The sequence below is a fragment of the Nicotiana tabacum genome, chromosome 20, assembly GCF_000715075.1.
Source record: "Nicotiana tabacum cultivar K326 chromosome 20, ASM71507v2, whole genome shotgun sequence".
Taxonomy (NCBI): Eukaryota; Viridiplantae; Streptophyta; class Magnoliopsida; order Solanales; family Solanaceae; genus Nicotiana; species Nicotiana tabacum.
Window position 1 is genome coordinate 2751992 of NC_134099.1, and position 72089 is coordinate 2824080.

The following is a 72089-nucleotide window of genomic DNA, read 5'->3' on the forward strand; positions in this document are numbered from 1 at the left end:
AAAACTTTGTAAGAGCTTTTGATTGAAACATTTATATATGAATTATGAGATATAAAAGCATTAAATCATCAAAAGAAGTTGAAGAACATTGGATCTTATTTTAAGTGAAACTGAGCTATCTAATTAGCTTTCCTCTTTCTATCTCTCAAGTCTTATGTAGTTAGTAAGATTCGGAGAGATCTCTAGCCATCAAGAAAAGCATAAACTTAAAAAATAAGGAAAAACTATACATTATAAAAGAAGGTCAGCCTCATGTACTAAGCTTCCGTTATGTGCAGCGTCTAAAAAGAGCTAGACTACAAGAATCTATTGTACATAGTCTTATCCTGCATTTCTGCAAGAGGCTGTTTCCATGGCTCGAACCCGTGATCTCCTGGTCACGTGACAATAATTGTACTAGTTACGTCAAGACTCCCCTTCGAAAAGCTATACATTATAACCACCAAAAAAAATAGCCGGCAAACACAAACACACACACACACACACACACTCTCTCTCTCTCTCTCTATATATATATATATATCATATTTTTTGTATATTTGACTAGCAAATATAATTATTTTGGGAGAAATTAAAAAATAATCAGATTTACAAATGGTCATTGAAAAATAACCACAGTTTCAAAAGTAATCGAAATTTAGCCACTTTTCATATAAAGATAAATCTGAACGAAAACACTGTTCAAAATTCGGAAAATATTCCAGTATTATATACGGGAATTCCAGTATAATATGCTGGAAGTTCATGCACAGGTGCTCCAATCTCCAGTATATTATGCTGGAATTTTCCGTATTGCAGCAAAATAGTAGCTATTTTTCAATGAACACTGGCTATTTTTCAGTGACCAGTCCGAAAACTAGTTAGCCCGTGCTATTTTTACAATAATTTTTGGCTGATTGGCAAAATGTGTGTAATTAGCCTAAGAAAAAAGGGCAAACAAAAACTATGGATTTCATCGTCAATTACGCAAACAACATAAATTTTAAAACTAATTAACTATCAACACGTAATATAATGTGGGGTCCAAATTAAAATCAGAAGTTGTAACACCTGAAGTCGATGTGAAACATACGAATGAAGTAAAGGATACAAATGGTTTTTGATAGAATGAAGGGGACACGTGAGCCATAAACAAATTAAAGGTGAGATTGGATCCGATCCAAATTGACGTGCATGAATCTAAGGTTAGATACTGTTCATATATATATATATATAATTATATATATATAAAAATTTTGAATCGTCACTAATTCTACGTATGTATTATTTCAGACAAGGATACCAAGTTACGTGTTCATTGCATGCATTGTGGGATTCTTTTGACTTTCTTTCACCTCATTTTCCTGGTGTCGGCTCCCGTGATTAAGCCAATGCAGTTGCTCTCATATACTTCCTCCCAGGGCGGATGCACTTTATATTAACAAGCGGAAAGTCGCACCAAATCGAAAAATCAAATCAAACCAATTAAAAAACTCGACTAGGTTTGGTTTGACTTAGTTTGATATTGAGTAAAAAAAATTCGAATCAAACCGACATATAAACATATAATTTTTATATGTATTTTTAAGACCTTATATTGAATTTTCTTTAAACAATATTGAAATATTTGAGATCCTCTCATGTGTTAACCTAGAAAGCGTACATTAAAGACAATTATTGTTAGACGACTAAGAAAATAACTATCATGTATTACTAAAAAAATTCTCCCATTAAAATATTTTATTGATCATATGTTTGTCAATTTTTTCAATATTTACTAAACATATAGTATTAACTTATCAAAACTTTATCTATAACTTTAACAAAATAAGATTGGAATTATATTCATGTAACAAAAAAAAATCGAAAATCCGCAAAACCCGACAAAATCGAACCAATCCAAACCGATATAATTGGTTTGGTTTGGTTTTAATAAAAATCGAACCAACCCGGTCCATGTACACCACTAATATTAAGTGGTGTCATCCGACATCGCTTCGTCGGAAAATTTTAATACGCAAATTACTGCATATAAACAGGAATGACACCGCTTAAAAATTCTTTATCCATAGCCTAAAGGTTAATCTTGACCCGTAGCCTAACGGTTAAGTGACTAACTATCATATTTGAGATCAAAGGTTCGATCCCAATAGGATCTGAATTTTTAATGAATTTTAGATCTCTTTTTGTTTCTAAAAATGGACGTCCTACGGGATCGAACTCCTGATCTCTCTATAGATGAAAAGAATTAGCTAAACCAATAGGCTAAGGCTTGGTTGTGTGAGCTAAAGCGAGAAAAAATCACTCGTATCTGCTCACTTATCTTTGCACAAAAACTCTTCGTGTTTCCGGGCGAAGAGGGGCAGCTGTGAGCACGTGATTTTTGCCCTACACGAATTATTCCAACAAATTCAAAGCAAAATAATTTCTTTCAGTGTTTGCAATTTTGATGGATTTTGTGGCATTTTCTGTTAATTATTTGCATTTGTCTGTGCACGTTTATTTTATTTTATTCACGAAAATACAAAATATCACGCACTGCATTTAGGATTTAATTTTATATTTTTTTAGATTAATTAGTAAAATAGTTTGTTTTATAAAATATGAAAATCACAAAAATAATTTAATTTGCACTCTTTAATTTTAACTTTGATTTTGAGTAGTCTTCTTTTAATTTATTTTTAATTAATTGTGATAATTTTTATTTTAGGTTTAATTAGTGTTTTTCAGGTTAATTAAGTTCTAGGATTTAATTTAGATTTTAATTTAATTTTGAAAAAAAAGAGAAAAAGAATTATTTTGAAAAAAAGGAATTGAAAAGTTAGAAAGTTGGGCTGTCTTGTTTTAGTTTGCCCAAGACCAATGTGAATTCCCTCACCCCAGCCCAAATACCCGCCCGGTACCCGACCAAAATCGGCCCAAACCTGCCCTTAACCCGGTCTCTTTCCCCACTAAAACCAAATGACCCCGTTTTGAAGGCTCGACAAATCTGGGCCATCGATGTTGTTCCATCCAACGGACAGGAACTGAGGGTGTGCTTAATATTTAAGTGTCGGAACCCTCAGACCCCCCTCCTCGTCGTCTCCAACACTCCCAAAGACTCCACCTCAACCCCACCGTGCACCGCCGCCGGAAATCGCCCTACGACGACGGTAGGTCTCCGATGGACACCGGATTTACACCCTAGATCCCTCTCCTTCTCCTCATTTCGAATCACACCCGAATGTCTCAAATCTGGCTCAGAAGATCGAAACCCTAACGCGGCCCTTGTTCTCTCCGGTGGCGGCGCCACCTCTGTTCAACCCCAAATTAACACCCCATAACCCCCATGACCTCCTCTCTCTCCAAACCCCTAACCCATACTCCTCAAATCCTTCTCGAATCCGTCGAATTTTGAATCTAGGGATAGGGTCCGAAGTCCCAAGGGGTCAAAATGTGTTAATCCTTGATTCCATGGTTTGCATGGCTACCTGCTCCTGCTCTTCTGAAGATTGAAGGTTGTTTGAACATGAATGTGATGTTGTTCACTTGTTCTTACAAAGAACAACTGAGTAACATCACTCTTCGTTTAAGCTAGTGTTTCAATTAGGTTTCGAACCGTGATTTGGTAAGTTCCTCCTCCCCTCTTGTATTTTCTTTCACTGTTTCATCTTCCTCCTCATTCTTTCTCTTTTGGTTTGGGCGAAGTTTGTTTGGGTTGTCTGAGTTCAAATTGGTTCCATCTCCTGTTCTCTTTTCCTCTTCTTTTCATTTCGTTGTGAAAGCTTGATTATCTGATGTCTTTAGTCCACCTTGTTTTGTTCGTCTAAGTTTTTCATCATCAGTTTAATCACCTAGTTAATGAAATTAGGCCCATAATTTAGTTAAATTGCTGTTATGAAATTAGATTGGTTAGTTCAGTCATTTTGCTTTTGGTTTCGGCTGCTTTTAAACAAATAGTTCAGGTTTCTTTGTTTAGAGAAAGTTTGGGTAAGGTTTTCAAAATTAGAATCATCGTTTGATTTTAATTGAACTCTGAGGAATCAGAAGCCCAAGAAGGAATTGAACCTGGATTTTTAACCCGTATCAAATCAAGCTTTTGGATCAGCTTGACCTGTGAGTTGCTGAGTGTGATTAAGGGGCATTTCGAGGGGTAGTCTAGGCAATTGGCCTAAAGAATCTTGAGTGTAACTGAATGGGAAGCTTCTAGGAAGCTGGGGGTAGGGATTAAAGTGAATTTCTGGAATTTAAGCTAAGAACACTTAAGCAAAAAACAAAATTCAAAAGGGGGCAAAGTGCAAGCTAAGTTTGCCCTAGTAACTTGCCTATAAAGGCAGCTTTTCTTGCCTTTCAAGGCAGACCCAAGAGAGATTTTCAAGAGAAAAATCCAGAAATAATACTCACGTCTGAAAACTTTAGTAAAACACTGTTCCATCTATTTTCTTTTGTGATTTCTGAAGCTTTCTAATTGTGAAACCATTGCTGGTTTAATCTGGGGGGCTAAAATGGTTTGATTCTGGGGTCTTGAAAAGCTGATTCGAAGTGTTGGTTTTAAAAGTTACTGTTCCATTGGCTAAGTCCAGTGGTTTTTTTTGCTTGGTTTCCTGATTCCTGAGCGCTGACTTACTAGTTTGTTGTTGCTTATTGCTGCCTCATTTCTCTCTACCCTTTTTCATTTCCAGGTATTCTCTTGGCTATGATAGCTGCTGAAGTATTGAAGCATGCTTGATGTATGTAGTTGTGATGAAAAATGGAAAATTTTTGCAGACTTTCTTATGTATCTTTGTTTCGGAATTTCTAAGTTATGCTTAGTTTGCTTATTTTAGTTTGTATAATTCTCATGGAGTGTGTTGAGTAAATAATGAGTTTGGGAAGAATTGCATAAGTATTAAGATTTAGACTATGCTAGCCACATAAGCTGCCATTTGGTTAAATCAGTGCTTGGTTTCTGCATTTTCCATTCATGTTAAAGTTTGTTAGTTTGGATGTCATTTCAATTTTGATTGCAGAAAGCTTTCTGGTTTAGTTATTTGACTGTTAATTGGCTATTGAAATTTTAATCATCGTCCGCTTGCAACCATGTTAGGATATTTTATTAGTGTAGAGGTTAATATGTTTAAAGAGTAGATCCATGATTCATTATTGATTTGTAATCAGCTGTAAACATAGATTCACAACCTGGTAATGCATGTTCATGTCTCTTTGCTCTTTTATGAAAATCTCGAAAGAAGTTGGGCCTGACTTTGGCCCATGCCATGTGGTCCATTTGGACTAGCTGTGAAACTGATGTTATTATTTTCCTCTTCAAGGATTCGATCTTGAGTCCTCGTTTTTCAGCTGCAATGTTTTCGAATTGGGCCTGCTGTCTGAGGTTTGGCCCAAATCGTTCTAAAATCAATGGTTCGTTAGTTACAGTAGGTTATTGGGCTCAGGCTTTTAAAAAGGAAATGAGCCTTTGTTTACTTATTCCGTTTTTTGAGTTTAAACTTTAACATAGAACACCTTTTGAATTCTTTTAGGCTTTTTCTTTAATTAGGTTAGACTCTCCACAGATAGATTAAGGTGAGCAATATTAGCCAACATAAATAGCTTATGGCCCTCGTTTATGTTAATTTTGTTTTAATCCTTCGAAATCGAGGCGTGCCATTTAGGCGAATTTCCATGGCCTTCGCAAAAGTTAAAAACGCGTAGCTGCTTTAGGCGCGTTGCTAAATAACATCACCTTCCTAAATTCGGGTGTGCATTTCATGTGACCCAAATCAAAATCTTAAAACGTTGACTAAAATGTGTTTAGGATTGCGGGTGCATTTCATGTGGCGTGATCCAAAGACACGTTTTAAACGAAATTCAATCTTCTTTAAAAATTAAATAAAAGCGGTTAAAAGTTAAATTTGCACATAGGTTTATAATCGTTAAAAAATTAGATAATTAAGCTGAATATGACAGTTGAGCGACCGTGCTAGAACCACGAAATTCGGGAATGCCTAACACCTTCTCCCGGGTTAACAAAATTCCTTACTCGAATTTCTGGTTCGCGGACTGTTAAACAGAGTCATATTTTCCTCGATTCGGGATGCAACCAGTGACTTGGGACACCATAAATCTCCCAAGTGGCGACTCTGAATCTTTATAATAAATCCCGTTTCGATCGTCCTTTAATTGGAAAAACTCCCTATATACACCCTTACGGGGTGTAGGTAAAAAAGGAGGTGTGACAATATATATACACTATAGAATCAGTTATTTGTGCCTCTCGTAGTCTCTTTAGCATCGATACCGCTTGCAAAAAATCCTGCATACACCCATGCTTCCCCTGTTCAATTTTACTTGGCACATTTTGACTTTTTACGTCCTTTATGAAATAATAAATAAAGTGCATAATTTACCATGATACTCATATTAATTGATGCATATTTTATTGGATTTGAGAAAATGATTTGAAATGAGTAACAAATACTATGGGTATAATAGGATTTTTTTTGTGTGTTTTCTGTTGATATGCGTAAAGTGACAAGTAAAAATAAAAATCTATTTTTAGTATATATGCCAACTAAAAGTGAACGGAGTTAGTATCAAAGAGAAACTTCCAAGGTCTTTCATTTTGTGTTTTTTTACTTGGTGTTGGGAATTTGCATTAGAGTCCGACTATATTCAGATATGCACGAAAAAGTTCTATATCAGCGAGGGTAAAGCGTTCCCTGCATGAACTTTTCCATACCTAGTACTCTAATTGATAGAGCTCTAATTAAAGATGAATGAGTGTTTACTATTGCACCACATTAATCCATGCTCGTGAATATTTCAAGGTCATTTTTGGGAATTTCAATTTTACATAAATTTAATGTACAAAAATTTGGCATACTATATTTAGCTGGACCATATTAGTTATAGGTATAGGTATATTATATTTGATCGATGGACTAGATTATTATAAATGTTTTAGGTAAAAATTTAATGTAATGTTACATATATATATGTATATCTTTCCGTTGCACTAGCTTTCTTATATTTTCAGTAGTTTACTCTTAATTAAAAAATTTCTTTGAACTCATGATATATAGTGCTAGATCCAAAATTACTATTTTTAATATTGTACTGCAATGTTTCAAAATATTCCTGAGGGCCCCTAACCTTTTGTAATAGTGTTTTTTTCTTGTCCTTTTCGATGTATAACAGTTTATATGTTAAAGGAAAAATGGTACTAGTAATTTCTTTATATATCTCAAGTACTTTAGGGTAATTCGACGAAGCCACTGGCTTTTTTGTTAAATTACTAGTTAGGTAACGTTTACAAGAATCCTATTGTAATATCTTGTCCCCTAATCAATGATCAAAACAATTAGGTATACTCTTTTAATTTTGCCTTTAATCGTACGTACGCGAAAGCTACAAAGTGCAAGAAAGTCGATAAATTACACTGCGAGCAGAGTCGGATACAGACTTTGAATAGTTTATAGCTTCCTATAACGATTTCACATTATTAATTGGCTTCACAATCAAATATTTGTAGATATTTAATGAATTTTTAATATATATACAAGGACCGTGTAAAAGTTACTGGATTCCCGGGAACCCATACGCTACCCTCTAGATCCGCCACTGACTGCGAGACCTATATTAAAAATTATGGTGGGATAAGGATATGGTTTCTCTACGTACTTTTAATCATGGGTTAGGGTTCGAACCTTGAAAATAAAATAAAATTTCTAAAAGAAAATATTTTTTGTTTAATGAACTTTATGCAGTGCAACTAAAATTGGTCGACTACCAAAGCGGATACTAGACATCGAATGAAAACTTTCACATGTATTATTCACAATCACCCTTTCTTCACCACTAGCTTCAGTCCAGTACTCTACTCAATAGTTCGATTGAAACAAGAACAAAATCTAAAACCTCAAGTAACCAAAACAACAAACGGATTGACATTTCCCACCAAATAAAAATATGTCCTTGATATGAGATTCGTCTTATTTTTAATATATTTTACATATAATTTATTATTCACTTCTCTGGTTAGGAGGTCTCATGTGAATGCAAACTCTTGGCCGAGATTGTTATATAGGTAGCCTCAATTGTGGAGCCAGAATTTTTATTAAGGGGGTGTCAAAACATATATAAAAAAGTAAATACGTGAAAAGTCAAGGGGAGTAAACATATAATAATATATACATATAAAATAAAAATTACCGAAGACGTGTCAGTTGACACCCCTTTGGATAAGGTGGCTCCGCCACTGGGTAGCCTATATTCTTCACATGAGACACTAAGTTGTATAAAGGCCTATATACAACTAATTGTTCAGTGACATGGTTTTTGTTAGCCTATATAAAACTTTGGGTATTTTATGCAAATTCAAGATTTTGAAAATGGAGATGTGTAGACAAGGATAAAAATTTATTTACATTCAGTGTTTATACCAATCAATAAATATAAAATATGTGTTTTTCATATGCATTTCTTTGTCAGTGAGCATCGTAATATTCAAATATTTCAATTTTATATGATACTTTTTTTTTTGTTTATTTAAAAAAGAATGATATTTTTCCATAGTTAGAATACCAACTTCTTTAACCTTAAACTTCTAAATATTATCTTTTAGCTATATGTTGGATAGTCATAAAAATGTAATCATAACATATTTAACACCAATCATTACTAATGAAATGAACACTATCATGCATATAAAATGAAATTAAAAAGTAATAAAATTTTATCGTTTAATCGTAATAAATTAATATTACTTGATGTAAATGTGTGACGTGTAATTTACATATGGGACATGTTCCTAAATTTCACACTTACTTTCTTCTCCTTGGGATGTCCGCAACAATCTATTTCTTTTCTCTCTCACTCACTTTAATAAAATATTTTCTCTCAGCTTAATTAAATTAAAAATAAATTTAAGCCCTTCTAGAGTTGTATATATAATAACCTACACATGCAAACATTTTCCCTTAGGCCTTCTCCTTTGTTTCCACATTCTCTATTTCTTTCTGTCTCACTTTCTCTGTCTCTTTTCCCTGAAAAAACACACACACACACACTACGTACATATTTATATACATATATATACCCAAAAATATATGGCAGAATTGGAGTTTCAGAGTAAAAATGGTACTTATAATCCTACAAGTAATGGACGTTTAAAGTTATTTGGTTTCAACATGACAGAGGAAGATCAAGAACAAGAAGTTAACTCTACAAAAACATCATCAGGGTCGCCGGAATCCGGCAGTGTTCCGGCTTCCGACGGCCGGAAATACGAGTGTCAATACTGCAGTAGAGAATTTGCAAATTCACAAGCTTTAGGTGGTCATCAAAATGCACACAAAAAAGAAAGACAACAATTAAAACGTGCCCAAATGCAAGCTAGTCGTAACGCTTACATGCGAAACCCTATCGTCTCCGCCTTCGCTCCGCCATCTCACCTCCTTTCTCCGACGGGTACTATGGTGGTTCCGGCGTCATCTCCGTCGTGGGTTTACGTACCACGCGCCGCGCCTCCCTTTCATGGCTGTGTTTTTACAACGTCCAATAGTGTAAGGGGTGTAGGGAACTTTCAGTACACTGGCGGTGTAGCGGAGTCCAGCTTAGCTAGTGTTGGGCCTCAACATGTTAAGGCCCATAGTGGTAGAGTTGACGTAAATAATGGGCCATCATTGAGTAAGTTGTCGAGAGTTGATATTGGGCCCAATTTTGATGACCCATTTGGATTGGATTTGCAATTAAGCTTGTAAATTTCACTAAAATTTATCCTGAAAATTCCGAATCTTGTACATTTTTACATTATTTATTTATTTTTTCACTCAAAAGAAAAGAAAAAGAATCATTACACGCATTTGATGATTTTATCGCTACGAAAACAAACTCTCTCTAGTTGTTGCTCACATATTTTAACCTTCTTTTTTATTTTGTCGAAATAATTAATTTCGATTTTTGTGGACAGTCGCTTACACTTATCTTTTAAGTGATCTAATGGTGTAGATATTTTTTTTACACTATGCATAGATAAAATGTAAAAAACTTGAAAAACTAAGAGTTATTTGGGGGAGAGGCATAAAAGGGCAGCCCAGGGACCGGGAAGAGTCGGACCACAATACACAGTCTTACCCTACATTTTTGTAAGAGACTGTTTCCATAGCTCGAACCCATGATCTCCTGGTTACATGACAACAATTTTACCAGTTACGTCAATTTGTTCATCAAATTAGGGTTTTTGGGGACGTATCCTTGTTGAATCTAACCATTTATTTGCAAGTAGAGTTAGCTAAGCTTTGATTTAATTTGTTGAAATCATTAAAGGCTTCTAAATAATCTTTTGCATTGAAAATTAAATTAAATTAAAGTGATATATTGATCTAGAAGAAGTGACAATACATTAGTAGAAAGCAATTCATGTCCAACAAATTTTCTTTCACTTTGGTAAGAGCTAAATTAAATGCCCACTTGATTTCTTGTAGTCAACATCTGCCTAATTAGTGGTATCAGAACATTCTTTTCTTACTATTTCGTTTTATTTATCATTCCAATTATTTGGTTTTTATTCGAAAATATCTACTTGCAAGAAAATATTGTCAGAATCGTATAAATCACTACATAATTAAATACCAACATAGCTAAATGCTAATTGGTATTAGCTAGCAGTGCTAAACGACTAATTTAATCACTTGAGTTAGGCTTTATTCTCGGTGGCGAAACCAGAATTTTCATTAAGAGATGTCAAAATATATAAATATAAACATACAAAAATAAAATAAAATAAGGAGAGTCAACATATAGTATATATGCATATAATTTTTTTTAAACCTATTTACGCAGCAGATTTTTTCCACGAAGGGGTGTCTACTGACACCCCTTACTATAACGTGGCTTAGTCGAGGCTTATTGGTACTCCCTCCGGTCTACTTTAATTGTGTTTTTAGCTTTTTTTTTTTTTCGTGGTCCATAAGATTTGATTTTTCCAGATATCAAGAAAGAATCAACTTCTTTTTTTCTAAGTTGCCTTTGGGCTAAAGAGGTTAAGAGTATTTATTATATTTTCAATGAACAAATTAATGCTAATATAATCAATTTCATTGTTAATTTATGCTAAAAGGTAAATTCCTTAATATGTGTGAAAAAACCAAAAAATTAATTAAAATGGATCGAAGAGACTACTATTTTTGTGATTACGGGTTATAACCATAAAAATATTATGACAAATTAAGCATGACGTGTTTCAAAAAAAAAAATATTTTTAGAATTTCGGTGCAGTAATTAAACACCTTAAAAAAATAGGACAGAGGGATTAATTACAATAAGCATATAGTAGAGTACTTATTAAGTACAATTAGGATAGGTTGAAGGGTTTGTGATTGCATAACCCACTAACTTCAAAGAATCTGATTCACCATTAATGGCAAAATTTGCGCCAAATCAAGATCCCATTTGCTCCATGTTAATTTTTGGGTACAACATGTAAACTTGATTGGACTATAGTGGAATCAAGGCATGTGATATGACTCCAGTATTAAATCATTGCCCTTTTAATAAGATCACTTATAAAGTATATATAAATTATATAGTGGGATCGAAACGTCGCAATATATATATATATATATATATATATATATATATATATTTATTTATTTTTTTATTTTTATTTTTATTATTTTATTTTATTTTTTTATTTTTTTTTAAAAAAAATGCATGAAACGGTAACGTCAAGGGCGGATTCAACATGTGATCTATGAGTTCACGTAAACCCAGTAACTTTTGTCCAAACAATGTAAATATATTTCAAAAATTCACTATATATCGATAAATGTTTGAATGTGAACCCAGTTACTATTGAAAATTTCCTCGAGGTCTTTGCAGAAACCCATAAAGATTAAAATTCTAGATCCGCCTCTGGGTAAAGTTATCTGCGTATGACCTATAAGTCAATAGTTTGAGCCATGGAATCAATCACTTATATGTTAGGATAAATTGTCTTCATCACACCCTTTGGGGTGTGACCCTTCCCCAAATCATGCGTGAACGCGAGATAATTCGTATACCGAATTACTTTTTTTTAGTTATCTAATCTTTTGGGTGAAGTGGGGCTTTTGGTGGTGTTAAATAGTCACTAGCTAGCTACTATGAAAGGTACTTTAATTTGTTCCATCAATTTAGCATGATTGCCTCACTTAGAGGGAGCTAGCTAGCTTTCACCAATTGATGTTTAAACTTTGAGGGAGAGACATATTAAAGTTTTTCCAAACCATAGAATCTTCAACCAAAAAAAAAAAAAAGATTGTACTGTCTGGTATATGAGTCTTCTCCTTTTGTCTTTTAATTAACTTTTATATATTTCTTCATAGGAACTTTAGTGGAAGGTGACCATTGTCCAAGTTTCTACCCATGCCAAACAAATATTGGGTTTTCTTGATTAATTAAATGGGTGAAAATGGCTGTCTACATCACTTAAAAATGCACTAATGAAAGGTAAATTACTGGGTGGGCCCAATAAAAAAATATTGAAAATCGAAGGGGAGTCTTAGAACAACGGTAAAGTTATCTCCGTATGACCTATAGGTTGCGGATGAACTGTGAAAACAACTATTAATGCTTGCATTAGAGTAAGTTGTCAACATCACGCCCTTTGGGGTGCAGCCCTTACCTTTATCTTGCTTGAATACGAAATATTTTGTGTGTCGAACTGCCATTTTTTAAAATTAAAACAACTAGCTACGAAAGGATGTAGGGTTAAGTTTTTTTTTTTCTATCAGACAAAAGTTGTAGGAATGGGATTGATTTTCTATGTTTTGCCTCACCAACTGCCTCAAGAGTTGCTGCACTTTGTACTACTCATGTGTCAAAAAGAGCTCCTAGAAGAAGAAATTATCCTTCTCTTTTTCTTTTCTTTCTTCCTAATGTTAGGATTTTATAGTGGCGGAGCCAATAATTTTGACAAATAAATTCGAAAAGTTTCAAAAATATTATATTTGAAATCCGAACTTGTGTTTCTTTTACATTAAAATGATTTACATTTTTCTACTGTTATATATAAGTTTTATTTTATTTTTTTAGTTTATATTGTATAATTTTTCGACGAAGAAATTTAACTGAATTATCATGTGATTCCGCTACTGAATTTTTATATTCATGATTGTTATGCTTGTCAATCCTTAATCTACCCTTTTTCTTTACTTCTTTCACTAAGATAACCCCAATCCCCAATATCATCAAAGTATATCATAAGACAAGAAAAGCATCCAATCTAAACTAATCTTTCTTATTTTCTATCATCCTATTGTCGTCTTGTTTAATAATCCATTATGTCCCTACATTAGTTTACATCAAATCTTCTCCTCATAATAATTGAAGTGTATACTAATTATCACCGCACCTTATTCAGTAATATTTCATAATTAACTTGATTTGATAACAATACACAATTTTAGTATGCTCAATTTTGTTTTTTATGCAACTAATAATGTATTTATCGCACAAATTAGTCCGGACACTAAGACAACAACAATAATAATAACAACTTAGTGTATTTCTATAAGTAGAGCCTGGGGAGGATAAAATGTACGCAACCTTACCTTTACCCTGGAAGTACAAAGAAATTGTTTCCGATAGACTCTCAGCTAAAGAAAAGATGGAAAAACCTAGCCTGGACACACACACACATCCAGAGGCGGACCTATATTATGAAAAAAAGGGTCACCGACACTCGAAAAGTTCGACAAAAATTTTATGTATACATGTCGTTAAAAATAATGATATATTAGTAGTGACACCTTATATACAAAAATAACTTTAATGGAATACAAAAGTTAACTTATAACCTTCAAATTCTAGATTTGCCTCGACGTAATTGCGCAAAGCGCCGACCTTCCATATATTGTATGCACAAATTCAAACTTATTCACTTTTGCACCGAAAAGAAGTTGCCAAAAAAAAGTATACATAATAGTTTCCCACTTAAATCATTTCACTTTTTTTTTTCTTGAGCTTTGTTAAAGTTGTGATCAGCAGCCTAATAAGGTTCACTCTTTAATTTTGGTGCTTCTTTTTTTCCTTTTTGAGTGTTGCATTATCTTGTTTTCGTGCTTACACGTAAGCTTCGCTAAACACATAAACCATTGGTTGCTTATCCATAATTAATAAGCACAAACTTTCATCTTACTAATAAAAATAAAAATGAATTTTAAGTATAAACTAACAGTGTAAAAGATTTTTATATAATCAGATTAATTTAAGATAATTACATATAAATTTTTATGATAAATATTGATCGATAACCTAATATGATGGTTGACACTTCCTACGGACCGGAATCTGTTTGGATCAGATCCGGGATGTGATATGGTTCAGAAGAATGAGTTAGATATGGATAATCCCAATAAGATTTTATTCTCGAACAAAAATTTATTTTCTGACCAGAATAGGAGAGAATACATATTACACTACAATTTTATATCTGATAAGAAATTTCAACGTCATTTTAATTACAACAACATTCGAACAATTTTGACAATAAAAAAGGCAATTTTCATCAAGTACAACAACAACAACAACAACAACAACAACAACAACAACGTAACTTAGTATATTCTCACAAGTGAGGTTTGAGTAGGGTGCACAACCTTACCCCTACCCTGAACGGATAGAGAAGCTGTTTTGTTTCCGATAGACCCTTAGCTAAAAAAAAATAATTGTCAAGTAATACAAGTAAAATAATATTAATAGTGTAAAACCTCTTTAGATTATCAATGAAACTTAATTAAATCTATAAAGATTAAGCAAGAAGCCACTCATCCTTGTTATTGTTTTCCAAACAATTCCCAACCCCCTCCCCTCTTTCCCACACCCTTAAATAATCTCATAGTCTTTTCCCATTATGTAGCAGATAGGTTCTTGTTTGGACAGCTTTTCACTACTAATTAACCTTTCTAAGTATAAAATTTTGGCTTCATATATAAGTGGAAGACAATGAGAAGACAACTATATCTATATATATATATATATATATATATATATATATGTTGTTTAGTCTTAAATAATTTTGGATGTATAATATAATATCTAATTCCTCCAATCAATTCCTAGATCTCAAAGCCAGGGGGAACTAGTCTTCATGAGTGATTGATTGGTCCCACATTTAAACCAACAGTTATTGGAGATCAAAGATTGAAACATGTGGCACCCAAAGAGAACATGGTGGAGGCACAAGCGGACTTACCGGTTCGGCCGAACCCAATAACTTTTGTTTAAATAGTGTATTTGGTGTTTTGAATTCATAAAATATGTATAAATATTAAATCTAGAACGCAATCAATTAACATTTGAAGTCGTAGTCCCAAAATCCAGAACCCATAAACTTGAAATCCTTACTCCGCCTTTAACAGAATATCTATGCTATGTTAAGAATTTGGAAGAACAAAACAACTAGATGGTGTAATAATGTTCGTTTTGGGACAAACTTATACGATATTCTCTAAAAGGTCATCTTATTAAAGATATCACTATTAGGGGCGGATACACCTTGCGGCAAGCGGTGTCAGGTGACACCGCTTTGTCGAATTTTTTTATTCAATATTTATATATTCGTATACAAAACGAAAATATTGAGTATAAATATAAAAAAGACACCGTTTCATTATAATGATTTATTCCTTCGTATATACATTTCTTCCAATATTGATATCACTTACCAACAATCTTGTGTATGCCCTGATTACTATACATATGTTTATTTTATAACTCAAATGTGAAATTTTGTTTGTACAATCAAAAATACTGACTTACGTGTGGATATTAGTTTTTCGATGATCATGGTGGTTTCAAAATTCTATATTGTTGTATCAACACTCTCATAACCATCAATTTTACGTTATTCTGGATCCACCTCTGTCTATCAGGATCCACCTCTGTCTATCAGGGATATTGAACCGACATAAAAAAGAAAGAAGAAAAGCACATCTAATTATTACATCGCGTACACATTTCAAAAGCTATATGTAACCTAAACTTTCTTTAACATATCACATCAATATTTACATGCACATACAACCAATGTACAATAATTTACAAACTTTGAACCCTCAATTTGCAGACAGTAAAAAGAAGGAAAAAAAAAGGCGAAGAAGAAAAAGACATAAACATCAGCAAATGCATGAAAGGATAATTTTTTTTCTTTGAGTGAAAAAATAAATAAATAATCTGAGATGTACAAGATCCTATTTTCTAGATAAATTAATTCAAAATAAAAAAGAAAAAAAGGATATAAAAATAAATAAATCTTCCTTCCTAGCTGATTATAACCGAGCTGAGCCGAGCTAAGGCGCGGCTGGTGCAAGGCTTAGATGTAAATCCAATCCAAATGCATCATCAAAATTGGGCCCAGAATCCCCACCTGAAAACCTACTCAATGACGGCCCATCAATTTTAGCACTGTGGGCCTTTACCTGTTGAGGCCCAACACTTGTCAAGCTCGAATCCACTACACTGCCGGTATACTGTAAGTTCCCTACACCTCTCCCACCATTGGACGTTGGAAACAGACAACCATGCGACACGTGGAAGGGCGGCGCAGCGCGTGGAACGTAAACCCACGACGGAGATGACCCTGCCGCCGAGGGAACCACCATGGTACCCGGCGGAGCGAGGAGGTGAGATGGCGGAGCAAAGGCGGAGATAATAGGGTTTCGCATGTATGCATTTCGACTAGCTTGCATTTGGGCACGTTTCAATTGTTGCCTTTCTTTTTTGTGCGCATTTTGATGGCCACCTAAAGCTTGTGAATTTGCAAATTCCCTACAACAGTATTGACACTCGTATTTCCGGCCGTCGGAAGCCGGAAAACCGCCGGATTCCGGCGACCCTGATGATGTTTTTGTTGTAGAATCAACTTCTTGATCTTGATCATCTGTTACGTTGAAACCAAACAACTTTAAACGTCCATTACTTGTAGTATTATTACCATGTTTACTCTGAAACTCCAATTCTGCCATGTTATATATATACACGTAGAGTTTTTGTAGGTGTGTTTTGTATGAATATATGTAAGTGTTAGTGTGTGTGTGTGTGTTTAAGGAGAGGGAAACAGAGAATATGAGATGAAAATGAGACAGAAAGAAATTAAAGAGAGATGGGAAGCAAAAGGGAAGTAAAGACATAAGTGGAGTTGTTGCATGTGTGGGGTATTTATACAAGTTTTAATTTTTTTTTTTTTTTTTAATCTCTTTGTTTTCGTGTGTGGAAAGAGAGAGAATTCCTATATAGTGATATCCCAAGAAAGAAAAGAAAGTGTAAACTTTGGGAATACGACCTAAGAACACTTGACCCAATGACTTATGGCAAATCAAGATCATCCTCCATTATCCCATTTTCAAATACGCAATGTCACATAAATATATACCCTATGTAGAAAAAGAGTTAAAGTGGACAATGTAAAAATATAAGCGGATTCAAAATTTAAATTTTTTAAGTTTGAGTTCATGATTTTACCATATCATTTGATTTTTATTACTGAGTTTGTAATATATTATTTATACTGATTTAGTTAACTTTTATCAAATATATATATATATAAGGTCTGAGCCAAATCTACTATATTCACATGAATCCATAAGATAAATATTTCTTTTCTACACAATCAGGTAACTTTTTTATAGGGCCATTACGTGCAGGTAAATTTCCATGACAAGTAGAAATTTATAATCACTTAATAAAAAATGTAACTAACCTGGTATCATAAATTAATTTAATACTGATAATGTAAAGATTCTTACCTTATGAGTGCAGGGGCGGATTTAGGGGCAGAAGAAGGGGCGAATGTAGTATTGAACTAACGGGTTCAATTGAATCCATAACTTTGATAAGTAGTAAAAATTTATATGTAAAAATTCATTTAAATTGCAAAAATAGTAGATATGAACACATAACTTTAAAAGATAATGAGTTTAATGTTAAAATCTTGGAAGTATAACTCATAAAATTTAAATCCTGGATCCATCTCTAGGCAGAAGGAGGTTCATCCGAACCCCCTTCGCCAAAAATTACACACTATATATAAGGCAAAATTTGTTTTTTACCTCTATATATTATGTTTTTGAATATCCTTGACATAGCCCAAAAACATAGCTTAGTGGTTAAGAGGGTTCAAAATCTTTGTGAGTTCATTGATCCAATTCTCACTAGCTATAATTATTTTAAATTTTTTAAATATTTTTTAACCTCTTAGCGGAAATCCTACCTCCGTCACAACCTATGAGTTTATTATAATCTGAATTCATAGAAGAATTGTAATCAATGGAGCTCCAACATAGCAAAATACTTGCTCATAAAATATTTATAATTGCGTACATGATAAGTTATGTTAATTAAAAAGAAAAAAAAAATGTTCACTCAACAGGTTAGAGTAGAAGACGACATTTTTAGTGTCACGAAGTGGAAACACACAAGTCTAGAACACAACTAATAGGTGGGGAAGAGAAGTGTCAAGTCGTTTGCTTTTGCTGTTTTTTGTTTTCTTGAAAGTGCGAAGATTTTGTCATGTTTTGAAAGTATTGAAAATTAAATAAAGTGGAGTGAAATGTGATGCATGTGAAAGTTGTAGGGTGGTTGAACTATCAAATGATTGAGTTTAGCTGCAATTTTTTTTCTGTTTTCTTTCTTTTGTGGATGGAAAATTCAAGAGATATCCAAATCTATGATCATTCGATTAGGGGACAGAATATCATACTATTAGATTTCTAGTAAAAGTTGCCTTAATAGTGGTGAACATAAATGCCGGTAGTTAGTGGCGGAGTCAAAATTTTTATTAAGGGGTGTCAAAATATATAAAAGTAAATATACCAGAAAACTAAGGGGAGTCAATATATACATAGTATATACATACATATAAATTTTTCTTTTTACCTATCCACTCAGTATATTTTTCCCGCGAAGGTGTGTCGTTTGATACCCCTTTCTCTTCGCCACTGCCAGTGGCTTTTGAAAATTACTCGAGATGTATGCGTAAATACTATCCTCCTCAGATTCCACTTGTTAGAATATATTAGGTTTGTTGTTATTGTCGTCTAAAGAAAATATTTAAGTTATATAAATTGTCAAGTTCTTTATATTATTAGTATCTTTTAACTTCTCATATGTAGATGAATTTAGAATTTGAAGTTTATGGGGTCCTTATACACTGATCTCAAATTAAAAATTAAATTCATAATTAAATATTTATAGATATTTAATAAATTTTTTAATATGTATAGAAAGATTGAACAAAAATTAATAGGTCCCCCGGAACTCACATATTAGCCTTCTAGATCCACCACTACTTTCCTATGTTACTTAGTAGTAATCAGAGGTCAATCAATTATTTAAATTTACTGCGTTCTACCTTTATTATGTTTTCAATAAACTTATTGCTCTTTTTAAATTATGAAGTAGTTAAATAATATTGTTGAAATGTGATAATTTTTACATAAATATATGTATTTATATTCGGTATCGAAAATACTAGATTTTATATGTAATATAGCAAATACACTACATTTGTCATACAATTATTTTAAAAGTGAACTTAAAAATGCTTATCTATTTTATAATATGCTTATAAAGCTCCTTATATTGAACTACTACTATATATTTAATTAGGCTTGTTTATTGAAATACACTTGTAAAAGTTACCAATATTGAGAAAACAGATCGATCAGTACTTTTTGTCTGCCTCAATTAGGTAAATACTTATCTAATTTACCTAAACAAGTAAAATAGGAAATATGAAAGAAGAGACATGCAGTTTCGGTTTCCTTAATATTTATAGGAATTTTAATAATGGAAAGAATATGATTTTCATTTCTTCTTTTTTGGAATATGGGACACAAGAGATATAACATGAAGTGGCAGCATATGGAACTATTAGCATAGTCTTTCAATGTTCTACCAGTAATACATCTATTTTAAACATGAAGTGGAGGAAATGAGTTACTAGATTATTTGTTAAAATCGATTAAATTACATTGATAATATTTAAAAATAAAATAACGTGTGGCCGGTATTTTGAAGGTTGGAAGGGTATACCGACCAAAGTTGGTCGGTATTTTAATTATGTCATTAAAAAAAAGCATCATCTGAGAATCGAACCTAGGTTTATTATACTGTGGTAGGATACTATTCTACCACTAGACCATTGGTGCATTTTGTTTTAAGACTGTCTTTTATTTCATTTATACTCTTTAATTGTATTGTCGCACGAAAATAACCGATCAATATCAGCGGTTTTACTAAAAATAAAATTACCTAACGAATTCAGTCAGTTTTTTAAAATGACCGGCCGAATTAACTGTCCGATTTAGGTCGTTTTTAATATTAGTTTTAAATGAAAAAACCAACCAAAGGTAGTTAATTTCTTGAAAAATAAATTTCGAGGGACTCAAAAATAGTTTCCGACATTTTTGTGCCAAAAAAAAACCGACCAAAATTGGTCGGTTACGTAAAAAAAATTAAAAAATAAAATATTTTAAAAAACCTACCGGACCCAAATTGATTGGTCGACCGCTGCCGATTTCTACCGAATTTTTAGTAGTGGGTGTTGGCAAAGTAGTTACTATCTTTTATAATCTCCGGACAATTTTACGCCACCTAATATTTTTTTTTATAAAAAAAAAATAGCAAAAGTGTAGCTCAGTTTATCATTTAACATCATGACTTTAATTAAAACCAAAAAAAAAAATTGAATCATACGTAAATTGAATTATAAGAAAGTCAGGGACAATACATACAGAGATACGAGGTATATATTATTGTTCAGTAATTAGCATAATATATTGTGCAATGATTTTAATTTACATTATGATAACTTCTCGCAGAAACTTTGCCTATAAGCTTCAATCAAATAAATAAGACATAATGAGAGAAAAACATAACCATGTACCATCTATTGTATTTCTAAGCTTCCATGAAGAGGCAAAGCCAATATTTAAAGTTTATGGATTCGGGGATTCTAATCTGGGTTCTAAATGAATACGAGTCAGGCAAGTATAAAATCAATAAAAAGAGAGAGATAGAGAGAGAGTAGATTGTTAATACAAATATCAAAGTTGATTCAGTAATTTTTCCCATGATTATTGAAAAAATCTGGCAGGTTATCAAAGTTAATTCAGTAATTTCTCTAAAAAAACTCAGTAATTTCTCTACAAAATAAGTATTTCCTCAATCAAAAATTAATGAAGACTAAACTAAATGTTTCATATATGATAGTGATACTTTATCTAAAAAAAAAAAAAGTTCCCTACATAGTATGCTCAAATTTTATTATATGCACCATTTTGCTCGGTCGCATAGCTTAATACACGTAGATGATATCAATTAAAAGAAAAAAAAAAACTAGAAAAAAAAAACAGCAGAATATATTGAATCAACAACAACTCATTAAAATCTTACTAGTGGGGTCTGGGGAGGGTAGTGTGTACGCAGACATTATCCCTATCCCGAAGGAGTAGAGAGAGGATGTTTCCGAAAGACCCCCGACTCAAGAAAACAAAAAGACAAAAGGAAACAAAATCAGTATCACCACATAAATCATAGGAAAAATAGGAACAACATATAGTAAATAGGTCCGACACTGAAAAGCAAATAGTAAGACACAACATTGCCACCAACTATCTTAGACAAAAACCCTACCAGACTAGTCTCACAATGGTACGAAATAAGGCAAGACTCAACGACCTCCTAACCTACAACCCTAATACTCGACCTCTACATCTTCCTATCAAGTGTCATGTCCTCGGAAATCTGAAGCCTCGCCATGTCCTGACTGATCACCTCTCCCTAATACTTCTTAGGCCGCCCTCTACCTCTTCTCGTGTCCTCTACAACCAGCCACTCACACCTCCTTACCGGAGCATTTGTGCTTCTCCTCTGAATATGTCCGAACCATCTGAGCTCGCTTTCCCATCTTGTCATCAATGGGAGCCACGTGCACCTTCTCCCGAATATCATCATTCATAATCTTATCCATCCTGGTGTGCCCGCACATCCACCTCAACATCCTCATTTCTGCTACTTTCATCTTCTGAATTTATGAGTTCTTATATATCATGGCCGATCTAACCATCGCTTTATAGAATCAAACCAAACCAAATTAATTGAATAAAAAAGAGAAAAATCGAATCAAACCAAATTAATTTTGTTTTAAATTGATTTTTTTTCAAAATAAAATGTTTAAAAATAATACAAAATCAATTCGAAAATATGCCAAAATCAACCAGTAAACTGTCGTGAGAAGGTCCAAAGTAGAAAAAAACTTGAGAATGCAAAAAAAATAAAAAAATTATAGTAATACTAATATTTTCCCCTTTAATGAATCTTGGATAATACGAATCTTAGAGGGCGTTTGGACATAAAAAATTGTAAAATTTCAGAAAAAGTGAATTTCAAGTGAAATTAATATTTAAAAGTTAGAGTTGTGTTTGGGCATAACTATAATTTTGGGGTTTATTGAATTTTTGTGAGTAATTTGAAGTAAATTTTTTGAAAAAGAGCTTTTTTCAAGTTTTTCAAATTTTCGAAAAATTCTAAAATTCATCTTTAAGTGAAAATTAAAAATTTCATACTTAAATGCTGATTTCGAAAACAAGTAAAGATTTTTTGAAAAAGGTGAAAAATTTTGTATGGCCAAACGGCCCCTTAATTAAACCAACGCAAATAGTACAAAATATTGAACTTAAATTATTTAAAAAGATGTCCAAGGAATCCCATGCAATGCATGCCCACATACTGAATTGTACTTTGATCAGAAAACCATACGTATAAATACTTGGATAAGTTAATAATAATAAATTAATAATCCACATTTTAAAGCAGGATCAGTATCTAACCTAAGATTCACGTACACATATGGATCTGATCCATCTTAGTACCGTTTAATTTGCTTTTTGACATGACCTAGGACCCACGTGTCACCACCACAATATCAAACCATATTTATATTTACTCATTACTCATCATATGTTTCACACCGCCCACTCCTTTTTCACGTAGTAATCCATATGGATTATTTTCTTATATGGGCAAATATAGTACGGACTAGTCAGTTTTCGGAATGATAATTAAAAAATAGCTTGTGTTTGCAAAATTATTGAAAATAATTACTATTTTACTGTAACACGAAAAGTTCCAGCATAATATACTGGAGGTTGGAGCACATGTTATGAACTTCCAGCATATTATGCTGAAACTCCAGCACATTATGCTGAAACTCCAACACACGGAAAGTTCCAACATAATATACTGGAGATTAGAGCACCTGTGTATATGCTTTCAACATATTATGCTGGAACTCCAGCACACAGAAAGTTCCAACATAATATACTAGAGATTGGAGCACCTGTGTATGAACTTGCATATTATCTTGGAACTCCAATATATTATGCTGGAACTCCAGTATATTATGTTGGAAGTTCATATATAAAAAATTCAAAGTACTCTAGTATATTATAGTGGAATATCTTTCGAATTTTGAACAATATTTTTGTTCAAATTTATTTTTACATGAAAAGTAGTTAAATTTTGATTACTTTTAAAATTATGATTATTTTTCAATTACCACTCGTAAATCTATCTATTTTTGAATTTACCCTTGTATTTCATGTGTAAGTAAAGGTATTTTTTTATTCTTAACCAGAAGAGTCTTAAAAACAAAATTGAATTTGGTAAAGAACAATATAATTCCAAAAAAAACTTTTCGTTGCAAATTCGAATTAGTTAATTCCAAAACAGATAGCAGACGCCGGGTGAAAAAAAATTAAAGTCAAAATGGGAGTCTTTACAAAAAGAGGTCACAACATAATGACTAAAAATGGGTAGCCAGGTACACGAATCATTCATGTTCACACATTATACAGGGAAGGGCCGTAACTTAAGAATTGTGATATAGACAATGTAACAGCCCAACCCGCTAGTGATATTGTCCGCTCTAGGCTTGGGCCCTCATGGGTTTAAACCGTGTCACTAGGGTCTAAAGCTTGTTAACTTATATATTCAGCATCCCTCTTGTGTTTGCCGATGTGAGACTCTGTCTATAGTCTGGGGTGTTACATACACTCCCTATTATGGACTCAGCGTCCTCGCTGAGGTTTGCCCCACCGCATGAGATTTGTCTAGACTCAGCACTAAAGTTTGCCCCACCTAACCGGAATTTGCCTAAACTCAGTTGAACTCTGACCCAGCATTGGCAAGGCTGACACAAGAGTGGCTCTGATACCATCTGTAACAGCCCAGCCCGCTAGTGATATTGTCCGCTCTGGGCCTAGGCCCTCACGGATTTAAAATGCGTCACTAGGGTCTAAGGCTTGTTAACTTATATACCCAGCATCCCTCTTGTATTTGCCAATGTGGAACTCTGTCTATAGTCTGGGGTGGTACATACAACCTACTCTAATATAAGCATTAATAGTTGATCTAAAAACTCGAACCCGTAACTTATAAGTCAAACGAACACAATTTTTCCGCACCAACATATTGACTAACTTCTTTGAAAGGGCAAATGAATGAATGAACTAACTATGTTCTAAGTTATCTGGTGTTACATACTTCAAGATTGGACCCTACTATATATTACTTCTTGATGGTCAATTATTGTTTATGATATTTGCGTGATTGACGTTAATAACCTTTTTTTTTTTCTCGTCTTAGTAATTTTTTTATTTAATTTGTGTTTTCCTGTCAATGAAAGACGATCTTTCCGAATCTTACTAACTACATGAGAGAGAAAGAAAAAAGCTAATTAGATAGCTAAGTCTCTTCTAATTTTTTAAAATTTGATTTAATTAATGATGTTATATTCATAAATTTATCAATCAAAACCTCTTCTAAAGTCTTCACCACAACTCAAAATATGGTCCACCATGTCTCCTTATCCCCACTTTCAGATTTCCCCAAATAAGGGACTAATTATTTTAATATATTTTAGTTAATCTTAGAGTAAAAGTCTATACTATTTTTCAATTTTTGTTATAATTTACTATTTATTTTGTTTCATTTTATGTGACATTTTTTAAAAATCATTTTGTACTTCAAAGAGTGACATAATTTAATAATTGAATAAAAATTTAACTTTAAACTTCTTAAATTATTTTTAATAGCATAATTTAATGATCATAGATGCATCATAATATGTTCAAAATCACAAATTCTAAAATATAACTTTTTAAATTTTCTTATGTCCAGTCAAATACGATCACGACAAATAAAACGGAGGGCATACTAAATTTAATGGATGGTCAGTTTTAAGAGACAAGGTACAGTACTGTGATTTGATATCATAGGCATAGACATTTCCTAGTAATAAACAGTCTCACTATATTTTTTCTTTTTGGTAATTATGATACATATCCTCATAAACATAATTTCAAAAGTCAACCAAACAATGACTTTTAATTATTATTTTCTGGGTTGCTCCATATTCAACTTTATAACTTTTGGGTTTGTGGAGCTGGAGGCAAAAATTCATGCATCATAGTTATGTAGGGACAAAATTATTAATTATGATTATGGGGTTCGTTAACCTGAAATTATGGTATTTAGATTTAGGAGTTAGATTATAATTAGGTCCTACAATGAAGCTTATAAGAGAATATTTTTAAAGTTATCTTCCTGTAATGGGGCTCAAGAAGTTGGTCTGACTTGTAAAGGAAATCTTAGTAGTAAAGTCATGGTGCTATAAATCATAGTAGAGTGGCAAGGCATAGTCAAAACTATTCATTTGAGCGAACCCATAATTCATAATATATATTGAGCACGAATATGAATTAATGAGGCACAATGAATACCTGATAGGCTGATACTAAATTATTATTATTATTATTATTATTATTAAAAAGTGACCTCCTTTCATTTTAATGGAGAGGATGCACACTCAAAAAGGAGTACGAAACTTAAGACTACTAATTAGTGGTTGAGACTTTGCTAAAAGTGGCTAATTAACCACTAAATTTTTAGACTTGCTCTAGGCTTTTTGCAAGCTGGTTTTGAAAAACAATTGTCTATGAACAAAATATTTTTTATTCAAGGGCTTTTGTACTATCTGGCAAAGAATTTCCTTTCTTCTTATTTAAAATTAAAGATGACCTAATTAATGGGCCACTAACGGTCAGTATTTATTGAATTCGAGCCGGAAAACAATTTGTTGCGAAAATACAGGGTAAAATTGTGTACGGTAGATTTTTGTGAACCGGCTCTTTTCCGGATCCCATGTATAACAAAAGCTTAATACACCGGACTGCCATATTATATGGTGATATTTTGACCATCGAAAGAACAACTTTGGATTTGCTTTTTTCCTCTTTTCCTTTCATTAGGGAAAGTTCTTTCTTTTTCGTTTCCTTTTCCGAATCCATCTATCCAGATTCGCGACGCGTAAAACCATCGATACTTGACTGATTCGACTAGTATCCGCGTATGATCCAATGAAGGTGAAGTGTTGTTGAAGGGTCCTGAATCTAAAACACGAGACCTATGATTAAGTGCGGATGAATTTCATTCATCCCACGACACTCTTTCTTGATCCTAATTTAACTTACACTAATATCTTTTAAGTAATATGATGATATAATTTTTTTTTACACTATCAATATATTAATTAGAAATATATATTATAAACTCATTCTAGATTATCTTGCGCATTTGATGGCAAAGATATTGGTGGTCCAGTTTTATGTAGTCTGTGTTCCAATATTTATTTCATTCTCATATTGAGATATTAATTCTGATTATATAGGCTGTCCCTTATGGACCATTTTGACGATTTTCTGTGATTAGTATGGCAAATGCTGATTAAGATAGTACTATAAGTTTGAAAAATCTGCCACAAAAAGCTTATAAAAGAACTCTTTGTCTCAAAATCATGATCATGTAACATCTTGGTCAAATTCATTTTTTAGGACCAGATAGTACGTAACCCCATAATTAATCAAACTGGATTAGAGCCATCATGTCGGAAAATATTCCAATGAGATTTAAAAATTTCAACTACCAAAGCTGTGATTGTCCATTTCTATGCAGTAGTTAGTTGTGTTACTTCAGCTCACGTTTTGAAAGTTGATTGAGAATTAGGTTAGAAAATTCACACCTTTCAACTTTTTTTATATGGTGGTGTTCAGGCTAACTTGTGCGTAACTTAATAAATTTCACTGGATATCTGCTAGCGATCGTCCTAGCATATGTATCAAATAATTTTGTCCGGCAAAGCTTAGACAAATGAAAAAAAATAACATAATATGTTTTTTCTCCACTGAGATGTAAGGCTTTGGTTGTCGTAATCCTCTCTGGAACTCACCCTTCTTTGTACTGAGGAGGGACCAATATCTCCTTCTCGAAGAGGGCCTAAGTGACTTAGTAACTACAACGTACTTTTTTCTGTTGATTGAGAATTAGGTAGGAAAATTTTCATTTTTCAACTATTTTACAAGTTTTAACCAGTGTAGTACATCATATATAGAAAAGGAAAAATGGAAATTACTAGAGTAGCATTAATCTACTCTACCAGAAGACCAGATTTAACTTTTTCTTATACTCATGCTGTTGACAAGAAGTTGGAAATTTCGTTCTCACTTAACTTCACGTCTTAATAACCGAGAGAACAAAAGATCAAGATGACACTACCAAAATTAAAGGACAGTTGTAATCAGCTTGAGTTGAACTTATATTATATATATTGACAATGTAAATAAATTTTCACTTTATCAAGTCATCGAAAAGATGTTTACATATAATAATCCAAAAAATTAAGATTTATAATACTGAAACTGAGACGAACTATGTGTTGCAACATGTAAAAGTATCCTGATAATTAAAGAAAAACTCTTTGAATAGTAGCTTTACCTTGTTGCTATTGTTTCTCTATTTCTCTATTTTTAACGTTCTTGAGCCGAGAGTCTTTTGGAAACAGTCCCTCTACTTTCATAGGTAGGGGTATAGTCGGGGTACGTACTACCCTCATCAGATCCCACATGTGAAATTTCACGGGGTAGTTGTTGTTGTTCTTTGAGTAGTAGCTAATACCTTCTTAGTGCCTGGCATTACTTTTTCTCAACCATAAAAAAAAAAAAAAGAATTGTATGAAGTACATTAAAACCTTATAAAAAGTAGCAAAAATAACTAAGGGATAGCTTTAGGTTTGTCTTATATATGGAAGTGAGTCCTCTATTCATAGAACCAAAGTTGCTTATATATTATATTGAAACATGTTATGCTTTAGAGTTTGTCTTATATATAGAAATGAGTCTTAATTCTAAGGAAGGAAGATACAAAGAACCAAAATTCTTCATATTTTTCTAATTTTTATATTGAAACATGGCATACTTAGGAAAGTAAATGCAGAGAGGAGCCATGTTAGAATATTAGGGTTTTGCACATGGCTAAGTGGAATGATGTTAGGAAGAAACACATGTGAATGTGCCTCACACTGTTGAAACAAAGCCAATAGTAGGAATCTAGGAACCAAGAACAATGTCACATTGGTCATGCTTGGGTCCTACATATACTAGAGTTTTATGGTAATACCCGGGCCCACAACTAACCCCCTCCCTCCTCCATATCTGATCCACTATAACTAGTGATATTGTTCGCTTTGGCAGATGCAATCTGCTCGACTTTAAAACGTGCTATTAGGGTTGGTTTATTTCCTTATATACTCAGCATATCACATATTCTGTTCTGTGATTTGCTTATGGTGTTACAATTTTGAACTCCGAATATTATAGTATAAATGGGAAACCCCCTTATTTGCTTTAAGTATTTAAATTTGTATTTAACATGAAATTATTTGATTTAGTATAAATATCAAGTGTGAATAAGTATTTGTGGAAGTTACACACATTAGCCGCTTGACCAAAAATATTAACAGTCTCTAGCTGGTATATAAAGGTTATATACGGATACATAGTATATATATATATATATAATATACGTGTATTATATATTTGTCCGCTATTTTTTTAGGCGACTAGTTGTTTAGGTTAATTTAAATATTTGGAGTATATTTCTAGGATGTCGTAACATTCTTGTCCAATCAACTTTGTCAAGTCCTCTTGTTGATTAATTAGCGACAATTATCATTAAACAAAGTGTTCCTTTTCCTTGTTAATGGTTTACCACCATCTTAATACATACAAAAACACTTTTAAGTGGACCTTAATCATGCTAATTAATTTTCTTTGTTGTTGATGCCTATATTATTGTTCAAAGATTTTCCAAATCCTAATTATGGCCCACCAACTTGTGCTTATCAAGTAAATGAACCAATTAGAAGTTATTACACGAATTTTTAAACATGAGATTAAAATATTTCAGACATGATCCCATCAAAATGTATAAAATAAATAATAAAATCATTAACTTTCTAGTCATACTTCCTTTTTGGAACCATTAATTTGGAAAGATCCAAAAAAAAAAAAAGATTAAAGATAATACCCAACAATTCTGACTTAATTTTCAAGTTGTAATCTTCTTTTTGGGATGTGTTCATAACTCATAATTTAAGTATCCAAACAATGTGGGAATTGACTCAATAATTCCATCCATGTATTCCAAAGTGACACCTATTTAAGCATATTTATATGTACTGATAACATACAAATATTTTATATTATCAACGAATTTTAATCTATAATGATAACAGATTAATTACTATGTTTATCAGGTTATCATTTAAAGTTCATAATACAGAGATTTAAACGTAATTATGATATAAGTAACTTGTTTATGTAAATATTAATTTTGATACCGTCAATGCATGAAACTTCAATTCTTTTGTTATATTTAATAATGCGTGTTAATTATTAACCTATTAGCTAGAATTAATTAATAGTCTAATAACATGAAGCCTAGCTAGTATATAGGGCAGAGACATCTAGACTATTTTAATTAAGTTGATGACAATCCCATCAAAACCTTTTTGTTTTTTAAAATAACAATTAAGAATAGGAAAACCCGTGAACTAGGAGGGGATTAGAAAGAAGAAATTAATTGGTCACTTAATAAGATAAATTATGTGCTTTTGAGTTATATCAATTAAGTATAGACAATTATATACGTTAACACCTCATAACATGCCGTGCAAAAACATCTTACTTAGTTGGCAGATCTTTTCAGATGTGCAGCCCGTTTGGCCAAGCTGCAAAAATTAGGGAGAAATTCAAAAATAGTTAGATTGGTCGTTTAAAAATAGTCTAGTTTCAAAAGTAATCGAAATTTAGCCACTTTTTATGTAAAGATAAATCTGAGCAAAAATACTGTTCAAAACTCGGAAAATATGCCAGTATATTATGGTGGAGTTCCAGCATAAGTATACTTGAACTCCAACATATTATACTGGAGTTCCAGGATAAGTATGCTGGAACTCCAGCATAATATGATGGAGTTCCAGCATAAGTACACTAGAACTCCAGCATAATATACTGGAGTTCCAGCAAGTATATCGGTCCAGCATAATATACTGGAGTTTGGAGCACCGGTGCTCCAGTCTCTAGTATATTATACCGGAGCCAGCAAAATATACCGGTCCAACATAATATGCTGGAGTTCATACACAGGTGCACCGAACTCCAGTATATTATGCTGCATTGTCTCTATTGCAGCAAAATAGTGGCTATTTTTCATTGACTTGGTAAACGCTGACTATTTTTGAATGACCAATCCGAAAACTAGCTATACCGTGCTATTTTTACCAAAAATTAGCTAATTTTGAGAAGTGCTTTTTTTCAAAAATGTTTTTCTCAAAAATACTTTTGGTGAGAAGCAATTTGTATTTGACTAATTAGTTTGAAAAGCACTTCTGAGCAGCAATTAGTGTTTGGCCAAGCTTTAAAAAACTGTTTCTAAGTGTATTTTCTCAAAAGTGCTTTTGGAGAGATGCTACTTTTTTCTGCTTCTCCAAAACTGCTTCTGTTTCTCCTCAAAAACACTTTTTTCCTTCCAAAAGCTTGGCCAAACACTTCAATTTTTGGACAAAAATGCTTTTGGCCTAAAAAGGCATTTTTGGCCAAAAAGAAGCTTGACCAAAGAGGCTAGTAATGAGATATTGGGATTTAATAAATTAATCATACGCATTAGTATTATATTTTCATTTTATTTCATGTATTTGTACTTGTTAATTTTGTTTCTGTTGTTCGTTAATTCTTCTGCCACGTGGAACTTTTTATGCTGGCTCCACGCTGTACATATGAATTGACAATTTCAAACATGCCACGTGTTTGCCTTTTTTTTTTCTTACTCATATTACTAGCTGTCATACCCGTGCGATGCACGATTAATATTAAAAAAATATTAATTAAATTAAATTGTGATCGGACTTGTTTGAACAAATTAGATCGTATTGCTTTAATAAATTATAATTGGGAAATTATCAACTATATCCATTTATAAGTAGCTCATTACAAAAATGGACAAATTGATAAAATATTACTAATATTAGCCACTCGTGTGTAATATTACGCTCTCGGTGTCCGCTATGCACCAATGGTTCATGATGCTACATACAGGCTACGAGAGAGTCAGGGATGCTCATACATTTTCTCAACGTGTTATCCAGACTGGAGATACAGAGGTATTGAGAGACTATTCAGTTATTTATATGGAGGCGCAACAGAAGCGTAGTGGGTGTTGATTGAGGATAGTTGGCGGTATTGGAGTACCTTGTGATTTGTGTTGTACGAGTTGTGAAGGTTAGCTATGTGGATCATCAGACGTTGTTTTCTATGGCTTCGCGCCAAGTGGAGGAGTCCATCAGCGGCATTCAGATTGCATAGTAAGACTTGCGTCAGTTTCGGCCTGAGGTATATGTATGTGTGATGTTGGTAGGTTACCGGAATTTGTATATGACTAAGGTATGAGATCTTGCACGGGACGATGTCGAGACTTTGATTGGGATTATCGCATATCGACTATCCGAAGAAATGGGTCAGCTCTGTGGTGTTGGGTCAGCATAGCGATGAAGTGATTGGTCCTTTGAATAGAAATTCTCTACTGGTATTTGTGGAAACACTCTTGGATTAGACGGTTTGTTTGACTCGGTTGAGTTAGGGAGGTGCAGTCCTGATGGCTTATTTGCGTGCGGGTGGATCTCGGAAGGTTATTGATAGTTTGACTATGGCTTGAGTTGGGTGTCTACTATGGGCGTAAGGAATATACATTGTGGCTTTCTCCTGAATAAGCATCTGAAATTAATGGGGTGTTGATATTGTTGGCTATCATATGTGAAGAGTGTGCATTTTGGAAAGGACCTTGAGGTTTGGTTTGCGGGTGCTAGGCTGGTAGCATGGCGATTACTGGGTTTTGAGGCTTTCGAGGTTCATGTTTTGTTACATGGCCAGAAACTCTATATGAGTGCTTCAGTAGAATGATAGGGTGTAAGTGTCATATCATCCATTTGATTTAGCGTAGTGGAGTATGAGTATGGAAGTTTTGGTATTCCTGAGGTTTTGGGCTAGATGCCCTCATATGTGGACCATTTCCTAATGACGGATTGTGAAGAAACGTTGGGGATGAGGTAATTAATAGCATGCATGATTGATAGGTTGCTGTGGATTTTTGGAAATGATATTTACCTATTTGGAAATAATCAGGATTTGGGTTGGGGGCTATTTGAAAGCTCAATGAGAATATGTATCTTGTATCAGATCAAGTTTGAGCGCTCCTGTGAGATTGTCATTATGGTTATGTTACCGGGCGGAATGGATATTATTTGTGCCCCTAGCCTATGTTATGTGCTACTCTTTTATGTTGTGTTAGGCGGAGAGGTTGTATGATTATTCCCCACACATGTTGTAATTCTGTTTAGGCCTTATGGCGATGCGAGCAAGATAGCCCCTGTGATGTTGATTTGTTCATTGCACCTTAGTTGTGTTTGTTTCTTTCATGTTCTAGCACTTTCATTTATTTTCCCACAGTTTTATTTGTGCACTCTGTTGTACTTGATATCAATATTCATATGTTCAGTGAGCCCGGGCATTTTGGCTCGATGAGTATTTGGGAGCGGGTTTGTCACGACCCAAAATCTAACCATGTCGTGATGGCGCCTATCGTGTTACAAGGCAAGCCTATCTCCCAAAATATTACTACTAAATCGATTATAAGAATTTAATAAAATATTTTCAACATTTGAATTTCTCATAAACTAAATCAACTCTAAATATAATTAATATAAAATATGGAAACGAGCCCCAAACATTGGGGTGTCATTAAGTCATGAGCGTCTAAAACTATGAACTAAGATATAGAAATTATCTAACTGTCCAAAATAAGAAATGATAAAAGGAGTAACAAGGTCCTGCAGACACTAGCAGCTACCTTGCAATCTCCACAGATAGTCGGTCTGAACTCAACGATCGCCGGGCTCTAACTCATCTGGATCTGTACATAAAGTGCAGGGTGTAGTATGAGTACAACCGACTCAGTAGTAAAAGAAATAACTAAGGAACTGAGCAGTAGTGATGAGCTAAGTAAAACAGTCCAATTATTTATTTTCACAATTTAAAAAAAATAAACATGAATAAACAGGTAAATTCCATAACTCAGTAAATACCACAAAGAAATTTAACAGATAAATGCAGCAACAACAAAAGTAAATGCAACTTCACAGCAATGTCACTCCATCACTCAGCACTCGCACTCAACACTCAATACTCTGCGCTCACTGGGGGTGTGTACAGACTCCGGAGGGGCTCCCAAAGCCCAAGCGCTAAGCACGGACAACTCACGTGCTACCATATCAATATCTGGATCCACACGGTCAACTCACGTGCTACGCGGACAACTCACACGCTATGGTATAAATACCTGAACCTGCACAGTCAATTCACGTGCTACGCGAACAACTCACGCGCTATGATATTAATATCCTCACAACCAGGCCATCATATCAATACCTGGATCCGCACGGTCAACTCACGTGCTACGCGGACAACTCACGCGCTATGGTATAAATACCTGGACCTACACGGTCAACTCACGTGCTACCTGGATAACTCACGCGCTATGGTATTAATATTCTCACAACCAGGCCCTCGGCCTTACTCAATCATGTACCTCACTAGCCTCACCATCATCAACAAATAAGGGGACACATCCCACATCAAGTATCACAACATATTAGCAAATAATAGAGACTGAGCTAAACATGTACAATAATTTCTATGACTGAGTACAAATAATGTGAGCATGAATAAAGCCTAAGCATGATCTCTAACATGAAGGCAAACAAGTTCAACAACAAGTAAACACATAACCACAGATAATAGCTATTAGGCCTCGCAGCCTCACGGGACGGACCAAGTCTCAATCCCTCGAGGTATACACCCACACGCCCATCACCTAGTGTGGGTATCACCTCCAAACAATCACATGATATCAAATTCTCCGGGTTTATACCCTCAAAGCCAGAGTTAAAACTGTTACTTACCTCAACAGCATAAAATCCTACTCCGGGATGCCCTTGTCTCTGGACTCGGTCTCCAAAAGCTCGAATCTAACCATAATCAGATTAATACCATTAACATGGCTAGAGAATCAAATTCCACAATAAAAACTACAAAAATAGGCAAAAAATCCGAAATCAGCCAAAACTCGTCCCCTGGGCCCACATCTCGAAACCAATCAACAATGGCAGAATCAAAACCCTCGTCCTCTCCCAAGTCTAACCATATAAAATTTATCAAAATCGAACTCTGTTTGGTCCCTCAAATTCCTACCTAAAACTCTCTAAAACTCAAGCCTACCAACTCGATACAACTCAACACAGCTAAACAACACATAAATAAGCATAGATGGGTAAATGGGGCTATAACTCTCAGAACGAATGACCAGGTCGTTACAGGGCTGCACGCCGCAGTGGATGTTATGTGGGATACCATTTCCTTGTGTTTATTTGGTGTTGTGTCTTCCCTCTGTGGGAAGATTTGATGAAAAACCTATACTTTTGTTGTCACGCATGTTGAACTTGTTAGATAATTCTTCTAATTTATTTTCCTTTATTTGTACTGCATAATTGAGTTATTGCTGATTTGGTGTACGAATTGTGTAGTGTAATAATCTATGTGGTTCCGTGATGAGTTGTTAGTTGGATTGCTTGTATTGGCTGAGATGAGGTTCTTAGACCTGAGTTTAGTGCTATGGTATTGGGGGTGGGGAGTGTTTGGAAGTGAGAGGGTGTTTCTACTAAGATTTGGGTAATGGACCTTGGCGGGCGGGAGAGCTTCGTGACTTGTTGACTTTTTGGGAGGCTATGAATTTTCGCATGTCTCTTTATAACATGTAGTGTTGTGGAAGTCCAGAACAAGGTTGTATTCAATGTGAAGTATATTGCCGACATCCAAGATGTTATTTGAGCAGCTATGGTGGTCAGAGGTTATTGCTTCGAGTATGTGAGTTGTGTGGAACAACATGTGATTGTATTTTGGATTGGAATTTTTGGCTCGATTCAGCCTGTTTCGGTGTGTTCAGTCTGATGATGTGGAATTCGGGTCCTATGATGAATTTCGGATGTTGAGGTTTGGGTCCTGTTCTAAGGCTATGGACTAAGGAGGAGATGAGACCTTTAGTTAAGTTGCATTGTCAGTTCTGCATAGGTTAGATGATGGGGAATCACCCCCGGGTGTATGTATGAGGAGCTCATGCAGTTGTTCGATGGCTTTGGAATGACTCCGGGCGCGTTCGAGGACGAACGTATGTTTAAGTGGAGGAGGATGTAATGACCCAACTGGTCATTTTGAGCAATTGCATCCGGTTCGGCAGTTTGAGATCACGAGCAGCTTCATATTGTGTGTATCGACTTGCGTGCGCAGTTCGGGCGTGAAACTGGAAAGTTTTTATGTGAAAATATGAAAAATATAATAATTTCTAGAGTTAAAATTTGGTTTTAGTTGACTTTGTTTAGTATTTTTGGTAAACGGATCCGGATCTATGTTCCGACAAGCCCGGGAGGTCCACGGTAAAATATGGGACTTGGGTGTATGCCCGGAATTGAATTCCGAGGTCCCTAGCCTTAGAAAATAATTTTTGAAGAAAATTGTTGTGCTGGTTTTTAAAGGAAATAAAAAAATAAATTAATATTTGAACTCGTTGGTATCAGGCCCATATTTTGGTTTCGGAATTCGGTACAAGTTTGTTATAATAGTTAATTCCTATCGGTAAAATTTGGTGAGAACCAGAATTGATTTGACGTGATTTGAACGTCCGGTTGAAAAATTAAAAAATTTGAGTGTCCTTGAGAAAATCATTAGTTTTGAGGTTAAATTCATAGTTTTTGATGTTATTTGATGATTTGATCATACGAACAAGTCTGTATAATATTTTTAGACTTGCGTGCATATTTGGTTTGGAGCCTCGAGGGCTTGGGTGAGTTTCGAATAGGTTTAGGCTATGTTATGCTTGTTTTTGGATGCCTCATCGTCGTTTCTTCAAGAAAAAATAATACTACATTGAGCAAATGAGATCTAAATTCAGTTTTGTTTAAACCATTAGATGCGTATCGAAATTACAGAGCCATAGGAAAAATAATCATCGAATTTGGACATCGTATGAGGAAGTTATGCTCATTTTCGTGTCAGAAAAAATTGATGGTTTTTGGTGTGTTCGTAAATGCGAACTTTTTCATCACATTTGCGATGCCCAGTTCGCAAATGCGAACTTTTTCTTGCAAATGTGACTTCTGCCAGCCCTGCTTTGTTCGGAACTTGCGAGGGGTTGCAACTGCGAACCCTGGGTCGCAAATGCGACATCTGAGGCCTGTTAAATGAGGTTTTTGACAAGATTTTCACCCATTTTTCAATTTTCTCAAACCCTAAACCTCCATGGGCGATTTTCCAAAGACCAAACTTCTCCAAATCATTGGGTAAGTGTTTCTAATCAATTTTCGGTTATATTTTGTGATTATATCTTATATTTAACATCAAATTCATGAGAATCTAAGGAATAATTTGGGGAAAATTGTGAAATCTTTCAAAAATGTAAAATGATGATTTGAATGACCAAATGGTATCAGAATTAGATAATTTTTGTATGGCTGAACTCATAGCGAAATGGTGTTCGATTTTTGTAAATTTTGTCGGGTTCCGAAGTGCGGGCCCAGGTAGTTGACTTTTATTGACTTTTTGCAAATTGTATAAGAATCATAGTTTTGTTAATTGAAATTGTTTTCTCTTGTATTATTTGATGTATTCAAGTCGTTTATGGCTAGATTGAGCCGAGCGTTGATGAATTGGTAAAGGAAAAGCTAAATTGAGTATTGAATTGGCCGAATTGAGGTAAGTATATTGCCTAACCTTGTGTGGGGGACTTCCCCTTAGGATTTGAGTCTTCTATGCTAATTATAGTCCGTGCACGCGAGGTAACGAGTGTGTGCTCGGATTTATTTGTGGGAAATTTGCCTCTAGGGTTCTTAGGTCCTTATGTCTATTATGTGGAAAGTATCCTGTTATGATTGAGTTTAATAATTGCTTGAATTGCCTCTATATGCTTCATATGATGTTGTTAACTTTCCTCTAATTCCTACGTGTTATCGTGACCCTTAATTGCCTTAATTGAAGTGATTGCCTCCCTTATTATTTTGGATACTTCTTGATTGTGAGTTCTTCTATGACTTCGTGAAAATATGTTACATGTCCAATTGTTGAGGTTACTGGTGTACTATCACGTGCTTATTATGTCTTGTTATTTTATTGAGGTTATCGTGCTTCTTGGTTTCTTTTCCGTGACCCTTATGATGTACTTGATGTTACACCTACTCTTTACTACCCCCGGAAGGAGGTATAAGGGAGTTTTTGCCAATTTAAATGACAATCGAAACGGGATTATTTATTTTAAATTCAGAGTAGCCACTTGGGATAATTTATGGTGTCCCAAGTCATCGATTTTAATCCTGAATCAAGGAAGTTGACTCTTATTTATGGTCTGCGAACATAGAAATCTGGGTAAGTAATTCTGTTAACCCGAGAGAAGGTGTTAGGCATTCCCGAGTTCCGTGGTTCTAGCACGGTCGCTTTGATCATACTTGGCTTAATTAAATTGTCTAATTACTTATTTTTAAACCTATGTGCATTTACCTCTTACCGCTTTTATTTGCTTAATTATTCCTAAATAGGGAGTTATCTAGAAAAACGAGTCACACGTACGTGTACTTATTTGTTTGGCGCGTCAAAAATCATGTCACGCGAACGTGTCCACAATAATAACGCTTTATTATTATTAAGAAATATTTGGTCGAAGTTGAACGCATACCCCAATTTTATTTTTAAGATCGTAATCTTGTCACGCGAACGTGTACACAACCACGATAGTATATTAAACGTGCCTAAAGCAAACTACGAATATAATTATTCTTCCTAAACTTTGAGATTATTGTGAAGGCCATGGGTTATGGAATTTGTTGTAGAAGAAATTACGGGCTGACTTGTAGCCTTATTATCATTTTTCGGCCAGCTTTGCATTTAATGAAAAACGACCAGTTTGGCTCTTAAAAATTGGGTCCGGCAGAACAACTTCTTTGGACATGGATATTGGAGACTAAATTTTATTTGTTCAATTAACCCAAATACTAACTAAGAGAAACATACGGGTGAGAACAATTGAAACAAAATAAATTAAAATTCCAAATAATCAACTGAAAAGAATGAAGCAAATGAAAAAAGGATGTCATAGCTAAATCTCATTATCCTGTATCAATAAAAGCGCAGACCCCAATGCTCAATAAACCTTGTATTAACTCATACGACCCATTTTTAATACCATTCTCAATGCCAAACCTTATAGACCTTTAACAACTCAAACTCCATAACTTTTACTTTCAAGTGAGACCCAATTCACGATTTATAATTACCAACACAAATATTGCAAGCTCTAGACAAATTGATATGCCTAATGAGAACAGTTAAGACTAACCAAAGTATGAGTTGTTGATTTCAACTTGGAGCACATGGAAGCAATTGCCAAAATCAGAAAGGAACCCAGTAATCCAACCACAATTCACATAAAATCAGAGGAACACTAGCAGAAGACAATTTCGCACAAATCCAAGAGAATATTACGAAAAAGGGAAAATATGTCTTCATAAAAGTAGTAACATTGAAAGGTTAGAGAGGACCTCAATTGATATTGTTAAACACCAAAAATCCAAGAGGATGAAAAATCTCAGACCGGCTTCTTGCACGGCAACCTCGACATGGGCAGCAATCGAACTCGACTGAACTCAAGCTGGATCGGAACGCGACAAAAACTTTTCTTTATTGAACCGTTTTTTCGAAAGATATTATCGACTCCAACAACTGTAACAAAACTCGACTACTTTCAAACCTTATTTTTTATTTATTTTTCATCTGCCTCTGTGCGTTTTCGTGTGTGTCTTTGGGTAGTAAGATGAGAGGGTTGGGGTGCAAAGATGAAGAAGAGGCCATCCCTAGCGGCTGTTCCAGAGATCGAGCCGGGTGATCGCTGGTTTTCGGCGAAGATGGTGAGCTGAGCTTTTTGAGTTTGGGTGTTTTTCGCTGGGAGATGGGGTTCTTGGAGTGGAGATCCGACGATTTGGTGGAGGTCTAAGGCGGTTTCGAGTTCACTGGTTCTCTGCTAGTGTTGAAGAAGATGAAGAACGAGGGGCTATTTGGGTGTCAAGCGGCGGATTTTTGTGTCATGAACAGAGGGTCCTTTGGGGTGGGGTCTATGAAGAAGACGAGGTCAGGGGGTGGGGGGTTTCCTTGTACTGCGACGGATTTAGTCTCTTAGGTTGTTTTTTATCTCTTAGGTCCCTAGGGTCTAGGAAATTAGGCTTCTTTTTTGGTTATATAGAAAGAGTTTTTAGGTTAAAGGGGTATGAGTTTGGTACTATTGGGCCTTAAAATTGGGCCAAAAACTAAAAAAAATGGACAACAAGATTAAAATGGGATAAACCAACCCAAAACTAACTCTTCCTTCTAAATATAAAATTTATAATATAAAATATAAAACTAATTTTAATTAATTAAACTTAAATTATATTAAAACATGAAACTATTTTTGTGTTTTCAAGATTATATAAAAATAAAAATAAGGTACTATTTTTGCATTTTTGTTAGTTTTACAAATGGTATATAAACTAAAAGCAACTAAAAACAAGAAATATTTTTGTAATTTTTATTTTGTAATAAAACAAAGTAAAAGGGTCAAAACTAGTTAAAATAACTATATTAGACCTAAAACTAAATATTTAAGTACAAAAATTTGTAAAATCTTGGGCTGGTCGAGGTGCCGTTCCGTCGAGGTTCCGGTCCGCGGTCCTGTTATTACATCAAAAATAAAAAAAATAAAAAAGACTAGCTAAGCCTGTCAACTATGAGTTACAAGATTCCTATCTATAAGTCTTCCGAAGCTTGATCTTGAGTCTTGAATGGCTCTTCATGCAGACTCTAGATTTGAACCTTGGCGCTTGTTAGCTGAAGGTGCTAGCTCGCTCTTCTTCAGCTTTTCAGATCATGATCGGACATGTGGTGCTTGTGACTTCAACCACGTCTTGAGCAGTTCACATCTTTCTCTACTTCTGTGTTTTGGATTCACTTCTCTTTCTTCTTTTTCCCTTCTTTTTTATATTCTGGATTGAGACTACTTCTGTTGGTCATCTCGGACTGTTGACCCGCATTCTTGCCGCGAGCTTCTTTTGTTGCTGACTTGAATTGCATTCTGAAGTGAATTCCCTTATTTTTCAGGTGGGTGCCTGATTGCCAAAACTTGAACTGTCTTCCTTCGAAACTTGAACTACCTTCCCGTGTTATCCAGGTGGGGCGCCCGATTGTTGAAACTCGAACTGCTTTTCTTGAAACTTAAGCTGCTTTCCCTTGTTCTCTAGGTGGGCGCCTGATTGCTGAACTTGAACTGTCTTCCTTTGAAACTTGAGTTGTTTTCCCTTGTTCTCCAGGTGGGCGCCTGACTGCTGAAACTCGAACTGTTTTTCCCTGAAACTTGAGCTGCTTTCCCTTATTCTCCAGGTGGGCGCTGTCGCGCCCCCTTTTTCTCGCGAAATCGGGTTTATGACATTTGGGAGGACAACTCGTTCCACTTTAGGAATTGGGTTTGCATTTGTGAAGAGTCACCACCTAATGATTAAAGTGCACTATGAAGGAATTGATCTAGAAAACCAGAGATTGGGTAAGGGTTAGAAATTATCCCGAGGGGAAGGTGTTAGGCACCACTCAGGATCCACTAGTGTGGTTCTCGGCCAGGCTACAATTGTGACTTTTAAGTACAAGTAACAAGTAAGCAAATAAATGTTTCAAATATGAGGGATTGTCACATTATGGCTGCAAATAAATTAAAGTTTGAAGAAACAAAAAAAGCGGAAATTTTGAGGAAATAGTTTGAAAATTCTGAAAAGTAATAAAATACACAAGTAAATGAAAGGGAGTCCTATGTTTACAAATAATATGGATCACATCAATGTAATACCTGGTAATCATTCCTCAGAAGAGGGGTTACACGTGATATTAGCGCACCGGTCATCATATCCATATCTACCCTTTCCCACCCCGTTAAGGTATTAAAACGCGGAATAGTTTCGTTACTTATTGCATGCTCTTACCCGTCCCAACTCTATCAGTTCCGGAGGCATTTGGGACTACTAGTCCTAAAGGGAAGGGAGATTGGGCTTTTATGGTTTAAAGGACAAAATCTAGGGTGACAAACAAAACACATAGGGCAGATATGGGAAAACACATAACATTAAAAGGCTCAAACAGGCCTCCTCAACTTAAAGATTGATTTTTTAGCATGTCTTACATGTATTGATTATGGTCTGAATTAAACTAAAAAAAACGTTAAAGCAGGCTGATTTATCACATATTTTCAGATAAGAAGTCCGAATTAGGCATGCCCGCTGGTTGTAATTATCAAAGACTGGCACAGTTATAGCTTTTACCCTAAAGCTTGCCTAGGTGTTAGGCGAAACCTATAGGCATGCTATCTATTAGTCAAAGATGTAAACTGATTACAGAAAGGTTGCCGGGTTTTTACCAAGTTCTGTAGATTAAACTTAAAACGAGCGAGGCGATTCAGATTTGGTTGATTACCCCTATAGGCATGTTTTCTAAGCGTTATTGATTTAAAAATGTTTATAGTCGAAACAAAAATACAGAAGTCCTATAGACAGGTTATCTATATGATATGCAGCGTTATGAAATGTAGAACCTATAGACATGTTCTCTATATGAAAATGTAGAACCTATAAACATGATTTCTATACGAAAATGTAGAACCCATAAACATGATTTATATATGAAAACGCAGAAGCGAAAGCAGGACATGATTGCAGAAGTATAATAAATATCTATGAACATGATATCTACCTCTATTGCAAGCATGATTTACCCTCCCTCTTTTTTACTAACAGCCCCAATAGTTATTACAAATTATTACAACCCAGAATGAATAAGAAAAGCAAAATTATATCAGAAATTAAAGTACAACCAAGGGGAGCCTAATTCAGACTCTAGGTCTGAAATATGAGATGAACCAACTTCAAGAGATCATGAACCAAAACCTTTCTCTTATTTGGATGTGTCAGAGTTCCCTAAGAGCCTCAAATGGACTCCGGGCAATGCTCACACCCAAACACATACAGGATTAAGAACATAGTGCAGTGCGGAAGAGCTAGCCCTCGAGTATCCAAGTTCAGAGGGAACTCAAGGTCCCAAGGCAAGGCTTACAAGAGGGGGGGCAGAGCTTAGAAACTAAGAGTAAGTGTAAGTGCAGAGTTTGAAAGGGGAAAGGGGGAGTGGTAGAGAAACAGGGACATGCTGGTGGGCATACCAAGCAATGGGAAGTGCTGGCACACCCCACAAGCCTATTAGAACACATTGTTTTGGGAGTCAGGATCCTCTAAGGGATCAAGTCCAGACATGAACAATAACTTCCATATTGTCATGTCATGAACTACAACTCAAATCACATAGAGGGGAATAGGGGTACATGGATTCATAGCAGAAACAAGTAAAAGAAAATTAACATTAAACATAGGCAGTAAAGCAGACATGGGTGTAGAAGCTGTAAAATAAACACATTGGGATGAGGCTGAAAATCAAACTAGAACATACCAGTTTCAGGAAACAAGAAAAGAAAGCAGTAGTCTTGTGAAGCCAAAGTGCAAGCACATAGTCAGAATGCTATGATTAGAGAACTATGATACTTGAGTAGTATAAAAGTATTCAATTGAGAGTGTGTTAAAGTGCAGAAGGGTCATGCCCTTTTATAGTGTAGAAGGCAAGCAGAATAAGGTAGTAGAATGATTTGAAAATCAATTACAAAAGTTTCCCTTTGATTAGGGGATTCTAATTTCAACTGGGCAGAACTAATTAAGGAAAGGGATTGATCAAAACCTTTTCCAAAGCAGTACAAGAAGGGTAAATACACAGAGATTTATTAAAGGAAAAAGTCTGATAGCACACGGTTTGCGCAAGTAAGGAAAGAAAATCAGTTAACAGCCAAGAAATCAAAATTGAAGGCTTTGTACGAATGAACCAAGTTAGGAAAAGTGAGGAAAGGTTTTACTTAAGGGAAATCAGTAACAATCAATCAATCCTAAAAAAAAGATTCTGAATTAATCATAAGTTGGAAAGCCTTTTGAAGAAAGGTTCAACACACATATAAAAGCATACAGACATGCTTAAACAAGAAAGAACTGTCATGCCTTTGTAAAATCAGTAGAAAGAAAAGGTTCAACATTGTATGAAAACAAAAATATCCAAACTCATTCAGAGGTTTAAAACCAATCTGAAAGAGCTAAGGGGTCTTTGAAATAAAGCCCTAGTTCGAACAAACCAGAAAACATAAAGGAGAGGGCAAGCAAGTTAAGTCGAGACATGTGTAGAGGTTTCGGATGAGAATTGAAGCTTCTAACATGCTTCTTTCAGAACTCATGAGAGAACATAATAGCAAAGTAACATGCAAACAGTAGCAGGATTCAGAGGATGGAATGGAAAATACTGATAAGAATAGGAGAGGAAACATGCTTAAGAGGCTCTTTTAGAAGAACTCAAACAAAGTTCAGTAGAAGAAAAGTAGTAATCACACTTAAGAACGCGGTAGAGAGATTCACAGAACATAATGGAAATACTGGTAGGAATAGTAGAAGAAACATGCTTAAGGAGTTTTTCTAAAAGGAACTTAAACAGGGCTCAGTAGAAGGCAAACAAAGAACTTTAAGAACTTAGTAGGAAAGTACAGTAGAAGAACGCAAAAACATCAGAAAATTATAGCAGAAAAGCACGTATAGAAGAACACAGTAAGATACTCATACAAGAGCATGATAAAAGGAAGAATACAAGAATACAGTAGGAGCAAGTACACGTAAAGGAAAAGGAAAGTCAGAAATCACTTAAACATTTTAGAAAACCCTAGATCGGAAAAGAAAGACCTTAAAAAATAATTTTTGAAAGAAGAAATTGGGGAAATGGTTTGAAAACTTAAGTAGAGCATAGATATATAACAGATCTAAGAAAAATCGGAGAAAACCTCGAAAGGTTAGGGTTTTAGAAGAACCCTAGAATGAGAAAGGCTTTGAAAAGGTTTCCGATCCGAGTCGAAGAAGTTAGAAACAGGCTCATAAAACTAGGATATGCCGGAGCAAAGACAAAGATGGCCGTGAAACCTCGAGCCGGCAAAGATCTGAGTGATAACCTTCAATGTCAGACCCCGAATCTTCAAGTACCAAATGTACAAGAGCAAAGGAAGGTGAGTTTAAGACTCCCATGGCCTGAGAAACCATGAATTCCGGTGAGTTTATGGTGGAAGACGGTGAGAGGGGGCTATGGGAAGGTTCGAGAGTTTTTGAGAGAGTTTGAGAGTTCAGAGGCAGCGGTTAGTAAGAAATGAGGGGATTAGGGTAGTGTTTGTGAATTAAAAAGGAAAGGGAAAATCGACGGCCTGGATCAAGAGGGAAGGCCGGGTGGGTTAAATTAGTTGGGTCAGGGTTGGGTTAAATTTAAATTGGGCTGGTCCAAAATTGGGCTTGAAATTGGGTCAATTAAGGGGATCAAATTTTGCTATAATTGAAATAAAAATGGGTCAGATTTTAAATAGCCAGGTTTTCCCTTTCTATTTTATAATAATAGTAAAAATGACTTTGAGAGCAAATTAAAAGTACTGGATCAGTTAATAATATATAAATATTAATTTAAAAATATTGGAACCAATTTCATAATTATAAAAATGCTATTAGTCTTAGAATAGGCTAAAATTGTAATTATATGCAATTTAGCTTTTAAAATACCAAATAAATTTGTAAAATATGTATAAAAATTACCCTAACTATATTTTAGTATAAATATGAGAATAAAGTAAGTTATTCACCAGAATAATAATTTTGGGAATAATTATTGGTTTTCGTGCTGCTAAAATGGGCAATAAATTAGTTTAAAAATCTTTTAAAAATTAGGAAAATTATTGAAACACTTGGACATACATATATATGCATATATATACTATTTTAAAAGTATTTGCATGTAAAAATACATAGGAAAAAATTGGGTATCAACAGGCGCCTGATTGCTGAACTTGAACTGTCTTCCTTTGAAACTTGACCTGTTTTCCCTTGTTCTCCAGGTGGGCGCCTGATTGCAGAAATTTGAAATGCTTTCCTTTGAAACTTGAACTGTCTTCCCTTGTTCTCCAGGTGGGCGTCTGATTGCTGAAACTCGATCTGCTTTTCCCTGAAACTTGAACTGCTTGCCCTTGTTCTCGAGGTAGGCGCCTAATTGCTGAAATTTGAATTGCGTTCCCTTGAAACTTGAACTGTCTTCCCTTGTTCTCCAGGTGGGCGCCTGATTGCTGAAACTCGAATTGCTTTTCACTGGAACTTGAACTGCTCTCCCTTGTTCTCCAGGTGGGCGCCTGATTGCTGAAACTCAAATTGCTTTTCACTGGAACTTGTACTGCTCTCCCTTGTTCTCCAGGTGGGCGCCTGATTACAACAAAACATACAAAACAAAAGAAATTTTTCTACTCCAATTTGATATTGGGAACATCTGTGAGTATTAACCGATTCTTGTTATCAAAATAAGTTCTAAGCTAAATTCTCTTATCCTAAAAATTTCAAACCAAGTCTCATCTCAAAAGTGAAAAACTTAAATGCTAAATTATACTTCCCAAAGTAGAGCTCTCATCAGACCTTGTCCTTTGTGAGGGTCTCAAAACCTACTAAATCCTGTTATCCAGTAGGGTACTGGAAATTTACTGCCGAGTCTGTCTGGAACCTGCTTTCCTCACGGAGGGTGTCTCCGGAACAAATGAAATTTCCTGCCCCTGTTTCAATTAAAGATAAATTGTGAGTTTAAACATGGTGGTTGGTTTGTGGCATTAACTTTGAGGGCGATTGCTCATTCACTTCCCATGATAACTTCGATTTCAACTCGAAAGACCTTACTTGTTTATTGACTAACCACTTTCTCTGTTACCCTTATCACAGAAAATACCTCTGATTCGTTCAAACCCAGGCCCTCTATCTGTTGCATTGTGCTCATAAATTGACATACACCGACCCTTCGTGCTTCACGCGAATCCCAAAGCACATCAATTGCCACCCACTCAGTGCGCTCGATGTTCTTTCCTGACGTATGCCACTGGCCTTGGCCTTGAGGTCTATTGCTCCTTTACTTGCCATGATAACTTTGATTTCCACTTGGAAGACCTTGCTTGTTATTGGTTAACCACTTTCTTTGTCAACCTTATCACAGAAAATACCCTTGATCCATTCAAACCCAACACCCTCTACCCGTTGCATTGTTCATGAATTGACATGTACCAAACCTTTGTATTTCACATAAACCCCAAAGCACATTGATTGTTACCAACTCGGTGCACATACTGCTCTTTCTTGACTTATACCACTTTGATGCACTAACCAGACTCCGCTTTGTGCAATTGGAAAGCTGGTAGCATATTTTAAAGTCATTTCTCACTTGTTTTGACCAAAATGACTCATAAGAGGACTTGAACAGCAAAAGGAGCAGAGTAAGGGACAATGGAAAGACATGAGATCTAGCAAGAAAACTACAAAGTAGAAACTTATCAAATATGGATACCAACTCTAATGACCATGACACACATTTTTGGATTAATGGCCTAATCTGTCAAGAAAGTCTAATGTTTAACTCTTGTTGTACCTCTTCGCCATGAAACTGGGCTTCAATGCTCCGATTATTCTATCTGATTCACTATCCTTGTTTGACTTGTGGTGCCCTAAAAGTTTTCACCATCAAGCCTCTCTCATTTTGTTTTTTGTCTCAACTCATCGTCGTCTTATGGTGCTTGTGCAGGTTTTCACCAATAAGACTCTCTCATTTTGTTCTTTTCTTTTTATTTCCTCTAATTTCGCAGATGACAAGGCATTACCCATAGTAAAAACATCATGTGATCCTGGCATGTCTAGCTCGACACTCTCGAAAATTATCTGGGAGGTCTTTATTGGACCGTAATGTGGCTTTTGGACAGGGTTAGAAAGAAATGATATCATAAAGGCTCAAAAAAACTTGAATGGGTTTAGAATTACAACTTTTGGAATCAAATCTTTCACAAAACCGCAACTTCTACCCCATTTTCCTTGCCTGGGGACTTTTGAATTTTATTTTGATGGGACCGAACCGTGAGGCTACCTACGTATCCTTAAAAGGAATCAGGTCGAACGTAGTTTATGACATAGTAATTGCTTTGATTTTTGTACTTTTTTTTCTTCTTTTCTCTCTCTCGTTCTATTTTTTCTTCTTTTCTTTTCTTTTCTTTCTTTTGCTTTACTTACTTTTTTTTTTCAATTTCTTTTCTCGTTTCCTCTTCTCTTTTTCCTCTCTTTCTCTTCTTTACTTATCTTATATATCTGTGTTTCTGAACTTTGCTACTGATTCCAAAAGAAGAGTATGAAAGAAAACAAATAAGGCTCAAAAGGGGTAATAAAGGATAGAGTGTTTAGATAACAGAAAGAGGGCATCCCAATCTCTAAGAATACTAAGTGTAACACATGCAACCTCATGATGTAAAATGAAGATCATGCATAGCATTTCGTTTGCAGCATCAGTGTTGGTATCACAGATATGTCTTCCACCTTTCTTTGGTGCCTTGTCAATTACAAAGCTCTTCTTGGATGACTTCTTCTTCAAAATGGATGTGCTCCGTCAGTTTGGAGCAAACTCCCTTGGCTTTATGTTGTAACTTGAGATGCACTTGAACTGAAAGTTTCTTGTTTCAAATTGTCTGAGACGCACTTTCTTGTAACAAATTCTTATCGTCCTCTTAACTTCCCAACCCATCTGCCCCAGTTTCACACAATTCGGGCTTTAAATGATCTCAAAATATCCAAATCTGTACTTATTTCCCTCAAATGTCCCTATCATTTTCAAACTTGTTTCATTGCTTCATGATTAAACTAACTTTTAAAACCAGGCCTAGAATTATGTGTGCATGTCATGTCACTAGAGCTAGCATGAAAAGAACTATAAAAGAAGAAGAGAACTAAATAAAAAAAGACTAGAAATAACAGAAAATAGAAAATTGCATTAGACAGACAGTGAAAGAGTTTGAACAACATAAACTGGGGTTACAATCCTGGAACAAACCTAGATAACACTAAAAGAGTTACTACGACTAAACAAACTAGGCAAAAATAAAATGATAGAAGGGTTTGAGTCACAAGACAATATCCGGATTACAACCCTGAGATAACCCGGTCAATAGAAATGACAACAAAATAAACTACCAAGACTCTTTTCGGCTAGCCATGAAAGGAGCATCTTTCCAATCACCAAGATCAACATCTTAGACACTCAGTTCCGCATCAATGGTACTAGGACCTTCGCAAGTCTCCGTCACATTGACTTTAGCAAATCGCGTTTGGGTCCCTTTTGCCAGCTCGTTCTTAAGATCAACCTCCGGAACCGAGACTGATAGTGCTGAAAGCTTTGTAGCAAGTGGCCCTCCGAGGATCACAGAAGAATTCTCATATTCCTTTTCAACACAAATCATACCCACCATATGCGTCTCATTATGAACATGCGATGGACTTTGGCTAGTGTCTATTGCATCTGGATTTTGCACGACAATATCACCTACACTTCTGAACTACTCTTTTCAGATGCCAACACTTTTCTGTACTGTGACCTGGGTAATTAGAGCAATATGCGCACCTTTGAGAATAATCAAAATTCTTTGGAAGAGGGTTCGACATTTTTACCTAAATCAGCTTTAACATGTTCAATTGCCTCAACCTTTGGAACAAACGGGTATATGATTCTCCAATGAGAGTGAAAGTCTTTTTCTTTTGCTGTTGCCTTTTCATTTTTTACTCTGGCCTCGGTTGGAACCTTTTGCGGGTAGGTAGTTGATATGCTTGAGGGGGCGGGTAAGACATTTTTGGAAGTGGTGCGGGCCATCACGAGCCTTGTGGATGTGAAACATATTGTGGTGTATTGTGGACGGAGTATTGGGAAAGTGATGTACGACTTTGGGGGTCCTGTGGAGAGAAGTAGCGTTGGAGAGGATTATCTGGTGTACAAGGATATCCATGGGGTCAATATTAAGGCTGAAAGCGTTGAGCAGGAATGCCCACCAGATCTTTTCGTTGGCACGACTCAACAACATCTTTTCTATTTCTCTTTCTTCCACCCAAACTTACTCGGATGTTCTGAATGTCCTCTGTACTATCTTTCAATGCCGAATAACTCATGATTTTTCCTGGACTTGATTCCCTCTTCTACCATCTCCCCCATTTTTATCACATCATTGAAAGGTTTACCCAAGGCCGGGATCAAATGACTGAAGTAGGTGGGCCCCTAGGCTTGTAGGAAAAGCTCAACCATTTCTTCTTCACCAATCGGGGGACTGACTCGAGCAACCTGTTCCCTCAATCTGAGCCCAAAATCCCTAAAGCTTTCCTTCGGTTTCTTTTCCATCTTGGATAGGGAGGAGTGATCTGGGATAATGTCTAGATTGTACTGAAAGTATCGAACAAAATCTTGAGCCATGTCATCCTATGTATGCCACTTATTGACATCTTGACGAGTATACCATTGCAAGGCTGCCCCAGTCAAGCCCTCGCTGAAATATGTCATCAACAAATCCTCTTTCCCGCCAACACTTCTCATTTCACTACAATAACCCCTCAGATGGGCTACTGGATCTCCATGCCCATCATACAAGTTAAACTTTGGCATTTTAATCCCCGCGGGTAGATGAACATCAGGGAACATACACAAGTCATTATAAGACATGTTAATCTGATTTACCATCCATTGCATACTCCTTAAGGATTGTTCTATACCTTTCAGCTTCCTGGATATCTCATCTCGCCCTTCTTTTCCTGTGACCTTTTCATTTTCAACATGAGGCTCATTCCGAGGGTTCTGATTGTATGAGTCAGGAACCTTGTGGGCAACCTCTAAGGGGTAATATTGGGCATCATGAGCTTTGAGTGGGTGTTCATTGTTGGGGATAGTGGATATGACTGGAGGGTAATTTTGGGGAAAAGTAATTGGAGGACGAGTGATGGAGCTACTAGGGTAGTTGGGAAAGCTGTGATAAGCGGGTGGATCTGGAGAGTATGGGAGATCATCTGGCACGATTACCAAAGTTTAGGTAACAGTAGCATCTAAGATGCTAGGTGGTGGCGGGGGTGGTACCTTCCTAATCATCCAAGCCTAATACATGTCCTCCATGTGTTGTCTTAACATCCTTACCTCTTCAACCAACCCATTGCCCCGTTCAACCAATTGCTTTTGGGCACCAATATCAACCGACTCGATTCCGTTGCCGTCTTCCATTGCCTTTCGACCTTATGTTGTAGAGAAAAGTTACCACTTTAAGAACCACAAACCAACCACCTTTCTGCTATGAAGATGAAGTCATCACGTTAGCGTTAGGACATTTAAAATAAGATTATCTCACTTTATGTGCAATGCACCAAGCCACAATTATCAGTTCTAAAATGACTTTGAGGGTACGAAGGTCAGTTGGCATCATCCCAATTTGTTCATTTCAATCCTCTCTTTTCTTTTCTTTTCTAACACTTCTTGGCTTGCTCATTTTCCTTCTTTTTGTTTTTCTAATTACCACTCTTTTCTTTCCTCTCATTTTTCACATCCCGTAATTTCACCTCTCCCTTTTTTTCTTTTCTTTTTCTTTTAAAATAATAATAAAAATGATTCGATCGAACCCTATGTAGGTTGCCTACGTATCATGGCGCCGCATGAATCAGATCTTTGTGTAGCTCGAGAAAATCGAGAATAGGCTAAGCAAACTAACGTTCTCTCTTTCTTTTTTCTTTTTTACATACCTTAATGACTACTCTGATGAGAAAAGAGAAACAAAAGAAGCAAATCTTTTTTTTTTGAATTTTCTAGACTGAATGTTCTATAACCTATTCTAAACTCAAGCTTAACGAGCATGCATTTTTTTCTCTTTTTTTTTTTGAAACAAATACTCTATGGGAAATTATTAAAGGAAAAAAACCCTTGAAGAAAAAAATATTTTTTGATTCTTTTTAAAAAAAAAAGGAAATCTAAAGAATAAACCAAAGAAAATTATTTTTTGATACTTTTTTTTAAGAAGGAAATCTAAAGAATAAACCAAAGAAAAGTATTTTGAATTTTCGAAAGATTTTGAACTAAGAAATGAAAAAGATAGAAAAATATTTTGGATTTCAATTTTGATTACCTAAGAAAGAAACTCTAAAGATAAACAAAAGATAAAGTGTGTTTTTTTTGTCTATATACAATATCCTAAAGTTCTAGTGAAAATAAAAAGAATATTTTTTTATATATATATATTTCCCAGAGAAGAACCTCAAAAGAAAAATCTTTTTTGAATTTTGGAATCAATATCTTAAAGAAAACTTTTAAAGAAGTACTAAAAGAAAATTCTTTTTTTTTTGAATTTTTAGTCTTAATATACTAAAGGAAATATAAAAACAATCTCTTTTTTTTTGAGTTCTAGATATTAATTTCCTAAGGAAAATCACAAAAGATTTTTTTTTTGAACTTCTAGAGTTAGTATTCTAAGGAAACATCTAACAGAAATATAAAAACGCAATTCTTTTTTGGATTTTTGATTTATAACACATCGTTTTTCCAAATACAAAAGAGAAAGTACACTAACAAAAGACTCGATATTATTGTACAAAACTAGAAGGTAAAAGACGACATATAAAGAAAAACAGACTCAAAACATAAAAAAAAAACTCCTTAAGCAACTCCTGAACGAGCGATCATGACTGGATGGTCCCGAAGTGTCTGACATGCTCAAACTTCGATAAGTAGACCCACACTTGTATGAGAAAATTGAGACCAAATAAAGTTAAAGACCTAGAATACTATGTGAGACAATAACCTTTCCTGTTGGACACATGCAATTCGTGATTGTGATTATTTTTCTAAAATTAACCTATGTGGCTAAAAGTAGCTAAAAATGTAAGATTTGGTTAGGTCCCCGCGAAGCCAGTAACCTAAACTCACTAGGAAGACCAGACCCTATGTAGGTTGCCTGCGTATCACGCCCCGAAAGACGAGAATCGGGTATGCGTAGTTCGGGAAGATTGGATACGGGCGAGAATTAGAAAAAAACACTGATTTGAAGAAAAATATATTTTTGTCTTTTTTTTTTGAAAAATGATGAAACATGTAAACTCTTTTTGGATTTTCTTTTCCCTTTTTTTTGATTTTTTTATTTTCGGAAAATGATGAAAAAGTGCAAAATCTTTTTTTGAATTTTTCATGTTTTTTTTAACAAAAATGTGACAGAAAATATAAGTGGGCCCTACTTACTTTATTTTCACACTTCACTTTTTCTTTTTTCTTGTTTTTTCTTTTTTCATTTGCCCTCAACTATCATTGGTCCACCAAATAACCCTTTTACCCTTGAATATTGCAACATGTAGCACATAGGATGCATCAGGATGGTCTGTTATTTTGGGTACACCTGTCCTAGACGGACCCAACCCTTGTGTTGAGCCCCCAAAGTAAAATGCACGTGATGCAAACAAACGTTCCTACAAGGGATCTGGCATGAGGTTATGTTATTCTAGGTATAAAACCTGGGGTTGTGTTCTTGACCTGGCTTACCCGAGCGGACAACTCGAGCCGAAGATGGGGCAACGTACCCGGAGCACGAAAGTCTACCCGGCCTTGTTGCTGGCCCAGACTCGTTCTATTTGGTATAAATTATATAGAAAAAGTAGGCCACGTGAACGTGTGCACCATTTTCAGAAGACTCAGAGGGGGGCGTGAGAAGACAATTATATAAAACTCAAATAATAACAAAGCGGTAAATAAGCAGCAATTAACGCATTAGGCCAACAAATACAGTAATATCAACAAACAATAAAGCCAAGCATAAATTATATTAACAATCTCGAATTCTTGAATCCTGAACCAGAAGTTCGGGGTTCTTACCTCCGGCAGAGTCGCCAGAGTTGTCGCACCTCCTTTTTACTACCCCCGGAAGGGGGTATAAGGGGTTTTTTTTGAATTTAAGTGACAATCGAAACAAGATTATTTATTTTAAATTCAGAGTCGCCACTTGGGATAATGTATGGTGTCCCAAGTCACCGATTTAAATCTCGAATCGAGGAATTTGACTCTTATTTATGGTCTACGAACACAGAAATCCGGGTAAGAAATTCTGTTAACCCGGGAGAAGGTGTTAGGCATTCCCGAGTTCCGTGGTTCTAGCACGGTCTCTTTGATCATACTTCTCCCTTGCTGGGATGTTGTTGTTATACTCTTGTTCCCTTGCCGGGATTCTTTTATTCTTGATGTTGAATTTTATTTGGGGATCGGGTTGCACGCTGTAACAGTATTATATGAAATGGGATCGGGTTGCACACCGCAATGGTATTATGTGAAATGAGATCGGGTTGAACGCTGCAACGGTATTATGTGAAATGGGATCGGGTTGCACGCCGCAACGGTATTATATGAAATGGGATCAGGTTGCACGCCGCAACGGTATTATGTGAAATGGGATCGGGTTGCATGCCGCAACGGTATTATGTGAAATTGGATCGGATTTCACGCCACAATGGTATTATATAAAATGGGATCGGGTTACGTGCCACAACGGAATTATATGATTTGGGATCGGGTTGCACGCCACAACAAGAAAGAATAAAAGTGAATATTGATTCTTATGGTGAGAACGAGAGTAAAAGCACAAAGAGTGATGCCGTGAACTTTCTGTTGATGTGTTTATTTGTTGTTATCAATTCAAGTGCTTTAACAGTTTAAATCCCTTTATTACTGTGATCCTTTATGTTGGAACCTACAGTGTTTTCAATACCTTGTCGTATTTATATATATACATTCCAATACTTTAAACTTCAATAATTGTTACATCTTTAATTCAATTAGTTTCTCAATTATATCCCCTTAAACCGCCTGAGATTGTATTTTACTTAAAAATGAATTTCTACTAAGCTTTAAGTTATTAACTCCCATATTAAAAGTAATAATCCATTCGATGTTGTATTTTAATTGAAAGAGGTACCTTCTTTGCTCAAATAATTTCAAAAGAAACAACTTCATCTTTTCTCGTTGGCTTTCCTAATTAGTTTAGAAATTGTAATTTACTTATATTAGGTAAATGAGACTTCTGGAACATCTTGAGTGTATTTGTACGGACATTATGTATAGTATAATGATAACTAGGGATTTTGACGCATTTTATACTCTTTCTTGCTTATGCTTTGTCGTGCCTTAATATTTTCTCTTTTCGGTGCTAGATCTATTTACTAGCCATCATTTCTGTCTTATATTTTTCTTATGCATTTTAGGTTCCTATTTTTCCTATGATCTCTATGGTGAAACTAATATTCTCCCCTTTTGTTTTTCTTGTTTTTCTTATTATCTTGAGCTGAGGGTCTTTCAGAAACAGCCTCTCTACCCCTTTGGGGTAGGGGTAAGGTCTGCGTACATACTACCCTCCCCAGACCCCACTTGTGGGATTTTCCTGGGTTGTTGTTGTTGTTGTCTTGCTTATGCTTTGGTTAAATATTCATACAAAATAGTCCCAAAAGTCTCATAAGTTGTGCTTGATTGTAGGTTTGATCAACAAAGTGGCAAGATGTCAAAGATCAACTCAAAAGGAGTGAAACCTGCACAAGTGCCAAAGACAAGACAAGGTCAGGCAAAATAGGTTAAGTGCGGCCGCACACCATTCTGTGCGGTCCGCACTAGGAGGTTCAGAGAGCAGGTTTTTCAGGCTAAAAGGCAATTCGGCCGCACTAGATTTAGTACGGTCCGCACTGGAGTCCATGCGGCCGCACTACCATTCTGTGCGGTCTGTAGAGCCAAGATTCAGAGAAGTTGAAGTTGGAGCTTTCAAGCCAATGCGGTCTGCAATCCACTTTGTGCGGACCGCACTAGAAGTCACCACGGCCGCAGTCCATTCTGTGCGGTCTGCGGAGCCTGAGTTCAGGGAGCTGGATTTTGAAGTCAAGAGTCCTAGTGCGGCCGCAGTCCATTTTGTGCGGTCCGCACAAACCCCACAGGGGCATTTTTGTCCAGATTTTCTGCTTAGTATAAATAGAACCTTTTTTCATTTTTAGGTTATCAGATAGATTTTAGAAGCAGCTGCGCTCGTGGGAACGACTCTTGTAGCCATTTTGGGCACTTTTACTTACTTTTCATCGTTGAATCTTTGTATTTAACTTAGCAATTAATTAATATGTGTTTATCTTCATCTATTTCTTATTTTTCTTCTTTGAATATGAGTAGCTAGACCTCATAGCTAGGATTGTGGCTCAACCCTAGTGTGGGTAATTGATGGGTTTTGCATTTTAGGGCTAAATTGACTATGAGTGTTTGATATTTGGGTCAATTTCATGGTTAATTGCTGAATTAGTGGTTGCAAACACTAGTTTGTGTTTAGTTGATTAGGGCTCTTCTTGAGAAAGAGAGCCTAAGTCTCCAAAGTTGATCCAACAAGATATTGGGGAGTACTCAAGAGATTGATAGCCCCAATAAAAGGGTTAAACCTCGAGAGAGTAATACCCAACTTGAACTTTAAGTTGCTTGTGCAAATTTGCATACCCAATTGGTCTTGAGAAAGTCAATTGGGTAAAATCACTTGAACCACCGAGAGGTGTAGAGTGGATAAAGTAGTGAAACGGTTATATCATACTCCCCAATCATGTCAATTGTGCCTCAGTTTCAAGTACCCGTCAATTGACCACCTAGGCAGATGTCACTACTCTAGTGCCGTTAACTATTTGAACAACCCGTAGCATTTAACTCTTAGCTTAATTTACAATTTGTAGTTTGTTAAAAGTAGAATTAAAAAAAAACCCAAAAAATTATGAGAAGTGCAATTTGGAACTCTACGCAATCCTAAGCTAAATAGATACACCACTCCATTTCTAGATCTCTGTGGAAATCGATCCCGACCCAAAATTGGGTAAAAGCTATTGCGACCCACTCTAGCTACTTATTAGTGGTGCGGAGTAGGTTGCGATCACTTTTTGGCGCCGTTGCCGGGGAGCTAACGGTTTTTGCTATTTATTTAGTTAGTTTTGTGTATTGTTCTTCTTTCCTTCTTTGTTACTTGTTTGTGTCACTACTCAAGTACTAAAATGGCATTGAATAACGCAAATGACCCTCTTGGAAATGTGATTGCGGGGGAGGAGGTAGATGATGTTGAACAAGAAGAGGTACCTCTTGTACCTAAAGGACAACGTTGAGGCCGCAATGTCAATGCTAATCCTAATGACAATATTCTAGACCCTCCTCCGCCACCTCCAAGAGTGGCTCCCAGAGTACTTCCGAACTAGGGTTATGCAAGTGCTATTGTCCCACCCAGAATTCGGGCGGGCAACTTTCAGATAACCAATGTAATGTTGACCTTACTTGAGCAGTGTGGGAACTTCACGGGCGTTGCAGATCAAAATTCCTACAAACATCTCAAGGGGTTCGTAGATATATGCTGGGGGAGCAAACAGACGAAAGTGTCCGAGGATGCTCTTAAGTTGAGACTTTTCCCATTCTCACTTGGGGGGAAGGCATTAGATTGGCTCGAAAGCCTTCCCAACCATTCCATCACAACTTGGGATGAGTTGGCGGATAAATTCATTGCTAAATTCTTTTCACCCGAGCATATGGCGGCACTTCGAGATGAGATATTGGATTTCAAGCAAGAGCCCACGGAACCTTTGCATAAGATTTGGGAGCGGTATAGAACGATGGTGAAGGAATGCCCCAGCAATGATATGACCGAGGCTATGATACAACAAACCTTCTACCGGGGCATCAATACAACAAATCAATGTATAGTGAACCAACTTGCCGGGGGCAACTTTATGAAGCTGTCGTATGATGAGGCATGTGATGTAATTGATGAGATGGCTGACACTTCTTCTGCATGGCAAAGTAGAGATAATGTGCCTCAAGGTGACCCTACGGTTATTCATTTGCATAAGGAATTACATGACCATGGGCAAGCTATAACGGAGTTGACGACTACCACGAACCAATTGGCTAAGGCACAGTTGCAACAAGTCCAAATCCTCGCCAAGTGAATGTCATGAAGGGTGTAAGTATGCTTGTCAACAAGAGAAGGCAAAGAAGGCAACAAAACCAATGGAATTCTGAGCAATATGATGATGCATGTAATGGGTTTCAAAATGATGGTTATGATGACCAAAGTGAAGAGGTTCAATATGTCAACAACTATCAAGGACAACGGGGCAACTCTTCCAACTAACAATAGTGGTGACCTCAAGGAAATTGGGGCAACCAACAACAAAAAGTGGTAATTGGGGGAACAACAACCAAAACAACAACTGGGGAAATCAGAACAACAATCAAGGAAACCAAGGGAATTGGAATGGTAATAACAATAATTGGGGTGGCAATAATAATCAAGGGGGATGGAACGATGGAAACCAAGGAAACCAGGGGCAAGGATTTCAAAGGCCCCCAATGTACGAACAACCGAACAATCCACCACCATTTCCATCTCAAGGTCCTAGTTCTTCGGGTAATGATATGGGTAGAATTGAAATGATGTTCGAGCAGATGATGAAGAAGAATGCAGATTCTGATGCATAGTTAGCTTCTCACAACACCTCTATCCGAAACTTGGAGGTGCAATTAAGCCAAATCTCTCAGTCATTGAATACTCGCCCGAAGGGTGCTCTACCAAGTGATACGGTAGTGAAACCAAAGGGTGGGAACAATCATGTTATGGTGGTTACAACAAGAAGTGGGAGAGGCGGTGATGTGAATGCCTCTAAGCAAAAGCAAGTCATGGATGATGATGTTGAGTTGCAAAATGACGAGTTCCTTTGTAGTTGAAGATGTGGTTGATGAAAATGTGAATAATAAAGTGAGGATTGATATTCAAGAAGTCGAGGTGGAAACTCAAAATGAGGTGAACCCGTCTAGGGAACACACAATTGACATGCCAGAGCCGGTTGTACGAAAAGCCAAGGCTCCTTTGCCAAGGCCACCTCCACCTTATCCTCAAAGGCTCGCGAAGCAGAAGAATGATAATCAGTTTAAAAAGTTCATTGATATGATGAAGAGCTTATCTATTAATGTGCCTTTGGTAGAGGCACTTGAACAAATGTCGGGCTATGCAAAATTCATAAAAGACTTGGTTACAAAGAAGCGTTCTATGAATTGTGAAACTATAAAGATGACTCACCAAGTTAGTGCTATAGTGCATTCAATGGCCCAAAGCTTGAGGATCCCGGTGCTTTCACCATTTCTTGCACCATTGGGAGCGCAGATTTTGCCAAGGCTTTATGTGACTTGGGAGCTAGCATCAATCTGATGCCTTACTCAGTTTTCAAAACTTTGGGTATTGGGTAACCTAGACCGACTTCCATGAGGTTACAAATGGTGGATCGATCGATGAAGCGTCCTTTGGGCATTATTGATGACGTGCTTGTCCGGGTGGACAAATTCATATTACCGGCCGACTTTTGTGATTTTGGATTGTGAAGTGGACTATGAGGTCCCAATCATTCTAGGGAGGCCTTTCCTTGCGACAGGGAAGACATTGGTTGATGTTGAAGCGGGTGAGCTCACTTCCGAGTGGGAGATGAAAAGGTCGTCTTTCATGTTTGCAAATCTATGAAGCAACCCAATAGCACCGATGTGTGCTCATTTGTAGACCTTGTCACAACTGTGATTGTGGATGACACCAGTGCTATGATCAACGTGGAGGACCCCCTTGAGGCCGTACTATTAAATCTTGATGTTAATGATGATGCAAGCAGAGTGGAGTGCATGAATGCCTTACATGGGATGGGCTCTTATTCGTATGAGCCTAGAAAATTGTCTTTAGATCTTGAAAACCGGAAAACTCCACCAACAAAACTATCAATTGAGGAGCCACTGGTGTTGGAGTTGAAACCACTGCCTCCACACCTCAGGTATGAGTTCTTGGGCTCAAATTCTACTTTACTAGTTATTCTTTCTTCTTGCCTAACTAACATGCAGGTTGAAGCCACTTTGGTAGTGCTTCAAAGGCGAAAAGGGCAATTGGATGGACTTTGGCTGATATTTGGGGAATAAGACCTGCATTCTGTATGCACAAAATTATCTTGGAGGATGATGCAAAACCTTCCTTGGAGCATCAAAGAAGATTGAACGAGGCAATGCAAGAGGTGGTAAAAAAAGAAGTGATCAGGTGGTTGGATGTCGAGGTTGTGTACCCCATTTCCGATAGCTTGTGGACTTCTCCGGTACAATGTATACCAAAAAAAGGTGGTATGACTGTGGTGACAAATGACAACAATGAACTTATTCCCACTCGGACAGTTACCAGATGGAGGGTATGCATGAACTACCGGAAGCTGAACAAGGTGACCCGCAAGGATCACTTCCCATTGCCATTCCTTGACCAAATGCTTGATCGCCTTGCGGAGCGCGCCTTTTATTTCTTTTTGGATGGATACTCAGGGTATAATCAAATCTTAATCACTCCGGAGGACTAGGAGAAGACCACTTTCACCTGTCCATATGGAACCTTCGCTTTCTCTCGGATGTCGTTCGGGTTGTGTAATGCCCCGGCGACATTCCAGCGATGCATGATGACTATTTTCATCGACATGGTGGAAGATATTTTGGAGGTCTTCATGGACGATTTCAATGTGGTTGGAGATTCATTTGAAGAGTGTTTGGGAAATTTGGATAGAGTTTTGGCCCAATGTGAAGACACAAATCTCGTACTTAATTGGGAAAAATGACACTTCATGGTGGAGGAAGGCATAGTGTTGGGACACAAGATTTCAAAGCGTGGGATTAAAGTTGACAAAGCAAATATAGAGTTGATTTCAAGGCTTCCTCCGCCCATTTCCGTCAAGGGGGTGAGGAGTTTTCTTGGGCACGCGGGGTTCTACCGGAGGTTTGTAAAAGATTTTTCAAAGGTGGTAAACCCCTTGTTCAAGCTACTAGAAAAGGATGCAAAGTTTGTGTTCGATGAGGGATGTATGCAAGCATTTGAGCTTCTCAAGCTTAAGTTGACCACTACCCCTATCATTACTGCACCAAATTGGAGCTTGCCTTTTGAGCTCATGTGTGATGCAAGTGACGTTGCGGTTGGGGCTGTCTTGGGTCAAAAGGTTAACAAAATGTTTCATCCGGTGTACTACACAAGCAAGACCATGAATGAGGCTCAAAGTAACTACACGGTTATCGAGAAAGAGTTATTGGCCATAGTGTTTACAATGGAAAAGTTTCGGCCGTATCTTATGGGGGCCAAGGTCATAGTGCACATCGACCATGCCGCCCTTAGGTACTTGATAACAAAGAAAGACTCCAAGGCAAGGTTGATGCGATGGGTGTTACTACTTCAAGAGTTTGATCTAGAAATTGTGGACCAGAAAGGTAGTGAGAACCAAGTGGCGGACCACTTGTCCCGTTTGGAGGAGGAGGCGAGGCCTAGTGATGGCCTAGAGATCAATGATTCATTTCCCGAAGAACAACTCCTTGCGGTGTCGGTAAATGATATGCCATGATTTGCCGATGTTGCTAATTAGCTTGTGACCGGAATAATCCCGTGTGAGCTCTCTTCTAACCAAAGGAAGAAGCTCAAGCAGGATAGATTGGATTTTTATTGGGATAAGCCATGCTTGTTCAAGATTTGCACGGATGGTGTGATCCGAAGGTGTGTCCCGGAGGAGGAGCAATTGAGTATCTTGGAGGCTTGTCATTCCTCTCCCTATGGTGGTCATCATGGCGGGGTAAGGACGGCTTCTAAAGTTCTTATTTGTGGGTTTTATTGGCCAACTTTGTTCAAAGATGCAGGTGATTTTGTGAAGAGATGCGACGAATGCCAAAGAGCGGGTGGAATTTCGAAGAAAGATGAGATGCCTCTCAATACCATCTTTGAGGTTGATATTTTTGATGTATGGGGCATTGATTTCATGGGCCCATCTGTTGGCTCTTGTGGGAACACTTACATTCTTGTGGCGATGGACTATGTTTCAAAGTGGGTTGAAGCCGTGGCTTTGCCCAACAATGAGGCCCGGAGTGTTGTTGCATTTTTCAAGATAAGCATTTTTGCAAGGTTTGGTACTCTTCGTGCAATCGTAAGTGATGGGGGGTCTCATTTTTGCAATAAAGATTTCGACACGTTGCTTTCTAAGTATGGTGTCATTCACAAAGTTTCTACCCCTATCATCCTCAAGCAAATGGTCAAGTGGAAGTCTCCAACAGGGAAATCAAAAGCATATTGTCAAAGACGGTCAATGAAAATAGGACTGATTGGTCGAAGAAGTTGGATGACGCTCTATGGGCTTATAGGATGGCTTTCAAGACTCCGATTGGTATGATTCCTGTTTAGCCCAGGATATGTAGGAAACCTTTGAAGCAAAGGTTCGGTCAAATCTTTTTCAAAAAATGCTTCAACAGAGTACTCGGATGGGCAAAAATCGCTCGCTTTATCTTTGCACGAAAACCCTTCGTGTCTCCGGGCAAAGAGGGGCAGCTGTAAGCACATGATTTTTGCCCTATATGAGAATTACTCCCAAAAAATTCAAAAATAAAATGATTTTTCTTTGGTGTGCAATTTTGTGATATTTTGAATAATTATTTGTATTTGTCTGTGCGTGTTTATTTGCTAAATTAATAAAATAATACAAAAATATGTTGCATTTTGCATGTAGGATTTAATTCTACAATTGTTAGTAATTAAATTTGTTTTACAAAAATTAAAAATTACAAAAATAGGCATCGTTTGCATTTTTAGCATTTAATATCCAAATATACAATTTTATGCTTAATTATTACTTAATTGTGCGTTAATTGTTATTGGGAGTTAATTTGCGCTTTTATAACTTAATTTAGTTCTTAATAATAAGTTAAGTATTTTTATAATTTAGTTTTAGAGAAATAAAAGAAGAAAAGAGAGCAAAAATATAAGGAAAGTCGGAATTGGGCCTCTTCTTCGATTTCAAGCCACAGGCCCAAAAAATGGCCCAATCTTCCCTACGACCCAGTCCATTTCGAACTGGGTCGACCCAGTCCATAACCCAAAAGACCCAAACCCCCTTTGTCTTTCATTTTTTACAAAACAAAAACAAAACAAAAAAAAAAATAAAAGAAGAAAACCCTAGACTAAGTCATCCGCCCCCACCCCTCCTATCTTCTTCTTCTTCTTCTTCCTCAAGCTTCCCCAAGCTCCTCCCATGGCAGACCTTCCCCCCTCACACCCCTGCCCCCCTCACGTCAACACACACACAACACAACCACTCTCACCCCCACGACATCCCCTCGCTGCCATGGCTGCGTTTTTCAAGTTCGTCGAGCAACTTCTACGCCACCATTGTTGCCCGTAGTTGCTTCTCCTCCTGCTGTTGCGTTTTCTTCTTCTCCAACACTGCTGCTGCTGCGTTTTTCATCCTTCATGTTGCTGCTGTATCGTCCAAACAAACCACCACAACTGCTGTCCGCTGCGTCCAGCCATGGACGAGCTTCATCGAGCTCGAACTCGAGCTCCCATGGCTGCCGTTGCATCTTCTCCGATACTGCTGCTGCTACTGTTTCATGCTGCTGCTCCAGCAGTGTTGCTGCTGCTGCCTTCTGCTTGTGGCGGACTGCCATTGTTCGTTTTTAAACGATGCCAAACGACCACCTTCTTTGGTCGTCCGTTCGTAGTCGTCTTCGACGTCAAGTTATCTTGGTGCGAGATTCGTTCTCGGACAGATTTGTTTACAATCAAAGTTCGTCGTTGATTCATCTACGGTTAGTTGTTTTTGAGTTTTATTTTTGTCATATTTTTGTTTGATATTTTCCGGATCCAAAATCGTTAAAGAATTCAATTCTTGTTTTGTTCGTTGTTCATCGTTGAAATCATTTTTCTAGTTTGTTCATGTTCATGTGTTTGTTAAATTAATTTTTCAGATTTCATGTGAAAGATTAATTAGTTATTTTTCATGTTTATTTCATGTTTGTATTGTTGTTTAAGTGAATATTTGTTAGTTTAATATTTGTTAGACCCAAATTGAAATTTAATTGGTTATTTCTTCAATTTGTTTCATGTGTTATGTATTTTCCAGAAAATATTAATGTTGTTTGAATCGTTAGAATCCGTCATGTTTGTTGCTTAAAGATAGATTAAATTCATGTTCGTCTTGGTTTGAAGTTCATGTTTAAATCCAGTGATTTAATATGAGTTTATGTTTGTCTTTGATTTGTTAGTTTAATTTGAATCATGCATATTGTTGTTTGTATTATTGTCTCTTTGTTCATCCATTAATGGTCTAAATTAACCAGGATTGGTTCCCGATATGGTTGATTTATTTCCATTAATTTGGAGTTTGTGTTGTTCATCATGTTCATGTAAATTGTTGTTGAACATTGTTAGAAATTGATCATATTGTCTATATTTTGGTTAAGTTTGATTAATTGATGTGTTATAGCTGATGGGTAGTTTGGTAAATTTGTAATACGTTCAGGGGTAGTTTGGTAATTTCAGTAAGGTCGGAAGGGGTAGTTTAGGAATTGTACATTTTGTAATTATTTATTTGAAGCATGGGGGACAAAATGAAATGGGGTGGGTTGTGATATGATTATTTAATATAAAGGGGGGACAAGATTTAATTTAAAGGGGAATCTTGCATTATTTTAAATGAAGCATGGGGGACGAAATGAATTGGGGTGGTGTGATATGTTTATTTAATATAATGGGGATGAGTGGGAAGATAATGGGTTTGGTAGAGAAAATGGGTTGATTTTAATTGATTAAAAGATTTATGGGATGGGTTATAAGAAGTCTTGAAATCAGAATAAAAAGGGACAGAAAAAAAAAACGGGAGAGAGAAACAAATCTGAAAATAAGAGAGAAAAGGGCTGAACATTTAAGAGATAGAAAATTCCGAAAAATATTCAAGCTTTCAAATAAAAAAAAACTAAAAAATATTCTGCTTTCTTTTGTTGTTTGAAATCAGAATTGATTGTTGTTTCATAAAAGCTGAAGCTTTTTTGTTATTTTTGGATTACTACTCCACCGGTCTGTTACTGGGTTGTTACTGTTGCTGGGCCATTGTTGCTGTGTTGTACTGATTTTACTGCTGCTGCTGATTCTCATCTTCATTTTCTTTTGCTTCCAATATCAGGTACACAACTGACACGCTGGTTATTGTAATCCGAAATATGAAGCATGAATACGAAAAAATGAAGAGTTGAAATTTTGAATTATATTTAATTATATTCTGAATTTTATTTGTATGTATAAATTATGTAGTTTGCAAAAAAATCAGAATCATGTAGATATTTAATACATATAGTGGAACATTCGACGATAGCTTAACAAATGAACTATCTACATCTATTGCCTAAAAATAAATAAATGGTGTAGTAATTCCGTTGAATAAAAAATCAAACGAATAGGCCATCTAGTAGGAAGTTAGTAGAAATTTATTTAGTTAAATAATATTGGTTAATTTCACCATATAAATGGTCTAGGATTAAAATTAGAATTGCTATGTTTTTTTTTAATTTGACAAACTGAGAACATGCCTAGTATAATGTAACTAGGTAATAACATGTAAATAAATTAAGATATTTCTCCTTTATTTTGTAGATACAAATTTCAATAAAAAATGTAGGCATTTTAGGACTGTCCTTTTAAAAATAAAATGAGATGAGCCTCGCCCAATAAAATGCACTAATTGCGGGGCCCTCAATAAATATTGAATTGAGTATTTAGAATTCGGGATGGACTGTTTAGTGAATTTCACTTCCTTCCCCAAAGATAATGACGCGCTAGACTCTTTAGGCGCGATTTAATTAATTTTACCTTCTTAAACTCGGATGCGCATTTCATGCGACCCAAATCTAAATCCTAAAACATTGAATAAAAATGTGTTCCGGATTGCGGGTGCATTTCATGTGACGTAATCCAAAGACATGTTTTAAACGATGTTCGCAATTTTTTTTTTTTTTTAAAAAAAATATTAATAATAATAAAGTGGTAAAAAGTTAAGATTGGCACATTGGTTCATAATTGTATTAAAATCAGATAAATAAGCTAAATATGACAATTGAGCGACCGTGCTAGAACCACGGAACACGGGAATGCCTAACACCTTCTCCCGGGTTAACAGAATTCCTTATTCGGATTTCTGGTTCGCAGACTGTAATACAGAGTCATTCTTTTCCTCGATTCGGGAGTAAATTGGTGACTTGGGACACCCTAAATCTCCCAAGTGGCGACTCTGAAATAAATAAATAAATCCCGTTTTGATTGTCCTTTAACTGGAAAAAACTCCCTGCACATTCACGGGCGCGGAAAAAGGAGGTGTGACAGCTCTGGCGACTCTGCTGGGGATAAATGTAACCCAGAACCACTGGTTCAGGGTTAGAAATTCGAGCTTAGATAAATTGTTATATTTGGCTTTATCTGATTCTTACATGTTTTGAGCCTAATGTGCTAAATGCTGCTTTTAACGCTTTGATATTATCTGAACTGTATATAAACTGTGCCGAAACCCATCTTCTCTCTGAGTCTTCTGAATCATGAAGAAGGGTGTACTTCGTAAGACTTCTTTTCTGTATAGTGTCAAGTCCCGATTTAGAACGAGGTTTGGATAAGTCGCAAAGCCGGTGAAGCTTCTGTATTCCCGGACTGCCGCCTCCCCCTCGGCTCGAGCTGTCCGCTCGGGTAAGCCAGGTCTAGAACAAACACCCAGGTTCTGAACCTAGTATAACAAAGCCACATGCCGGATCCCTAGTAGGAATGCTTATCTGCATCATGTGCATCTGACTTTGGAGGCTCAACGCAGGGGTTGGGTCTGTCTAGGACAGGTGTACCAAAAAATGAAAATGACCATCCTGATGCATCTTACTTGCTACTACTTGCGCATTTATTTGATTCGGACTTGTGTGCTGACTGACTTGTGAATATCAGGAATAATATTTTGAAATTGAAAAAAAAAAATAGCGGTTAGGGAATTGATTGTTTATTTTTGAAAAGAAAACAAATGTCCAAATACTGTTAAAACTCTGCCGAAATTTTAAGAAAATGAAAAAAAAATGTCTTATTAGTTTATTTTATTAAAAGCTAAGAAAAGAAAAAAAAAGTCGTTGTTCTGTTTTGTTTTTCAAAAAAAAAAAATAGAAAAAATATATAGTTTGTCTTGCCATGAAAATGAAAATGAAAAAGAGTCTTATTTTTAAAATGGTTTTTTTATTATTTATTTGCTTATGAAAATGCAAAAAAAAAAAAGTCTTTCATTATTTGTCGCAAATATATATATATATCCGAAAAGTTTTTTTATTTCCAAAAGATATATATATCTTTATTTGTTGCAAAGAGTATTTGTCTTGCCAAGAAAATTCAAAGTAAAATTCCAAAAAGATATGTCTTGCAAAAATAATATAAATATCTTTATTTTCCATTGTTGATAAAACAAAAATAATAAAAATGTTTTCTTTTTTTAAAAAAAAAATCCGAAATATTTTGATTCTTCTTTCAAAATTAAAAAGAAAATTCAAAATTCAAAAAACATTTTTTAGAAGCATTTCTTTTATTAAAAGTAAAATTCCAAAAATATTTTCTTTTTTCTTTAGAATAAAAAAAACAAATGAAAATTCAGAAAAAAAAATATCTTCCTTTTACTTTTGAAATTCTCAAAGTTCAAACCAAAAGAAAAGGAATTTTTACAAGTCTTTCTTTCAATAAGAAATCAATCAAAAAAATATATATACTTCCTTTCTTCTTTTGAAGCAGTTTCTTTCACAAATTCCAATTAAAAAAAATGTTAGTTCATTTACTTATTCACGAGGCCCGAACTACGCGGGTTTGATTCTCACCGGATGTGAGATACGTAGGCAACCCTCATCGGGTCCAACCCCACCTTTTGCTAAAAAAGCCAAAAACAAATAAATAACAAAAAAATATATGTCAAATTTCAATTCTGTCATAAAGAGGTCGGGTGATGCTGTTTTGTCATAAATAGCCGAATGTTCCCGAAAGGGACGCCGGAAGACTGACTTTGCATAAACAGCCACCTTTTGGGTCATGTTTAGGATTTTGGTCCAGTTGACCCGCACAGCCTTAAAAATCTTCGTCCCCGAGGCGCTGAAGGGCCGTGTTTGCAACACCACGTTTTTCATTGTAATTTGAAAAGAAAAAAAAAGTCAGCGGTTAGGTGAATACCATTTGAATTTTTTGGTCAAAATAAGTCGAGCCAGCTTCGGCCGCGTCTTAAACCGTTTTTGCCGAAATAGACTTAGAGTATCTTTCAGTTGTCGAAAGGCTATTTTCGTAAAAGAACGGTCAAGTTTGTAAAGTGTCAAAATAATCCTCCCCGGCCTCAAAATTCATGTGAGATTTGAAAGGACCACATTTGCAAAAATAGCCGTTTGGTTGTATTTGTCAAACGGGGAAAGGAAGCTGGCCTTTTTGTTTTGGAGTTTGTAAATCTTTTGATTAGAATATGTGGGTCGTTTGATTTTCGAGTTTGTAGGTCATCTTCAAACCTTTGAAACCCAGTTTTGTTTAATATGAAAATCGAGAAAAAATGTTTATTATTGTTTATCTTTTATTGGTCTGAACTATGCAAGGTCTGATTCATGCGGGGTCATGATACGTAGGCAATCTCCATAAGATTCGACCACAACAAAAAAATGAAAAAAATCGAAAAAGGAAAAATGGAAAAAAGAAAGAAAAAAAATAAAAATAAAAAAGAAAAAAGATGAAAAAGAAGAAAAAGAAGAAAAAAAAAGAAAAAAAGATGTTGTTAATGAGGACCGACGGAGTCCATTCTAACCTGCTTGTTTCGCAAATAAAGTTAAGGTGGTTGGTTTGTGGTAAGCCGAACAATGACACCCAGAACCTTTACTTGCACCTCATGATACACACTCTGCGGGGATCAGGCCTGATAACAGAAGCACTCGAATCCTATTGGGAACTTGTTGACGGAGGTTGATGATATTGAAGCTGGTGGCTAAGATGCCAGTTTGATAAAGTGGGAGGATGCTCCGTTCCTTGGTTAGCAAGAGAGAAGCTTGTGGTGGCTTATTTTGTGGTCATTATGTTGTTCGGACTTTTAGGGTTATAATTCGGATATTGTCTTGTGTCAGACTGTCTTAACTTTCCGTTTTGTCATAGCGTTTGTTTAAGTTTTGTCCAGTTTGTTTTAGGATTTTATTCTGGTTTGTTTTGTTTGTTGTGTTATTCAAATCATTTCACCGGTAGTCTAATGCAAAATCCGGTCTTTTATTATTTCCAGTCATCTTTTTTGTTTAGTCCTTTGTCATTTTGTTCAGCACCGATTCTAGTGAAATGACATGCGCACACAGTTTGGGCCTAATCTTAAGAGTTAATCATAAAACACCGAAAAATAAGGACGGTTTGAGAATATTCGGAGCTCAAGTCATGTGGAACTAGGGCAAGTTAAACACAAAGAAAACCGTTAAAAGCAAGATTCGCCAAATTGGTATGAGGGTCGTTCATGATAATGAGAGTGTCGCCCAATGGTGCTTTAGAAATGACAAAGGAAAAATAAAATGTTTAACATAATTGTCAAGTCCAGCACCATCGGAAGAGACTATAAATCTATGTTCAATTGTGTTGTTTGCGCTTGGCATGTTTTGAAAACTGGAATGACGAAGGCATTTTGTTCTGCTACCTAAACACTTTATCCTTCGTTACCCCTTTTGAGCCTTATTTATTTCCTTCATAACCCTCGTTCGGAATCAATAGCAACGACTAGGAAATACGAGCCTGGAAGGTAAAGAAAAAAAATCAACAAAAAACAAAAAAAAAAGAAGAAGAGAAAAAATGATAAAAAAAAATAAAAGAAAGTCAGAATGAAAAAGAGGAATTGGGAACTACGTTTGACCTGATTCCTCAAAGAGGATACGTAGGCGCTTCACGGCTCGGTCATAGTTTTGAAAAATGAAAAAAAATCAATTAAAATATCCCCAAGCAAGAAACTGGGGCAGAGGTTGCGTTCGTTGTAAATAAATCTGGTTCCGAAGGTTGTAATTAATAACCCAAAATTGATGCATTTTTGAGCCTTTAATACCCTTTCTTTCTAAGCCTATCCAAAAAACCCACATTACGGTCCAAAGAAAGACCTTCTGACCAGTCTGCAAAAGATGCCAAGTCAGACAAATGAGAGTCTTACCGGCGAACATAACATTCTGTCCCACAGCAGAAAGGACTCTAATCTCCAGCAGAGAGAGTCATACCGGCAACACTCCAAATCCCCAGCTGGAAAGTGATACAAATGAGAGAGTCTTATCGGTGAAAATCTTCACGGACACCATAAGGCGATGAAAGCTGAGAGAAAAACCAAAATGAGAGAGACTTGATAGTGAAAACCCTTCGGGCACTACAAGTCGAATAAGATTGAGAATCAGATGGGGAATTGCCAATTGAAGGTCTTGAAAGACGATTGACGACGGAAGATAGGCCACAAATGCATGCCATGACCATTAGAGTCGGTGTCTGCGTTTGATAGGTTTTTATTTATAGTTTCTTTTGTTACAGAGTCATCTTTTTCATTTGTCTTTTATTCTGTTCCTTTTTTTATCTTTTTCCTTTCATAGAAAAACTCCCCAATAGAGTCTGTCTGGTCAAAACAAGTGTGAATTGACTTCAAAATATGCCATCAGCTTTCCAATTATGCAAGATAAGATCTGACTAGTACATCCAAGTAGTATAGTCAGCGAGGAACAAACGCGAGGCCAGTGTCAAAAAAAGATATCCCCAGCAAAAGGGAATTGACAAAAGGATTGACAAGTGTCAAGAGGGATACCCTTACCGAAATCAAATGTTATAAACCTCAAGGCCAAGGCCCATTGAACAAAGCAAGGAGAGCAGTGAGCATGATTTGGGGAAATTCATACTAGACTAAAAGGTCGGGGAAATGCCAGTTTCCGAGCTATGCCACAAAAGAAGAGGGATATCCCCAACAGAAAGGGATTATCCCCAGCAAATAATATCATCCCCAACAAGTTGTGGTGCGCAGAGCAAGGAAGGAGAAAAGGAAAAGCCATCCCAGTAGGAGTATCACAACCAACCACCACGTTTTAAACTAACAAATTTTGGTTTGATTTGAAACAGGTAAAGGAAATGGCATTGATGACAGAAATGCATGCCATAAGGGAGACTGTCAAACTGGGGCAGAAAATTTTCCTTTCATTTGGAAAATTTTCTGGAAGTCAGGTACCCATTCGAGGAAGAATAAAGATAGCACCAGTCTCAAGGGAAGTGGTATTTGAACCAGTGTTGCCCCAACATAATAAGTTTAAATGGAGGAAGTATTCCCCAGCAGACAGAATAAAGGGATGACACTTGTGCTCAGAAAAGCAAAAAGCCATTATCATCCCCAGCAGCTTCCAGAAGAATGAAGCATCGACTTGAAGGGATAAAATTCCCCAGTAGCGTTATCCTCAACAACGTTATCCCGAGAAGATAACACTTTTATCCCCAGCAGTGTTGAAAAAAAAAATTGAATTTGAAGGAGGGGAAGAAGGGAGACTTCCCTAGTAGTATTATCCCCAGCAATCAGGCGTCCACCTGGAGAACAAGGAAGAGCAGTTGGAGTATTAGCAATCAGGCGTCCACCTGGAGAACAAGGAAGAGCAGTTGAAGTATCAGCAATCAGGAGCCCACCTGGAGAATAAGGGAATACAATGGAAGTATCAGCAATCAGGAGCCCACCTGGAGAATAAGGGAATACAATTCAAATTTTAAGTAATCAGGAGCCCCCCTGAAAAATAGAATGGTGATTTGTTGGTTGAAGTTGGGAGCCTACCCATATAACAGAGGAATACATTCAGTCTTTTCATTTAAAAAAAAAACGAAAAAAGAAAGAAAAAGGGGGAAGTAGTTTGCAGAGGAATGAAACATCCTACTCAAAAGGAAGTAATTTTGGAAGGAGTAAGATAACATATTTACTCAGTAGAGTTATCCACAACAGTGTTATCCCTAGTAGATCATCGAGATGTAGAAGCATCCTCGACAGAGTTTCGGGCAACCCAGAGTGGGTAAGGAAGAAAAGGAAAAGTCATCCCCAGCAAAATAATCCCCAGCAGTTTCGAGGGAAGACAACACAGGTAAGTAAATAATTCAGGAAGAAGGAAATGGTTCACGCATAGGAGAGACATTTCCTCCTAAGTCTAGTTTCACCCATAGGAGATGCATTTCCTCCTAAGTTTACTTTTACCCCATAGGAGATGCATTTCCTCCTAAGTTTAGTTTTTACCCATAGGAGATGCATTTCCTCCTAAGTTTGTTTTAGTTTCACCCATAGGAGATGCATTTCCTTTTAAGTTTGTTTTTACCCATAGGAGATGCATTTCCTCCTAAGTTTGTTTTAGTTTTACCCATAGGAGATGCATTTCCTCCTAAGTTTCTTTTAGTTTCACCCCATAGGAGATGCATTTCCTCCTAAGTTTATTTTACCCATAGGAGAGGCATTTCCTCCTAAGTTGTTGTTGAAATCAGGAGTCCGCCTGGAGAACAGAGACATACTTTTCAAGTTTGACGTCAGGAGAACGCCTGAAGAGAGGAAAGGCATTTTTAAAAGTTGTTGAAATCTTGCCAACCTAAAGAAAGGAATGGCGATGTATTGTTTGAAGTCAGGAGCCCGCCTGAAGAGAGGAATGGCGATTTATTTTCAAAGTTGTTGTTGAAGTCAGGAGCCCGCCTGAAGA

At 36.0% G+C, this 72089-nt stretch overlaps 2 protein-coding genes and 1 long non-coding RNA gene across 3 annotated transcripts; 1 reads left to right on the top strand and 2 right to left on the bottom strand.

Annotated features, from left to right (window-relative positions):
• The first annotated feature begins 8909 nt into the window (after positions 1-8909).
• On the top strand, positions 8910-9790 carry LOC107770267 (zinc finger protein GIS3-like). Its single transcript, XM_016589558.2, has one exon. The coding sequence runs from the start codon at positions 9045-9047 to the stop codon at positions 9696-9698; it is 654 nt and encodes a 217-aa protein (XP_016445044.1). The 5' UTR covers positions 8910-9044; the 3' UTR covers positions 9699-9790.
• A 6145-nt stretch (positions 9791-15935) lies between these two features.
• Positions 15936-17115, bottom strand: LOC107770266 (zinc finger protein GIS3-like). Its single transcript, XM_016589557.1, has one exon. The coding sequence runs from the start codon at positions 17106-17108 to the stop codon at positions 16269-16271; it is 840 nt and encodes a 279-aa protein (XP_016445043.1). The 5' UTR covers positions 17109-17115; the 3' UTR covers positions 15936-16268.
• Positions 17116-33090: 15975 nt separating this feature from the next.
• Positions 33091-39739, bottom strand: LOC142174907 (uncharacterized). The gene is made up of 3 exons (XR_012703986.1): positions 39065-39739; positions 34388-34453; positions 33091-33339 (listed from the first exon to the last, which is right to left on the bottom strand). It is a non-coding gene; the product is annotated as an uncharacterized LOC142174907 (long non-coding RNA).
• Positions 39740-72089: the final 32350 nt, after the last annotated feature.

Bases quoted from the DNA above. Each gene is read 5' to 3' on its own strand.
- LOC107770267 (XM_016589558.2), top strand. From the start codon at position 9,045: ATGGCAGAATTGGAGTTTCAGAGTAAAAATGGTACTTATAATCCTACA.
- LOC107770266 (XM_016589557.1), bottom strand. From the start codon at position 17,108: ATGTCTTTACTTCCCTTTTGCTTCCCATCTCTCTTTAATTTCTTTCTG.